The sequence below is a fragment of the Leiobunum rupestre genome, chromosome 1 (genome assembly GCF_980474605.1).
Source record: "Leiobunum rupestre chromosome 1, qqLeiRupe1.1.hap1, whole genome shotgun sequence".
Lineage (NCBI taxonomy): Eukaryota > Metazoa > Arthropoda > Arachnida > Opiliones > Sclerosomatidae > Leiobunum > Leiobunum rupestre.
This window is the reverse complement of record NC_143384.1, coordinates 77,873,820-77,945,069: the sequence shown is the minus strand read 5'-3', so window position 1 is coordinate 77,945,069 and position 71,250 is coordinate 77,873,820. Positions and strand designations below refer to the sequence as shown.

Here is a 71,250-nt window from a genome sequence, read left to right as displayed (position 1 = left end):
GGAGCGTAGCTCTGTATGGGTGATAGCGATTCTTACGAAGAATTTTCCACACACGATTTGCAGAACAACCCAAATCAGCAGCGGCGTTAGCGCAACTGTGACGAGGATATGCCACAAAGTACGCGAGTACATTGTTCTCGAAGTCTAAATCCGGTTGACCCAATCCGCGAAACCTAGGTTGCAAGTTACCAAATTGATTGAAATCGTGAATTGATCGTCTTACTGTATTTACAGATGGTGCTCCATTTGGATGTCTTTCTGCGAAGATTTCAGTCACTCTTCTAAGGTTTTGCGCTGCTTCTCCATAGTAAATGGCAACTATCTCGGTACGCTCAGCTACTGAATAACGAGGCATTGTTCGAAATATTATCAAACACTGATAATAATCTCCCAAAGTTTTCCTTTAAATACCCAATGCATGTTTAGGATTGACCTATAGCCTCGTGTTTTTTAAATCCGGTCGTTTTTTTAACCAAAGTTTCAACTGGATTAGGTAATTCGGTTTCATTTATCGTTTCAAACAATCGTAATTTGGCTTCACCAACTTGTAAATTTTTCAAGCTCGAATTTTCACTGATAAATAAATTGTTTTTCGTCGAGTGAACAATTTTTAAGGGTTTTCGATGACGGCCTACAACTTTATAATAGAAATTTTTTATCTCGCACCTAGTGGTCGAAAAATAATTTTTCAAAATTGGTGAAAAACATTGCCGAAACCGCTCAAATTTCTCAAACTGATGTCCCCCGGTATAGAGAATTGACCTTCCAAATTTGAAATCGGTACTATAAATAGTTTTTGAAAAAAAACACTTTTCCGAGCAAAAAAAAAGACCCTGTATGTTAATATGATATTTTGCGCTATTAAACGTTTGCAATTTAAAAAAATGCCTATTTACTATTTAAAAATAATTTAATATGCATATTTAAAGTATAGTGCATGTTGTTTCCGTTTTCTAAACCCAAATTAAGCCGCACTCACACTATCCAACTTTAGGTCAGCTTTCGCGTTCATACTATACAACTCGTCAGCTTGGTGTTGGGTGCGTTTGGTCGGCTAGTTTAGTTCGAACGTTAGACGCATGAGGTCGTTTATATATCATTAACCAATCAGAGAAACGAAATTTAGGTAGAAGCTGTCTGCTTGTTTTTCTGATTTGGGAATGTTGGCTTGGCTCAATATTGTGGCTGGTTAAATTTATTGTTTTGAGTGATAGTTAATATGGAGTCTGATGAAAAAACAAAATTGCTTTATTAGGTATTGTTTTGATCGTAAAATAAACAAAGGGGGAAAAAGAACGAACAATTAGATTAATTCTGTTATAATTAAAAGGGAAAGAAATAGTTATAAAACCGAGGGTTAGGTCACTTCCTTGATTAACGACACATTCCTCGAAAGATTAAATCCGATTTAATCGTGATTGTTTTGATTAAATTCAATTTAATCACGATTATGTAGATTAAATTCAATTTAATCACGATTATGTTGATTAAATCACGTTTAATCATGATTAGAATGTTTAAATCTGATTTAATCCTGATTGAAACGATTAAATCGTGATTAGTATGATTAAATCGCGATTAGAAATTAGAACGAGAATCAGAATGATTATATTGGTGATTGCAATGATTATACTTGTTCGTAATTAGAACCAGCGGATAAGAATAATTTAATATGTGATTAGAATTATTATTTGGTATTTACCGCCGACGTTGAGGCCGACGTTTACCGCGATCTCGTATCTCGTTTTCTTTTTTCGTGATTTGCACTCAGATTAAATGATATTGTAAAATGTTTCCTTAAATCTTTGAAGAAATGTGATAGTAAAAAATCCAAAAGAAAAAAGATACAAAGCTGTGATAACTTGTTTAGGGGTTTTCCCCCGAGCTCTTTGTTTTTTCCCCTTCGATAAACATTTGTTGAGGTTAACGGTAATAGTTAGTGTAGGGAGCTGTTGGCCTGCGTGGCTACGGTGGCTTGTAGGGCCCGATGACTTAGGCCCTAGGTGGTGCCTTGGGTTTTAGCCTAGCTGATTATTATTATTAAAAGCTGTGATGTTTTCGGATGTTTGAAATAAAATGTGATAAGTTATTTTTACAATCATTTCAATCAAACACAATTGTGATAGAACTATCAATATTCATAATTAATATTAAATTATCGTACTTTAGTTTTTATTTTACTTATAAAATCTCGATTCGACCGATTATATTGATTAAATCGTGATTAAAATGATTAAATTTGATTAATATGATTAAAATGATTAAATCCTGATTAAAAAAATTAAATCCTGATTAAAAAGATTAAATCATTATTAGAATGATTAAATTTTGTTTAAATCGTGATTAGATTTTTTAATCTTTATTACCCTGATTTAATCACGATTACCCTGATTTAATCAATTTACTATGATTAAGACGCACCCAAAATGGAAGTGAACTGTCCCTCGTATGAAACTTACGGTTTCTTTTACTAGCAAACTTTCTCCACACGTCGTCCGCTCACTGCGATTTCACACGTGATCGCATTGAAGTCACTTTTTCTCGGTTTCTATTGGCTACTGCCACCTGACTAGCTAGTCTGCCTGATTTTAATCGCCTCTCTTCCCGATTCAAAGTCGGAAACTTCCCACACAAAAATCTTATCAGGTGAAACATTCACATTACCGGACTTGTCGGTCAGACAAAAATCGGGCAGCTAGTCAGCTGACTAAAGTTGGATAGTGTGAATGAGCCTTACTCAACTAGCTGAAAGCCCGGCCAATTTTTAGACACTGACACTCTCACTCTGATCCAACTTAAACTTTCAACTCCGACTTAGATAGTTATATTTTGAAGTAGTAAATTCCGCCTTTGGCATTGAGGAACTAAGGCGGTCGGTGCTTAACTAGACCTTGACTACGCAATAATTTTTACTTTTTGCCATCCATATGATTATTGTGTAACTTACGCTAAAAGGCATAAAATTCGAAAATACCAAAAAATCAAATTGTTTTTTTCTACTCACTGATCAAAATGATAAACAGCGAAAGCGGCAATATTTTGGGCTTCACACTCATTTCTTTCATCGCTGGAATTTGTATGGGGAACTGCCTGCTGGTGCCACCGAGAAGACTGCGCTTTAGAATAACACAAAAAGATGCCTTTTTAAATACGCTCAATAATAATAACCTTCATAAGCACGAAATTGCAATTAAAAAGCGTCGCTAAATCAAACTCAGGTTTCAGCACCTCGAGACATCTTGGAATACTGACAATAGATTCAGTCGATCCCAGCAGTTATTTTCTAGGAACATATTTTCACGTAAGTAGTCGCTCAACTGTGAAGTTCAAAAATTAATGTTGCGTTCGTTACTTTGCTATTTCAAATTAAATTTGCCCAAGGTATCTTTTAGAGCCTGAACGGATTGCGGATACTCCGTGAAAAATCCGATCCGTCCAATCCGTACGGTTACGGTAAAGTAATCCGTAGCAATGGACAAATTGGTCGGTTGTGGATTTTTACACCTTAAAATTTTACGGATTGGATTTTGCTTTGATTAATCTGATCCTAAACGGATTTAGATTTTCAAAACCCAATCCGTCCGTGATCCGTACACTTCGGATCCAATCCATCCGTGGCCCTTTCTCTTCGGATATAACCCGTAAGCGTTCAAACCGTAAGAAACTTAATCCGAACCGTCCGATCCCACAATTAATATAATACAGTTTGTGAAAAAAACGGATGAAGGTATCCGAATATTTGGACGGAGTGGTCGGTAACGGTTTTTAACCTTTTAACAATTCACGGATTAAATTTTGATTCGATGAATCCGATACTGAACAGATTCGGGTTTTCCAAATTCAATCCGTCCGTTTTCCGTTCACTTCGGATGCAACCGTAAGCGTTTTTATGCGTAGTAAATATGATTCGATCAGTCCAATCCGAAGATAAAAACGCTTAAATTTGTACGAAAATGGACTAATATATCCGAATAAAAGGATTTCTTGGTGAGTTACGGATTTTGACTTCTTATTCGCTATACGAATGGGATTTTTCTCTATGAATCTGATCATAAATGGATTTGATCGTAGTTTACGAGACTAGACACTCTGGTCATCGTAGTTTACGATATTATGTATCACGGACCTATATACAAGAGTAAAAATCATGGCTACCATATAGTTCATGAGATCAGGCCCGTACGCAGCCGCCAAAACTCGGGGGTGCTTAAATTCTTTTGGGGGGTGCTAATTTTTATCTCCCCACCTATGAAATTAGTAAATATACTAATCCGGTTGTAGCCCTAAAATATCCGTCAAAACATTTTTGATAAGCTGGTTCAATATTTCTACAATTGAAAAGTTTTTCGGGTGCAGTGAGACGCGCGAAAGCAATTTTCAAAAACTTTAGTAAAATGGTTTCAAATATTAACTGATACTAGCTCTCTAGTAAAAGTAATTTTCCTTTTTGATTAATATACCAATATTTTAGATAATATCTTTCGGTAATTGAGCAAACGATTTTTTTTGGTCAGTCGGATTGGGGATTCTCAAGTACTCATTTGGGGGCGCTGAGCATCCCCTGGCGCCCCCCCCCCCCCCCCCGTGTACGGGCCTGCATGAGATAGTCTTACGAAAGAAAACATCATGTTGCTCCGTCTAGTGTCAATACGCGCGACTAGGGTCCCCGATCCTATGAAAGTTCGAAATTGGACGGATTTTGGTTCCTCATATTCGTAACCTGAGGAAACATTTTGTGCAATTCAGCATAAAAATGATAAGGTTTGGATGTCTCGAGGGTGGGGAGGGTTCAATTCGAAAGTGTTCGAGGTCAAAATGACACTGCGCCGAGAGTCTGCAGTCGTATAAACGCCCCATTGTGCAGAACGGTATTCACGAGAGAAAACACCATAATTATCACATAATCGCGAGTTCTTACTCTATTTAGAAGTTACGGCAGCTGGCCCCTGTTGTTGGAATTGCTACTTGCAGGGAGACTACGCGAGGTGGTTATCACCGATTTTGTTGAAACTCGAGGTTTAGGTAGACCTTATGGTAGTATGAAATTTGGCAAAGGGGAATCAAAATTTGCAATGGGCTTTAGTTTTCCCATGGCAACCGAAAATTATTTAAAATCTACTTTAAAAAAGAATGGGATTTTTGTGGTTTCACAGGGTACTTACTTACTAAAAACATTTTCAAAACTTACCCAAAAAGATGAATTTGACCTATTTTGGGTAAAACTGATCAAGGATTTTGGGTAAAATTGATCAATTTAGAATAAATTTTAACAACATTTGGGTAACCGAGAAAATCCCATGCTTTTTTAAATGGAGAGGTCAAAACCTTTTCGATTGCCATAAGAAAACTAAAGCCCATTGCAATTTTTCCCTTTGGCAAATTTCAAACTACCATAAGGTCTACCTAACCCCCGACTTTCAACAAAATCGGTGATAACCACTTCGGGTAATCTCCTTGTAAGAATTACCCTTTCCCCATTCGCCCTGGGTCCCGCGGAGTTTTCCCCGCTTCCTGGATGTATAATTTGAAAGCCCTTATTTTAGGTGGTGACGTTTTGAGTATTTTATAAAATGCCAATTTCACAATAAATGTTTTTTAGTATATACTAACTTTTTGGTCTAAAGCCCCGTTCACACTACAAGTAAATGAGTTACTTGATTGTATCCAATTAATTGAACGCAAGAACAGAAATATTTAAACAGTAGTTACAATTTTTTCTGATCACACTCCATGCCAGGTTCCTATAAAGAGGGTCAAAAGGGGTAATTGTCGTCAAGCGCCATAAAAATAAAACGGGAGGGGGATACTTTCAATTTTAAGTAAAAAGTCTGAAATTGAAAATAAAGGTATTTTAACCTCTTTTAAATTACGGAAATGTTTTTGAAGCAAGGTATTATTGAACGCGAGACATTTTGGGCGGGCGGAGTGGTTATAGCTTTCATCTCGCAGCAAGGGGATCCGTGTTCGATCCCAACTTCTGACACTTAGTGAAAACTCGGAACAACACCTTCTGCGTTGAATTTGCAAGTTATCTCCTCTCTTCGGTTTCCCCTTCCGAAAAACTTGTTGAAGTTAACGGTAATAGTTAGTGTAGGGAGCTGTTGGCTCGCGTGGCTTGCAGGGCTTGCCACCGCCCTCCTACGCATTGTAACCCGGCCACCTGAATTAAAGGCTTTAAAAGTCACTAGATGACTTAGGCCTAAGGTGGTGCTTTGGGTATTAGCCTAGCTGATTCTAATTGTGTCGGCCGAAAGAGGCTGAGAGGGGAGCGCGAAATGTTTTTACTTTTTATCAAGTCGCATCGTCGTCATTTGTCTTTTTTTGGGTTATAGTGTCTCAATGATGTGATCAGGCAATTGTCTGCCCCCGCGGCAACATTCCCAGTAAACGACGTTGTAGTTATGTTGCCGGTGTGATTAATAATGAACCATCATGCCTCGAATAGGATAATTTTGTTAAAAGTCATCAATAATTTAGTCGATTACCGTTTGTCGTCATTTGTAAAAGTAAGTAAACTGTAAATTATAATTCACAAAGCTTTTATTTTACTGTCAGGAAGTAGAGCCTTTTTAAGATAGAATTTTCGATTGTTGTTATTGTTTTTTGGCTATTTGCTTAATTTGTGATGGTCATTGCGACGGGTAATAAGAATAAGAATAATCAGCTAGGCTATTACCCAATAACATGATAAACATTATACCACTTTTGGAAAATAATTAAGTACATCCTTTCTTCACTGTGATTTGTTGACACTTCAATCCGTTTTAGAAAATTCAATATGTGGAAAGATAAGTAAAATGCGAAACTCTCCTATTCGAAGCCAATGTCCACGGATGGATTACATTTTTTAAAGCCCAAATCCGTTCAGTGACCGTCTTGGTTTCATTCAACCAAATCCAAACCGTCAAATTGTAATCCGTAACTGACCAATCCATCCAATTATTCGGATATGTTCATCCGTAATCCTACGGATTATATTTTTTCACAGATTGGATTATTTTAAATTACGGATTGGATCCGAAGAGACCGAACCACGAACGGATTGGATCCGAAGAGACCGAACCACGAACGGATTGAATACGAAGTGTACATACCACGGATAGATTGGATCTGACGTGAATGGACCAACGACGGACCGGATTTGGAAAACCCGAATTCGTTCAGTATCGGTTTCATCCAATTAAAATCCAATCCGTATATTTGTAAGAAGTGAAAATCCATAACTGACCAATCCGTCCAATTATTCGGATACATTCATCCGTAATCCTATGGATAGGATTTTTTCCAGGTTGGATTATTTTGATAGTCGGTTAAGACAGATCGGATTAAATTACTTACGGATGCAACCATACGAATTGTATCCGACGTAAAGAGTTCACGGACGGATTGAATCCTAACTAAGTGATCACAGACGGATTGGACTTTTAAAAACAACGATCCGTTCAGGCTCTAGTTACTTTCCTTGGAACTTGCGGGTGTCGGGGTTGTAAGAAATTCCTACCTTCTCGTCATACTGTGTGTCAGAATTTATAGCTCGGTGTACCTAGTAACAGAGACCATACCACCGGAGGCCTATCACGATAGTGCTCTACGCCAGCGTCCACCTAGCCCGGGCAGGTGACAAACCCAGCATGGGTAGTAGAACCCTACTACTGATGGTCGCACCATTGACGCAAGCCACTCAACCCAGCAGAAGGAGCAGCAATGGGTGGACCAAGCCCCATACTAAGGAAAACGCCAAAATTCTTATTCACATTAAGTTCGAACGTAAAACATGTTACCTTAAATTGAGGTTTTAGAGTAGTACCGTTAACTACAATTGTAAGCCAACTTCTTGAAAGCGTGTAAAGAAACTTCGTACGCAATAACGCTACGTATATGACTATACTTCGAGAGATTTCTCAACAAATCCTTTCTTCAGTGACGTGAGCCGTTAGCGACCACGTTAACTATACCTTCGGAAATATGACCGCTTATTTTTATATTAGCTTCAACGGATGAGTGAAATTTAAAATCAGTTTTAAATCAACCAGTAATACTTTTTCAAAATTAATAAAAAGGTGGTTTCTCCATTTCAAATTGAATTATTTGTGTGGATTTTACTGGCAACCGGATTGGCCAAAATGAGAGGCGAGGTATTGTAAGATTTAGGCAGAAGAGTATTTAAGTTCCTTCCTTTAATCGTAAAATTATAAACACCGCTCTTACGTCGAATATTTATTTTAAAACATTTTATATTTACATATGTTACATCCAGATTAGGATCGTCTAGAGCCATCTTAATAAATTAAAACAATCAACAAGTCTAAAAATATCTAGAAACTACGACATTGCTTCCGAAGCCTTGGGGTTCCTGTTCGGACATGGAATAACCTTTAAGGTGTAACCGCTGCTTGTGAATCCGCTACTCCGACACTTCCGGGAATGGTCATTTGCCTTCCATGGTGATTATTAGTTGGTACTCTCAACTGGACTTCCGACGCATTTGCAGCCTCAGAACCTGTCGTAACAGCAGGTGGCTGAAGGTCACTCTCGGAACCACCAGTGCCAATAACAACCGGGGTGTCGGGACGAGCTCTATTGGTCCAGGCGAGATTCAATTCCGATAACTCCGTATCACCGAACACGAAAGGAATAAAATTGTAAAGCGACGGAAGGAAATTTTCCCTCTGATCATTTTTCAAGGTGTTCTTTTTCAAGTTGCCAATTTCTTCAGAAATAGGAAGAAAAGGTAAACTGCCTTTGACAGTAAAATTTTTAAGGGATGATTTTCTTACCAGTACCCGTAAAAGATAACTTGTCCTCGGATAAAGACGTGGATTGGAGCAGGAGAGTCATAAGGTCGTTTACCTTTTTGGCTTCGATTGTATACAGAGAGTTAGTGTCGATTAGTCCTTGGTTTTTGTCTCTGCATTTTCCACCAAGTTCTTTTCTGCCACAATTATCGTCCAAGAAAATGCCAGAGAGACTGTTCACAGTCCTGGTATTCCCTACTTCGAATATTTGACCATCTGATATTTCGTCCTCCAAAAGCTCATTTTCCATTGGCAGCCTGTCGGCAGATTCTACATCGATGGTATCTTTTTCTACGGTAACACGTGGGTCCTTCTTTGCTTCTTCGGGTAGGGCCTGAAGAAAAAAGAAAGTTAGTTACACCTTAACTAAATTACCAGTTTATTTATAAATATACTTGGTTAACCATGTCACTCTCCCCTCCAAAACGGATGTTGCTCAAGTAGTTCGTCACTGACGGCGGCCTGCGCCCAAGTTCTCCAGATGAAACGTCATTTGCAGGATGCAGCTGCTGATGATGTAATCTAAAATGGTGGTGAGGACACTGTCGTGCAGCCGAATTGGCGAATCGGTGGCCTTTAAACAAATAGGTTGGGGGATGGTAAGCAGGATACACCGGGAAAGGTTTCAATGGAGCGAACGTGGGAATTGTCCAATTATAGTTATGCGGCTGGAATGAGTTTACTGGAGACTGGAAATGGTTGAATGGCGCCCACGTTGGAATATTGAAAGCTGGATAAGCTGGCTTCAATGAAGACGTTATATGAGGTTGGTTCACCGGCGCCCAGGTATTCGTAACATTTCTGGTAATTACTTTTCGATCTGCTTGATTGAAGAGAAACGCAAATGGGGAACTGATCCACGGTTGAGTTGAAGGAAATTGGATTGGAGTGACCGCGGGTAGTGGTTTCAGGGATGGTAAAGTTGGTAACGTCGAAGGAGCCCATGTCGTAAAAGCCTGGTACTTTGTGGAATTCATTTGTTGCGGAGTAGATGCTGGATAGAATTTGGCCGTGGAATTAAACTACAATAGATATGGACTTTCAGTAAATATAATTGCTTACAATTTATTACCATCACCTTTATCCCAGATTTTCCGAGCGAGTTTGTGTGAAATGCTCTTGCGGGAAACAAATTTCTTTGAACTAAGTCATTTCGTTCGCCTTGAGTACCAACTTCGTACTTAAAAATTCTTTCGTTCTCCAATAGACCCATTTGCAGAGATTCATCCAGCTCTTCACATTTCCGTGAAAGTCATTAACAAATGTCAAATTTAAACGTACTTTTATGAAGTCTCACCTTTCAAGTAAATTGCAATTGGCTCCGAAGAATTATCAGCTGAGCACAAACATCCCATAAGAAGAACCGAGAGGATCGCGACTACCTTATCCATTTCTAATGCCATCAGTTAGCGATACAAACAACTTGGTTGACCGTTGTGTGGGAAAAGTAGTTGATATCTCCCCTTTTATACGTTGAAATTAACAAAAAAAAAACTTTAAAATATCCCTCACTGAAATTTTTTAAGTTAAAAAATCGGAAACGATTGCTGACGTAAGGGGATTATTATTAAAAATTAATAATTGCTGACGTTTTCACACTGATTTTTCGAAAAATATAAATAATTATTTTGTAATGAAAGGAAGAGAAAAAATGTGTTTGTTGAACCGTTAGACATGTTAAGCGTCCACTCGAAAACGTGAACGGGGAAACTTGTAGGATTTTTGTTTGTTCTGGTACAAGTTCTCCCGTTCAAGTGTGTTATCTTAAATCTTAAGAAGTATTAAAACCATAAAGAACTCTTTTTCTAGAAAATGTACAACGTCAAAAACACGTAACCTAAATCGTAGGAGCTCGGGATATTCGATTAATGTTTATTTGTAACTCGCAGTTCGTCTTCTCAATTTTGAATTGAATAGATAAACTTTAAACTAAAGAATATTTCATTGTTACGTTAATTTAACTCAAAATGTTTCTAGTTAGGTATACGAGTATCAAACTTTTATTAGAATTGCTACAACTACCAGTGGTTCAAACAGTGTTTGAAATCGTCGTCACGCACTACAGGCACTTGAAGAAAACCAATCCGCTATTGGATTATGCCAAGATCGTCACCAGGCCTTTCCAGCGCTTAAAAATTGTTTATATACCATTAACTCGACTGGTGACCTCCTTTTTCGTCTTCTTAAATAGAGGATGTTGTTTCAAAAGTAAATAGTTCCGTTAGTCAGGTATAACTTATGGGTTTCTGATTAGTTGTTTTAACAGGTAGTACTAATTCATATGCTCTATTTAAGTTTTAGGAATCGCTACTTCAGACTGACTTTGAACCACATTTTTTTTCCGATATCAATAAGAGGTTAGCTTTGAATCTTTTTCAATATAATTTTGCTAAATTTATTTAAAAAATTTTACAGTAACAAACTGTTCCAAAATGCTCAACCTTCGATTTTTAATTTTTAATTGGATATTGAACTGTTTGACGATGTTTCAAAGCCACCACAAAGTGAACCTGAAAAAAACAATTTTAAGTGATGATGATGCCACGGATTATGTGATGTTGGTTAGTTATAATTTATTGACTGACAGTGACCCGGAAATGAAAATAGGAATCTAAAGCAACTTAGTTGGGAAATGAAAAAATTAACCCAATCGAGACTTATTTCCAAATTTAATTGAAAAGGGATTTTTCTTCTGAAATGCATTTGAGACTCAACAATAAGGCCGCAATGGGTGCGGGAAAATGTGGTTATCCTTACATCTTCAGGGACTTAAAGTTTATAGGCAATTACGAAAAATGTTCCATCTAGCAGCTCCTCGAACACTGAACTCTTGGATCCAAAATGTGCCCTGCAAAACTGGGTTTCAAACAGAAACAATAGAATTATTGAAGTTTTAAGTCTAAACTTTGTCAGAAGAGGATTAATTAACGGTTGTTGTTGTGGGTAAATGTCGTTTAAGGATGGTCTGCAATACGATAGAAAAACTGACATACACTGTAGTTGATGGATTTGAAGACTACTATAAATCACGAACTTCCAGTTATTTCCAACCATGCGGCTGTTTTTATGATATCAGAACTTACGCAATATTGGAAGTAGATTTTATTTTATTACTTTGTAACAAACTCGATGAAAGTGATTTTTTTCAAAAACTATGTTTTCTATAAAGTGGAAATTTGTACTGTATATTATACGTGCCGGGGGACACATTCTACCGAAATTGCATCTAAATCGAAAAATATTTTCACGTTTTTTGAAAATTTAAATTTTAACCGCTAGGTGCTATAAGAAAATTGTCAATGAGAAAATTGTAGAAATAGCGTTGGCGCTGAAAAAAAAAGACGTCTTTTTCACTGAAAAAATACGACTTGAAAAAGTGACAAGTTGGGCAAGCTAAAATAACTTTTTTTGAATTCCATTGGAAGAGTAGTGTAACTTTATGAAAGTCAGAAATTTGTTAATCTGGTGTTTAATGCAGTAACCACCGCTGAAAAATCGAGGAGACAATGGCGAAGAAGATATTACACGGTTTAATTTCGTAGGATGAAAATGCGATTTTTTTAAATTAATTAATGCGTTAACGCTCACCGTCACATGGTGGTTTTGCCAACGCTTCGACAGTCCTAGCAACTGCGAACGCGTAGATTTCGAGAAACTGCGTACGCAATGATTAAGCTTTGCACGGAAAATGCGAACGCGTTCGCAACGGACAGACACACAGACGGACACACAGACATACTTTGTCCCCTCGGAGAGGTAAAAAACCATCCAAACCAAACCCAACCGCAAATTAATCCATTAACCCTCACCGTCACACGGTGGTTTTGCCAACCCTTCGAGAAACTGCGAACGCAGAGATTTCGAGAAACTGCGTACGCAATGATTAAGCTTTGCACGGAAAATGCGAACGCGTTCGCAACAGACAGACACACAGATACGGTGATTGTATAACCCCTCCTAGGGGACTTTGGAATTGCTTCCGCGCCTGAGATTTTTTCAAAGCATTTCGTCAAGTGTTTGACTCAGCCGCGGGTACCAGACCACCTCACGATGACTTTTTAATTTGGGGTAAAACGATAGAGGTGCATGACTAAAATTTGTACGAAGCACTAAACAGGCTATCAAAAGTAAAGGCAACGTTGAATCCGGCAAAATGCGAATTCCGAGTTAGATCTGTAAAATATATAGGATAAATTATCTCAAAGGACGGAATGAAACCCGATCCAAGCAAAGCTGAGGGCAAAGCGAAAATTCCAACTCCGCAGTCAAGAGCAGAAGTGCAGAGGGCCTTAGGAGTAGTAAACTACTTGGGGCAATATGTTCCTAATTTATCGGCTCACACAGTGCATTTACGCAGTTACCTAAAACTGAACCTTGATCCGCAGTGGTCAGAGGAACATGACAAGGAGTGGAAGTACAACCAAAACGTGTTAATGAGCGAGCCAGTTCTGCAGTTTTATGACCCGTCGAAGAACACTAAGGTCTCAACTGATTCATCTAATTACGGCCTGGGAGCAGTGCTGCTCCAAGATCATAACGGACTATGGAAGCCTATTGCGTATGCGTCACGAGCTCTAACTGATGCTGAGACTAGATATGCGCAAATTGAGAAAGAGAGCTTAGGACTTGTATTTGGATGTAATAAATTTCACAACTATATATACGGAAAATCAGTGGTCCTAGAAACCGATCACAAGCCTTTGTTAGCAATGGCCAAGAGACCTATAGCTGATGTCCCTCCAAGACTACAGAGATTGTTCCTAAAGTTAACAAAATACCAGTATAAGCTAGAGTTCAAACCATGTAAAGAATTAATCGAAGCCGATGCACTCTCTCGTGCAACTTTACCAAGTCGGAAAGAAGACTACGTGTGGCAAAATGACACAGAAATACACGTAAGCGAAGTAGTAAAAATCTTACCGGTATCTAGTGCAACGCTAGAACGATTACGTGACGAAACTGCTAGAGATCCAATTCTACTGTCCGTGGAAGATCAAATAGCAGATGGCTGGTCCACTGTAGATTCTAAATTACACGAGTACGCCTTAGGGAAATCTGAATTAACCGAAGTAGACGGATTAGTTCTTAAGGGTACAAGAATCATAGTTCCGAAGAGCTTACAAGCGGAGATGTTACGTCTTATTCACGATGGCCACTTAGGGATTGTAAAATGTCGCAGACAATCTCTCTATTGGCCAAATCTAAATTCCGATATTGAACAAAAATGTAAGAGTTGCGCAACCTGCAATAAGCTACAGTACATTCCGCAACACGAACCTCTGATGATGAGAGAAACTCCAAGTACGCCATGGGAAAGAGTCGGAACTGACCTGTTCCACCTTTCAGGCAAAGACTATATTGTGGTTTATGACTCGCACTCTTCATACATAGAAGTTGAAGCTATGGGATCTACAGCAACAAGTACAGTCATACGAAGTCTTAAGAGAATTTTTGCATGATACGGAATACCGGTCGAACTTTTGTCTGACAATATGCCGTTCGATTCAATGGAATTTCGGCAGTTTGCGAAAGATTACGATTTCAAATCGACGAAATCAAGCCCGAAATATCCGTGATCCAATGGGCTAGCGGAGAAAGGAGTGCAGATAGCTAAACGTTTGTTAAAGAAAGCCATCGATTCGGGAGCCGATTTCGAACTCGGATTGCTGAGTTACCGTAACACGTCGTTGGATCATGGCAAACAGTAGCGGCGCTAAAGTTTTTTCACAGGTGGGCTAATTATTTTGTGGCCCCTAAGAATTTTGTGACCCTTAGCGGGAACCTTGGATTGACCATATTTATAAATTATATTAATCTTATATTTAATTAAATATTTAAGTATTTTAATGTAAAATTTGATCGTGATCAGGAATTGAACTCGGGTTGCATTGTTACCATGCTGATAGTTCACCGCCGAGCCATTGACTTCCTTAGGGAAAATATTAAAGTAAAGTAACCATTATGATAAGGCGGGTTTTGTTACTAAACGGATGAATACAATATATGTGGATATTGTTTATTGAACTTTGTTTTTTAATTTTTGTGAATTTCGTCGGCAATTGAACCGGGAGCGCGGTTTTAAGACTTTGATTCGTTGCCGCTGTGTTATTGATTCCTTTTTCGTTGTGTAATAAATCTGTAATATATTATTCAATGACGTTGTTAAACTCTTTAATTGTCAGTAGGTTTAGTTTTTCGGATACTCTTTTTTTAATATAATATGTATCTGGGTTTTAGGCAAAGGAAGGGTCGTATATTATTTTTACTGATCGAGATAATGTTGTTTTTTGTCTATTCTTTGCTCTTATATTTTTATCTTTGGTTTTTTGAGATTATTTTGTTTCCACGAAAACGTCCAGTTTTGCCGGGAGTAGTGGCTCACTCCTGTAATCCCAGGCGTCCGGGAGGCAGAGTTTGTGGATGGTCGTGTGAGGACGACTACCAATTCCCCAACGGGTGGTCGGAATACTTCCGCCACGGGTGTCCCCACACCTGTCCCCACGTATCCCCCCGTTGGCGTGGCCGTTACACATATCTCGCCTGATTAATCAGATGGTGTTTCGCCGGGCTCGCGGTCTTCTCAGACTCAATCAGCCCTTTCTTCCTTGAATAAAAAAAAACGTCCAGTTTTGGAGGAGACTTTAAGGTGTGTAGGTCGTGTTGTTTAGTTTATCCGGTTTCATGATAATAACGTAGAAAATTCCTGTTTGTTAATGGTAAGGTGTCGCACTAACTTGTAAGTGTTCCGTCTACGGTCATTTATTGATATACGAGCTGTGGCTTTCTGTGCTTTGTGATGGTAAGTTTTTCGCTTCTTAATGTTAATACATTTTTTATTGGTGTGGATATTTGGACATCTACGATTCCTAATGCAGTCATTGATTTCCTGGGTGTGCGAGTCATTATATGATATTGGAAATTGGATGGTATTGGTCTTTTTCATGCGGTATGTGTCACAACGGCAACAGGAAGTCTACGACTCATCCACTACCAGATGTCGAATATATTGCTATTCTACGGTATCTTCATCAAGGGCGAGTGTTGAAATAAAATGAGCGTTAAAGATGCGGCAAGTATTTCGTAAGCGAGAAAAAAAAAATACCCTCTCTAGATATTTATTTGATTAAAAATGGCTTCGTATTATATTTAACTGATAAACTTGTACTGTAAATAGGGTTAAATTCAATTGTGCATTGGTTTAGTACGTCTAACTTGCTGTTGTAACTACTTAATTTATATTATTCTGAATAAATTAAACTCTGTTGTTTCGTCTCAATTATTTTAATTAAAATAAAAATTTTATACCGGGCGGGATTGAACAGGAATTACGTTTTTATTAAATAACCCTGAATTGCGGCGATATATCTTTAAGGGTCATCTCGAGAAATTAATACCACTAGGGACAATTCTTAAGAGGAGAGGTATATTTTGGCTTTCCAATTTGTTCTTTAATTAACTTGGTAAATTATATAAATGATATTGTATCATTAGAATCGTTACAGCTAAGCTAAGAAAACTTGTCTCGGTCATCGAGCCGAAAATACGTTCTAGCGCATGAGCGAGATATAGCATTTTCAGCCAATAGTGTGTTTCTTTCTTTCCCAGAATGCTTTGCGAACATCCCAAGAACCGTTGAAAATTTTCAGATCAATTTATTTAACGGTGTATTTGATACAATGCGATTCTAATATTATCCATTCTCTTTGAAATGTTTTATGTTTGTACAAAGGATTTTAACTCAGAAAAACACTTAGGACGCGCAAGGTCTAGCATATTACTTCAGAGCACATCACTTGTCGATAAATAAGTCCAGTTTATGAAGTTTATGGGAATATAATTACAGATCTTGCCCGTTATTTGATTTCACTACTTTTATGGCCTAGAGTAATATAGGACGTGACGTTTTTGATTAAAGGACCTTGCAATTTTTAACCGAATGGTTTTTGGGTGGATTTTACGCCTTTTTGTTTATAACAATAGATGTGAAGTTATTATAATACCTTTAATCGTAACAAAGCGGAAATAATGTTAATAAACAAAATTGAAAAGTGAACTTTAACCTATTTGGAATATTGAGAACTGCCTAGCTCTTTCGCGAACATTGTGAACGTTTAGATATTGTTTACTTTAATTTCTTGAAAACGTGACGTCATTATGATCTTTAATTAATTTTTTAATGTTAATAAATAGGCTTGTACGATTGTTATTAAACTTTACATGTTTTGTACTGTGTTTATTACTCATTGGCATGGTTTACCGCCCTCTGTCCCACTAGGGATGCGACGGTTTCATTTTTTTTGGACTATCTCGGTTACGATCCGGTTCCGGTTCTTAAATTTTTGCTTTATCGGTTCCGGTTCTTAAAATTTTAATTAACGGTTCCGTTTTCGGTTCCGGTGCTCAAAATTTAGAACCAATCGGTTCCGGTGCTCAAAATTTAGAAGCAATCGGCTCCGGTTCCTATACAGTTCCAATGTGTTTAGTATTAATTAATGTTAAATACACAAGCAATTCTAATGAAGTTAAAGATAAATAAAATCCACCATTTATTTATTTATTTAGAATATAAAATTTGTTTATGATAAATTATATTTTAAAAATAGTAGCTTTCTCAGTGACGTAGCGAAACTGTTTTTGGGGTCCCTTATAATCATAAGGGCCGAGTCGCGATCATCGCCATCTAGAGTTAGGGCTAACATGTTTCACCTTCTACAATTAGATTTAACACGTACTTACATGTTAAATATACAGGGTCTTTTTTTTGCTCGGAAAAGTGTTTTTTTTCAAAAACTATTTATAGTACCGATTTCAAATTTGGAAGGTCAATTCTCTATACCGGGGGACATCAGTTTGAGAAATTTGAGCGTTTTCGGTAATGTTTTTCACCAATTTTGAAAAATTATTTTTCGACCACTAGGTGCGAGATAAAAAATTTCTATTATAAAGTTGTAGGCCGTCATCGAAAACCCTTAAAAATTGTTCACTCGACGAAAAACAATTTATTTATCAGTGAAAATTCGAGCTTGAAAAATTTACAAGTTGGTGAAGCCAAATTACGATTGTTTGAAACGATAATTGAAACCGAATTACCTAATCCAGTTGAAACTTTGGTTAAAAAAACGACCGGATTTAAAAAACACTAGGCTATAGGTCAATCCTAAACATGCATTGGGTATTTAAAGGAAAACTTTGGGAGATTATTATCAGTGTTTGATAATATTTCGAACAATGCCTCGTTATTCAGTAGCTGAGCGTACCGAGATAGTTGCCATTTACTATGGAGAAGCAGCGCAAAACCTTAGAAGAGTGACTGAAATCTTCGCAGAAAGACATCCAAATGGAGCACCATCTGTAAATACAGTAAGACGAGCAATTCACGATTTCAATCAATTTGGTAACTTGCAACCTAGGTTTCGCGGATTGGGTCAACCGGATTTAGACTTCGAGAACAATGTACTCGCGTACTTTGTGGCATATCCTCGTCACAGTTGCGCTAACGCCGCTGCTGATTTGGGTTGTTCTGCAAATCGTGTGTGGAAAATTCTTCGTAAGAATCGCTATCACCCATACAGAGCTACGCTCCACCAAGGACTAATTGACGGAGACCATCAAAGACGTTATGAATTTAGCAACTGGTTACTAAATGCTGTCCAAGAAGATAGACAATTTTTGCGCCATGTTTTGTTCTCCGACGAAGCGTCATTTTCTAGAGATGGGCCCTTTAATCATCAAAACAGCCATCTTTGGTCTGACATCAACCCACATTGGGGTTTTGAATATCATCACCAGGTTCAATTTGAACGGGTCAATGTTTGGGTTGGACTTGTTGGAAACCGTTTGATTGGTCCCTTTTTCCTGCCGACGAACCTCAACGGCCAAAGGTATTTACATTTTCTACAGAACGAACTGAGTGACGCAATCGACGACCTTCCATTGGCTGAAAGACGTCAGTTGTGGTTTCAGCAAGATGGCGCCCCTCCGCATTTTTCCCGGCAAGTAACCGAGCACCTCAACAACGAGTTTCCTGAAAGGTGGATAGGGAGAAATGGTCCAGTGCATTGGCCAGCAAGGTTACCTGACCTAACACCGCGGGATTATTTTATCTGGGGATTCGTTAAAGCAAAGGTATACGCCACGCCCATTGAAACTAGGGAGGAACTCATTAGACGAATAATCAGTGCTTTCCGAGACGTCACACCAGAAATGGTAGAGAAAGCGTTTGAGAACTTAATTGTCCGCGCACAAACCTGTGTTGCAGCCAATGGTGATATTATTGAAAATGTTTTGTAAAAATTTATGTGAATAAAATATCTGCATTTAAAAACCAAACGTGTACATTTTTTCAAGTGTGAAAACTCTACTACGTTTGTATTAGACTTGTTCCCTTTTCAATTATCGTTTCAAACAATCGTAATTTGGCTTCACCAACTTGTAAATTTTTCAAGCTCGAATTTTCACTGATAAATAAGTTGTTTTTCGTCGAGTGAACAATTTTTAAGGGTTTTCGATGACGGCCTACAACTTTATAATAGAAATTTTTTATCTCGCACCTAGTGGTCGAAAAATAATTTTTCAAAATTGGTGAAAAACATTACCGAAAACGCTCAAAATTTCTCAAACTGATGTCCCCCGGTATAGAGAATTGACCTTCCAAATTTGAAATCTGTACTATAAATAGTTTTTGAAAAAAAACACTTTTCCGAGCAAAAAAAAGACCCTGTATAAAATGGTTAAAAATGGCTTTAAGCCCTAAGTGAAACGATTAAGATAAATCACGGCAATCAGCGTCTGGAGCATTAAAAACAAAGGTTCTGGTAGAACTCGGAAGTCTGGAGTTCAGACTCCTAAGTCCGACCAGAATCGCGATCTAGCTGACTTAATGTAAAATAATTAAAAAAAACTATTGCTTCTGTTCTCTCGTAGGGAACTCACGTAAGCGCGTTATTTGTTTATTCAATAAAGTAGGGTAAAAATGAAATCTTCTGTTTGAAAATTCTCACGGTTTCATCGTTTCAAGATGGAGGGGGGGGGGATGATGTACTTTCAAGTTTTGTGGAGACATTGCCTTCCCTTCCGCTCCTCATTTCAGGGGCGTAGGAACGTTTTAGAAGTTGGAGCTTAGCCCCCGATGTGAAGTGAGTAATAGGTCGCGAATGTCATTAAGTCATTAACCGTAACAACAGTTATCATACGAAGTGTATTTTAGTCTTTAGAGTCGTTTATGAATTGAAGATATACAAATCCACAATAATAAAATGAGAATGGTTTTGAATTTTTAAAGGAGTGTAGCTTCACCCCAGGGGCTGATCACTCCGCGTAATCGGTGTACAGAGCCGTACCTTTGACTGTACTAATAGGATTACGCGTAATCTTTGAAGTCCCTGCCTTTGGCAGTGCTAATCTAAGCGTAATCCGGTGTACAGACTTTCTAAGAGTGGTTAACCCCTCGGCTTCACCGAATGCATGTGTTACTGTTTGAATACTATGTAAATTGGCGGGAAAAGACACAGTTGAGCTTCTATAAGCTTTATAAGCTTTAAAATTGAAAATTTGAGCTTTTAAAGATTTCAACTGACAAAAAAATTGAAGGGGCAATAACATAAGTTGCCCCTCCCAGCAAAATTCTAGGGAGGGGCATTGCCCACCTGGTTCCTACGCCCCTGCCTCATTTCATTGAAAAATATAAAGACGGGATTTCTATGACTCGTTTTGATTTCAGTTGAGTATATCGTTCTAAATGGAGTCCATATTATTTCGTTCAATAAGCATTGTCATTTGTGAAATGTAAGCAAATGCATAAGTTGAAATTTCCGATTTTCTAGACAAAATCTACCCAGGCCAGCGATTATATTATGCAAACGAATTAGCCTTACCTTCAAAACTTTAGATTCAGAAACACAACTTAGTTATTAGTTTACAAGGTTTAACGATCTGCTGAAAACACGGGTCTCGATACTTTTCAAACTTCAGTGTGTTACTTTCATTATGTACGTTGTTTGGATATTTATGCGACGGTTATTGTGGTTGTATTTATAAATTTTTGGGCGCGCCTGTTGAAACATAAAGAAATATTTGAAGCAAGTAAAACATTAACTTGCCGCGCTAAATAATTGCTCAGGAGGCAAACTAGTAGCAGTAGACGACAAATATTTTTTGTGGTCTTTGCTACATTTGTGAAAATGTGTTGAGTTTTCCGACTGAAGAAAATAAAACTAAAACTATCGCGGATTTCCGGATTTTGCCAGTTTTTAAAGCAAACATTTGGAGGACGAGCCCATTTTCATTTGAGAATACGTAGAGTTATCACATAGAGTTGTCTGAGATAGTATAAAGATGAGCTTATATGAAGAACTAATAGTAAATTAGGAAGTTTAATTACTAAATTTCAACATGCGCTAAATGTTGGTAAATAAAGTAATGAAAAACTCGGTTCTGGTTCCGGTTCCGGTTCCGGTGTCGGTTATCATTTTTTTTACAAATATCGGTTCCGGATATGGTTATCAAATTTTTATATTATCGGTTCCGGTTTCGTTTCCGGTTACTAGAAGTTAATCGGTTCTTCTCGGTGCCGGTTCCGGTTCCGGTTATCCGTTGCATCCCTTCTGCCCACCCTGACGCTGGCGAGACACTTTGAACTCACTGCCCCTCTTTCACTTAGAAACAACCTATAAATCAGTAGCATTCGAATGTTTAATCTATTAATGTAATTATATTGCCATAAACGTCATAAACTGGACTTATTTATCGACAAGCCCTATGGCGGACAACCACCACCCTTACACTCGCCAGACTATTGTTGTCGAACTCAGCGCCCCTTTTTTCCTACAACCCACCTGTAAATATGTTGCATACATAGTTTTCAAGAATATCCGACATAGCGGGCATTTTAACCTTTAAGACTATTTTTTCGAACACAGCGCCACGTTTTCACCTAGAATCAACCCTCAAACCTTTTGCATTAACTTTTTTAAATCGCTGGCCGCTCCGATTTAGTCTTATGTGTTTATTACTCCATGGTTTCGTTACCGACTCGCTAAAATGTACATTTGTCGCGGTAGCTCAAGAACTATACCAGATATGAACATCTCCTTTGGAAGGACACAATGGGACCTTAATTTGAAACTGTATACCAAATTGCATTTAAATCGGTTCAGTAGTTTTTGCTGTAGAGCGGTCTGCGAGGAGAAGATGGAAGAAGAAGAAGAAGTAGAAAAATTAAGCCTTACTTTGCCCCATTACTACGAAACGTCGCCTCAACCCTGTTCGATGGAATTCGTATATGTTTGTTGCGTTGCTGTAACCTTTCAAACGATACATCACTTGTTTTGATACGACCTATAGTTTTTGAGATACGAGGGGGTAAAATCGGCTTCATTTTGACTCGAGATAATATAGCAAGTGCTCGGGTAGGTGCTCTACTCTATACCCGGACCTTGCATAGGGACTACCGTCCCTTTTGATTACTTAAATTCCTCGAACTCATTATCTAGTCATTTTAATTTATTGGGCTCCCAACGCCATCTCGTTACAAAAACTTACTAAGAATTTTGGAATTACTGTATTTGTTCTCTCCGCTGTGCCCCGGCACCTTTCCCGTCTCGTATTCCCTCTCTCCCTTCTCTGAGAATGGACCGTCTCCGTTTCCCCCTTTTACCCGGTTGCCGCTCCCCAAGTAGCCGGTACCGCGAAACGGGAATTTGCTAAGAGCGTCGCTAAAAATATTGAAATTCTTTAAACTAATGATTATTCACTTAATAAAAACCCAATTAAATCGAAACATATATATGACACAGGTTTCCGACGTCAGGAATCCAGTGGTGGTTTTAGATTTCGCCTAGGACAAGTGGTTTTTGAGATATAAAAATAACAAGTAATGCATGTTAGAAAAGAATCTCAGTCGAAATTTCGGGGCTTACGGTTTCAGCATAGACCAAAGCCAGGCGATCCGGAACAGATTGCGTTGTAGAACGGGGGGCTTGTAGAAGGCAGGAGTCGAGGGTAAGAATAAGCAGTAAACCTATAGGTTTTCTTTAATGTTGCAACCAGAATATGAATTTATTCTTAGGCAAAATGATTACAAATATAATAAATATATATCGTAAATGACTTAATAAAAATAAAAGTAATAACCTCTATATATATATATATATATATATATATAGTTTTAGAGGTTATTACTTTTATTTTTATTTGACACACAAACGAAAGCTTAAGTCATTTACGATTTCAGTATATGACTTTTTGATAGTATAAGAAATTAATCCATTTAAAACATTTTTTTATTAGACAATATATCTTACGGAAAATAGATATTGAGATATTAAGAAATTAAGAATTTTCTACTCAAAAATAAGAATCGGAATATAGAAACGTTACAATGAACTCTCAAAACTTTTTTCTTTTCCAAATTATGGTAGGACTCCCAAGTTTCTTAACTACTTTAATTTATAAGAAAATGCAGGGTTAATTTTCATTGGATTTGGAAGAGGTTTGAATACAAATTTTTCAGTATGGAAATTATCGAAGGTGCGGGAAATGTACCGCTTTGTCTTCTGTAATTTGTGACCACTGCGCTAGGAAATGTTTTGGGAAACTCGAACGTGATGAATGGCAGCTCTTTGAAATTGATAATTCTAGAAGTGATGCGGTCATTTCTTATTGGTTGGGTATCAAACCAAGGCTTATAGTTAAATCTGTTGAAAGCCAACGGCAAAAGAGAACTAATATTTAGTTTTCTCATTATTTGGATCTCACGCCCAGGCGTTGGACCAATTTTTCTAAAAGGCAACGAAATCGGAGCCGAAAATAAGACTGGGAAATATCTATTTCCATAACGTTCAAAGCGGCGATTTGAAACAATTCGTGGTTTATTTTCCAATGTTGGTATTTGATGTTGTTTCAGCCGTGGAGCGTGACCAATGTGACCTGGGACTACGTCTTCGTCACTCAATTCAAAACTTATCTTAACTGCGTGTACGTCGGGTGAATTATATTTTTCCACTTTAGGACTTACTATTTTTGGAGACTCTTTTCTCTTACTCAATCTTAGGACGAAAGGCGAAAAATGATGTATTAACAAGCACTTGGCGAAAAAGGGTTTTTCATTTCTACTTTCGGATTCAGGCTTTACAGTAGATAAAACAACCACGATTGTTGTTTTTTGAGGCAAAGTAGGCGAATTTTCTTTAGGAGTATTTGTGGATACGTTTCCTTCGCTGGTTACGTTTTTTACAATCCAAGGTGTGGTCATCTTATCTTCTTGCAAACTAGTAAATATTTCGTCATTTTTTAAAGTTTCGGTAACGTTTTCTTCGGTCAAAGTTCTGGTAACGTTTTCTTCGGTCGAAGCTGAGGTCACGTTTTCTTCGGGCGAAGCTGAGGTCACGTTTTCTTCGGGCAAAGCTAAGGTCACGTTTTCTTCGGTCGAAGCTGAGGTCACGTTTTCTTCGGGCAAAGCTGAGGTCACGTTTTCTTCGGGCAAAGCTGAGGTCACGTTTTCTTCGGGCGAAGCTGAGGTCACTTTTTCTTCGGTCAAAGCTGTGGTCACATTATCCTCTGGCCAAGTTCTAATTATTTTTTCATCAGGTAAAGTTGTGACCATGTTATCTTTCGTCAAAGTTGTGGTCACGTTTTCTACTATCAAAGTTGTGTCCACGTTATCCTCTGTAAAAATAGCAACTATTTCAGCGTCAAGGGCAGTTTTTTTCACATTTTCATCAGTCAAAGTTGTGTTCACGTATTCATCAGTCGTAGTTGTGTTAACGTTTTCATCGGACAAAGCTGTGGTCACATTATCCTCTGGCAAAATAGTAACTATTCTGGCTTTAGGTAAAGAAGTGACTGTTGTTTCTTTAGGCAAAGTAGTTTTCTTAAATAGGTTCTGTTCATTTGTCAAATAATCTGGATTAACATCACTTCTTCCCGCGCTGCCACTAACTCTCCTATGAGATGTTTCATTTATGGGTAACTGCAACGATTATAAATTTATAAAATGTAAATACGCAATACGATTTTTTTACTAAATTAAAATATAATTTCAAGGTTTTATCGTACAATATCAGACTTAAAGGGGAACAGTCAAGCTTTAACCAGTTAGGTAGCCCTATATCCCGTTAAAAACTAAAATTTATGGCGAAAACCGCATAAAAAAATATTAAGCGGCTAATTTTTAATAAAATAAAGAAATTGTGGGAAATCGAAAAACGCGCGTCCGCTGCGATACCTGGTGAGAAACCGGTGATACACTCCATGCTTGAATAAAATTTAAAAAAATATATAAAAGCGTGCGCTGCTGGAGACGCAAAAAGGTTTTTGCACGCGCGGCGCGTTCCAGTTATACGAGACCTAAGCCTAAATTTCGCGATTTCAAAAGTTAGGCTAGTTCAAAAATCGCTCACTGTGGTTGTACTGGCGCTGGCGACACACCTTAAGATGGCGGCGAAAATTCAAACCTAAATACTTTGCGTTATTTTGCGTTTCAACTTTTTTGGCCAAAAACTATTTTTTCAACACAAAATAAGGTACGTGTAAGTATATTGAACGTCTTGTTGATCTTTTGAAATGCAAATAAGGCGATATTTGGAAAAGCTTGGCCGTTCCCCTTTAATTGCACGAGACCGATATAAAACCCAGACAACAAATTAGTCTTATTGAGTAAGATTGCTAATGACAAAATACCCTGCGTCTCATATCATATACTTTGTTGGGCTTCAACCAACTCTTCTTGTGTATTGAACACTTTAGCATGTGTGAGGTGAGTTTGTTCTATTCAAGTACATACTTGGCACTACGTTCTTGCAATGACGTAATCCCATCTTCAAAGGTACTATGGTGAACAAGATAGAGTAACCTTTGCAGCAAAAGTCAACGCCAAGAGCTGTGCTCGAGCTCACCTCACTGAATTCATATATGAGCTCACTTGGATTCACCAATTATTGGCCGGGTCTCGGGCTCGAGCTCGCAATCTAAATTTCCCCGCCGATGTGACGTCTTGAGCTCAGTAGATTTAAAATCTACAAACCGTCTCGGGCTCGGACTCATTGTAGTTATAAATATACGGGCAGTCTCGGGCTCGCGCTTACTATATTTACAAATTGACAGGTGGTCTCGGGCTCGGGCTCGCAACAATTACAAATCGACATGTGATCTCGGGCTCAGGCTCACAATAGTTACTTACAAATAAAATGGTGGCCTTGAGCTCGATCTCACTATGTTTTAAAATTACTAAAGGCACAATTTATTTATCAAATAGCGCAATTAGTGTTTTCGCGCTCCATTCCGGCATCACTTTCACACCTGGAAGACAGTCGGAGGCGGTCCGGCAGAACTGAGCCCGGGAATCCAGACGGCGCTGGGCCACGCTACCTTCTAACGCTTTTTTTGCCAAAATAAATTTCAAACGTGGGCTTAGGGCTAAACAATATCGCGAATTTGAAGGAGATCGAGCTCATCATCAGATACGAAAACAGTATACAAATCGGTCCCGGGTTCGGGCTCAATCATAATTTGAGCTCGGGCTCTCCTCAGATATGAAAACTACCAAAATCAGTCTCGAGATCGGGCTCAAGTATTATGTCGAGCTCAAGGTTGAGCTCTTAGTACGTTAATTTTTAATACGGTCTCGGGCTCGAGCTCCAAGTAATGGAATGATGAAATAGGTTCAAGCTCGAGCTCGAAGTAATTTGTATTTTAACAGGGGCTCAAACTCGGGCTCAGTAGTTACGATATCCGTTCCACAAGACCTCAGCTCGGGCTCGGTTTTAACGAGAAAACTTATCGGTCTCGTCGCAGGCTCACAATATTTATTTAAAAAACCTGAGTTCGGTCTCAAATTGAGCTCGGGATCACACTGTGAGTATCCTTTCAAACTACGTGAGAAAGTGGTGGTAAGACCTCGTACCACTGCTAAGTTATTACTATAAGCGCCCCTACTCTTACTATTACTATTAACCTCCGCAAGTTTTCATGGTAAGGAGAGACCAAAGTACTCGTGGCCACACCTCTTTAAAGAGAAGGAAGATAGCTTGCAAACGACAGTACCACAATCTAGGATCGAACCCGACTCCTCTTGCTGCTAGGCGAAAGTGTTAACCACCAAATTGTTTAATTGGGGAGAATGACTATGTTGAGACGAAACGCGGGCATCATGGTCAAATTATTCCCTCGACACGAGTGGGGAATAACTTCATCAGCGTAATTGACTCGGAAGATAAAATAACTTTTCGAGCGTGAGGGGATTAAGAACTATTTAATTTGGTCTTTAAAATGGGGAAACAAAATCACGTGACTACCATATCACAGTCAACTTCGATTCGGTAAAGAAAAATAATTCCTTCCAGATACTGCAGACAGCTAATTAACTTCCATTTTTCTATTACATGATTTTTTAAATAATAATAATAATTAAATAATTTAGATGGATCGATCAAAATTTAAACCGCCATTAGCAAAATAAATCGAATAATAGTTCGTATTTCTTAGGATAGATGGCACTGCAGTTCTCCACAAAGTCACGGGTCTACCATATTTTCAGCCCCCCCGGACTTTATAGTTTCGCCCATTGTCTCAATATAGTCATTTTCCCAAGTATAAATAAATACATTCTGGGTTTGGGATCCCTAAACGTCTTAAAAACCTTGAAGGGCAACGCAAGTGGCCATGCAGGGGGCGCTTGGTTTTCCAAGGAGGATTTATACCGCGCGGAAACCTTATTCTCCTTGGTGTAGCCACGTGATGCTATTTCGCTCTCATTCGCGAATTTTTTGATTTTCTTAGCTCACCACCAATAAACCCAGGATTTTAGGCTTAGCTTAATTTATTTATTATGGAGAAAAGAACTGACGTCGTGAGTTAGTTTCCGATAGTTTGACGTTGATATTTTCGATTAAAAAATGTTTTGGAATAAAATTATTTGCCAGTTTATTATTTTCAATTATGGAGGTTGAAACATTAGGCCTTGGACGCGGAAAATCTCTGCCGCTAGCCTCACACTTAAGTCCTACATCCCGTCTTCCTTAGCAATTTCCCAATTATTATACCCCAACAGAATATTTATCTTTGCTTTATTACATTTCTTTTGTATAAAGGATCCAATTTGTCGGTAAGCTCGGAAATTTCACTTTCCTCGGCCATTTCCGCGACTAAGGAATGCATGGATTATGCATAAAAACCGCGAGAGGCGCATTTATACAAAATAAATTCGGCAAATATATGGTTCTTCTTTTTTTACAGAGGGAAAGGCTATGGCAGATAGCGCATGTGCAGTCGTTCTTTTTATCTATAAGATAATTTACCCCATGCATGGCCACTTGCGTTGCCCTTTATTCGAAGTACTGTTGGGACTAACAAGAGTTCCGCTCTGCCTTTCTGGATTGAATTCGTTGCTTTCCGCCTTCTCACTGTTCACAAACTCTTCAACCGTCGCATTTTTCACTTTAATGCTATCTACTTCGACTATGTTGTCGTTGGGATTTATGTTTGTCAAATTCTCAGATTTCCGTCTCTCAGTGTCAAGATGGGTGTTGTTAAGCGAAGCGGAATCGAACATCACATCGTCAAGGCTGCCACCATAACTCGTTTTATTTCCATTACTATCCTGAAATAAAATTAAATATTCACTATATTAAAGTCATTTAGTATCTCGTTTTTGTATACGAGATTTCAAATACCATTCGCGACCGAAACGAGTCTAGGAGGTGTAACGGCGCTAGCTTCTCCGAGGTTGCGCCTATGATCTAGCGTTAAAAAGTCATAGTAATGTTTTTTTTAACAAACTTATAAAAATATAAGCAAACGATGTAAAAATTATATAAAAATGCAAGTATCAATATTTATAAAGTCATACCTACCAATAACGATGAGGAAAAACCAATAGCGCCTGCTTCAATGGCGAACCAAAGGGGGCGTAGCGATAGTTTTCGGTCGCGAAAAGTTATTTTGAAATTCTGAGGTTCATTTCAAGGATTTTGGTATTTTAAAATACGGTTTTGTATTTTATTTCGAGATTTTTGGGCAGATTTTACATTGGATTTCAGAAATTCAAAAATTTCGAAAATTTGTTTAAAAGTAGAAAGTTTACAGGAATTTGTCGAGTTCTCGACCACTTGGAAATTTATGTTAATTTAAAGAGATACGTTAATAATGATTAAAGGTGATTTCATATACAAAAAAGTTTTAAGTCAAAATTATTAGTGAAAAAATAAATAATCCATGTCTTCATTCTCATTAAGGTTATGGTTCAAACAACAGCTAGTGTGACGGACTCATAACTGACGTCACGATTAGCAAAAAGTATTTGAATGAAAATCAGTTATATTTATTGTATAATAATAATAATAATAATCAGCTAGGATAATACCCAAGACACCACCCTAGGCCCGAGTCATCAAGCGACTTTTAATGCATTCAATTCAGGTGGCCGGGTTACAATGGGTAGGAAGGTGATGGCAAGCTCTTCTTGCCAACAGTTCCCTACACCTAGGAGCAACAAACACAGCACCCCACACAAGGAGAACGCAGCTAGCCTTTAAACACGCTAACGCCGTGTTCTGTAAAAATTTCATTGGACGAGCCTTTACGCTGCACGTTTTACGGAAAGGGGAAAGACAATTTTCCCCTTCCAACGGCATGCAGCAGGCGCTAAAGCGTCTAGCCAATGAAAGTTGTACACAAGAAATTAAATGACTTTTGACGGGTTGCGTTCTCCTTGAGTGGGGTGCTGTGTTTGTTGCTCCTAGCCTACACTATCTGTTACCGTTAACCTCTAAAAGCTTTTATGGTATGGATGCTTACAAGTAGCAGATAATGATGGGTAAAATCACAGATAAGAAAATATAAAGAGTGTCAAAACAAGTTGGTAGTAGGAGGAGACAATTTGTTACTAACAAGACGTACGACGGTCAGAATACACACAATCCGTTTAATGTGTTAAGTTTGTTTGAGCTATTCACAGCAACCTACAACGCCGGTATCACAACCAATATATATCCACGGTCACACATAATTGTATTTACACTAATTTGTTACTTCTAGTCATACTTTGAAAGCATCGAAGATTCCTTACTTCTGATCACACTTATTTGTTACGTTGAGTGTCACACTTATTACTTCTGGTCATATGCTGAAGACTAGGTCGATCAGTGTTTTACTTAATTGTTACTTCTGGTCGTACGTTGAAAGCGCGACGCGCTCTGAACGGCCTTGAAAAACGCTAGAGAAAAACGGGTGCGTAGACCTCTATAAACACGCGGATTTACAATGTTGGAAATTGCGGGGTCCGTATACGCAGCTGCCCAAAAAACCTTACTTAGAATTAAAATTAAGGAACGTATTTGCAACTCTAGGTTATATGTAAACCACAGCTATTCAAAAATATAACTTTCATGAAAATCGGACTTAAATTAAAGAACTGTATGTAGATTTTTAGGCGAAAATATAAAACCACGAAAATTGAGGTCCCGTAAATTACCCTGAAAACTATACTTTAATTTAATATTTACTGATAAAACCGAAGTTGTAGGTCCGCTGAATACTAACCTATCCCATAATATTTTTTTAATGTCATCGGACTTAATTTTGAATAAAATATCTACCACATAAAGCGAAACCTCCGAAAATAGTAAATTTGGCAAATGCCCAACTTCTAGGGCTCCGATTTGAAAACTTTACGAAAGGCTATCAATGGCTTTGTATCTACATTCGAACGAGATATCATTGACTTTTCGGCTACACTGTACGTGAGATTAATACACACAAATCCTTAGGATTGTGTGTAAAAACGGGAAAATTATTATGTAGTAACCATAATTTATTTATTTATAGTGTGGGAGAATGACTACATTGAGACGAACCGGGGACTTCATGGTATATTTTCCCCCTCCAGCACGAGAGGGGGTAGGAAATTTTAACTTATTCCAAGTACAAACATTAGTGTATAATATTGTAACACAAGTGTGACACTTCCAATCCTTCACATGCAAAAGTTTTACTGAGAGCTATTCACAAGACAGACTGCATTACGGGTTTCATCACCGTTTTGCGTCCTCTGGCTCCCCCGTCACACGTAGCCTTTGACAGCGCCACGCTAGAGGGAGATTTACTTCTTGTTATGACGTCACTTCGTTACTAGCGGGGCAGCGTTAGGGGTAGGCGAGACCGGCTAAAGACAACTTTTTTTACTTAGGGGCCCCCAAAAAGACTTGAGTCGATTTATTCATTAAACTTGGCAAAATTTAATTTTGAAATCAATATAATTGAGTAAAAACCGGGGGCCCATAATTAAGGAATATGGGCCCACAGTTGACGAACAGGGGCCCACAATTGAAGAACAGTAGCCCCACAGATGAGGAACAGGTGGCCCAAGATTCCGAAAAATCTCCTTGCACCGCCCCTGGTTAGTAGCTCTCATTAAAATATTCCCCTAAGTGACAAACTTATGGAACAATATTATAGACTTATGGTATAAATAAATACGATCTTGGAATACAACGCTTGGAACATTTATACGCACCGGAAGTGGATGCGATGAATTTCCGTCAAAATAGATCTGATATTTTTCGGAATCATTAAATCCAGCGACTTCATCAAATACTGAAACGACAATTATACTTAAAATCCATGTTGCATGAGAAATAGGGAACCAAAACTACTTTTTCATTTGCACGTGTGACTCAAAGTAGCAACGGATCCGATTTTCATTGATGGTCAAAATTCCGTACTAAATTCATATATTAATTTCTCAAGAGAAGACAAACGGTATGACCTGTGTATCTAAATAGTAACATAACCCCAACTAACCCTAACACTAACCTAATCCTAACGAACCTTACAGTGCCGGTGACAGGGGGTTTTGCGAAGGTAGGCCAAGTATGTGCGTACCCCTTATATTATTTTTGGGGCCCATAAGAAGGCTTTTGCCCTGAGCCCATTTATTTGAATAATTCAATTAATCTGTTCAGTGTACATAGAGTGACGTATAGAAGCTAATGGATTTTCGTCTGCAAAGTAGACGCTCTGTGATATGTAAAAATTTCCAAAAATATATCACTAAGATTTTGGGCCCTAGCGCAGGCACTGGAATCAAAATAATACTAAAATAAGTGTAAGGTGAACGTGTACTGGGGTAGACGCGGCGGGCCCTTGAAGATCTGCACGGCCGATGTTTTTCTACGCACGCTAGTAGGTTAGCCATCGCTATGAAACATGTACGGGAGTAAAATGTGTGTACAATAAAGCTACGTCTACACGTATTCTAGCGCCGGCTTAATCTATCTATTGACTAGCTTTTAATGAAAGTGCGAAAAAGTAAAAAACTCTTAACAGTGTCGTATTAACCCATGGCAGGCCCTCTGGGTTTCGAGCTTCTTAGGACCCCTTGACATCTCCCTCTTAGTGAGCCACTAGGCTTCATCCTAATCAGCCTTATGGATGATGCGGCACTTACTCTTAAGATAATTCTAAACGATATAAGGACAGGACTGTCGGCTACGACGATAGAGGATATTCTAGTTAGCTTACCGTTCATTGCATTTGCTATTAGTTTACAAAATGTCGACCGCAAAAAATTAGTCAATTTTTCAATGAAACTTTAATCGGTAGGAGCGCAACCTACGAATACAATATAGCATTAAGGGGAGTATGAAGTGCTTTCAAAATTGAAGTTAGTTATTGTGCCCGGCAGTAATTTAATTCCTAATCCCTATTTCACAATCCACAAATTATGCAATTCTTTATAAGCTTATCTTCCAACAGATATTTCCTCCTAAAAAACCATCAACATCGCACGTAGCGGATATAACGTAAAATTCATCGATCCATTATTGAACGTCCTACTTTATACTCCCTTTAACAGAATGTGCAAATCTATCATCAAACTACTCGCGCTCATTTAGGACCACTACTACCACGAGGCAGTTGAATTAATTTTTAAAGTAACAAGCGTATATCAAGCTGAGTTTTTTTAACTACTTTTCTATGCAGTCGCTACTGCTCCAGCTGCACGATAGCTGAGAAACATGTGTCCCCAATCCCCACTGGACGAATTTGAATATAAGTTTCGGTATTATCCGCCAACGAAGAATGGTGCTGCCGAACCGTCGAATTTTCTTTGTATTCCTGCTTTCTCTCTCGGTTCTAGCTCATCGGACAGGTTCGGCAGGGGGCACCTGTTTCTTCCCCTAACTAGCCTGGTGGAACCATTTAAAATTATATATTTAAATAATTGAAAAGGTAAAGGGACTTAAATATTGGAGTATTGCTGGCTTATCTCGCCACTGCACGGTTTATCTCTTTGCATTACTTCGTTCGAAAGCTCTAATTGAATCGTTTACAAAACAAAGTCGATGTAAAACATAATTAACGTAATGACATTATGAACTGTTTAAATTCCAATTTTAAGACACTGAGCTCTCACTCTGATCCAATTTAAACTTGCAACTCCAACTTGGACCCGCAACTGAACTGAGTAGTATATTATTTGATAGTTATACTTTGAAGTAGTAAATTTCGCCTTTGGCATATTGAGGAACTAAGGCGCTCGGTGCTTAACTAGACCTTGACTACGCAATAATTTGTACTATTTGCCATACTTATGATTATTGTATAACTTACGCTAAAAGGCATAAAATTCGAAAATACCAAAAAATCAAATTGTTTTTTTCTACTCACTGATCAAAATGATAAACAGCGAAAGCTGCAATATTTTGGGCTTCACACTCATTTCTTTCATCGCTGGAATTTGTATGGGGAATTGCCTGCTGGTGACACCGAGAAGACTGCGCTTTTGAATAACACAAAAAGATGCCTCTATAAACACGCTCAATAATAACAAGAAAGCGTTGAGACAAATAACCTTCATAAGCACGAAATTGCAATTAAAAAACGTCGCTAAATCAAACTCTCAGGTTTCAGCACCTCGAAACATCTTGGAATACGAACAATAGATTCAGTTGACCCCAGCAGTTATTTTCTAGGAACGTATTTTCACGTAAGTAGTCGCTCAACTGTGAAGTTCAAAAATTAATGTTGCGTTCGTTACTTTGCTATTTCAAATTAAATTTGCCCAAGGTATCTTTCCTTGGAACTTGCGGGTGTCGAGGTTGGCATGGAATTCCTACCTTCTCGTCATACTATGGAAAACGACAAAATTCTTATTCTCATTAAGTTCGAATGTAAACCATGTTACTTTAAATTGAGGTCTTAGAGATGTACCATAAGTAACAATTGTAAGCCAACTTCTGAGTAACGTGTAAGGAAACCTCGTACGCAATAGCGCTACGTATGTAACTACACTTCGGCAGATTTCTTAACAAGTCCTTTCTTCAGTGACGTGAGCCATTAGCGACCACGTTAACTATACCTTCGGAAATATGACGGCTTATTTTTATATAAGCTTCAAAGGACGAGTGTTGAAGTAATTTCTCAACGGCAAACAGCAAAGCTCCCGAAAGGATGACGACGAGGATAAAATTATGAGAACTGGTTTATTTACATATATATACAGAGTTACAAGATAACGTTAAAGTTAGAACTGTACTACCGAAATGAGCGAAGCTAATGAGACAAGTTACAATAATAAAGCAGTTATTATATCGGGTTATTTAGTAAAAAAGGCGTTTCCCGATAATCTATATGGGGAAATGCATTGTGGGTCGAGGGTCCTCATCGCATTATCTCCAACAACGAGTGAAATTTAAAATCGGTTTTTAAATAAAACATTAATACTTTTTTGAAATTAATAAAAAGGTGGTTTCTCCATTTCAAATTGAATTATTTGTGTGGATTTTACTGGCAACCGGATTGGCCAAAATGAGAGGCGAGGTATTGTAAGATTTAGGCAGAAGAGTATTTAAGTTCCTTCCTTTAAACGTTAAATTATAAACACCGCTCTTACGTCGATTCATTTATTTTAAAACATTTTATATTTACATATGTTACATCCAGATTAGGATCGTCTAGAGCCATCTTAATAAATTAAAACAATCAACAAGTCTAAAAATATCTAGAAACTACGACATTGCTTCCGAAGCCTTGGGGTTCCTGTTCGGACATGGAATAACCTTTAAGGTGTAACCGCTGCTTGTGAATCCGCTACTCCGACACTTCCGGGAATGGTCATTTGCCTTCCATGGTGATTATTAGTTGGTACTCTTAACTGGACTTCCGACGCATTTGCAGCTTCAGAACGTGTCGTAACAGCAGGTGGCGGAAGGTCACTCTCTGAACCACCAGTGCCAATGACAGCCGGGGTGTCGGGATGAGCTCTATTGGTCCAGGCGAGATTCAATCCCGATAACCCCGTATCACCGAACACGAAAGGAATAAAATTGTAAAGCGACGGAAGGAAATTTTCCCTCTGATCATTTTTTAAGGTGTTCTTTTTCGTTTTCAAGTTGCCAATTTCTTCAGTAAAAGGAAGAAAAGGTAAACTGCCTTTGACAGTAAAATGTTTAAGGAATGATTTTCTTACCAGTACCGGTAGAAGACAACTTGACTTCTGATAAAGACGCGGATTGGAGCAGGAGAGTCATAAGGTCGTTTACCTTTTTGGCTTTGGTAGTATACAAAGAGTTGTCGATCTGTAATCGGTTTTTGTCTCCACATTTTTCACCAAGTTCGTTTTTACCACAATTACGATCCAAGAGAACACCAGAGAGACTGTTCACAGTCTTGGTATTCCCTACTTCGAATATTTGAGTATCTGATATTTCGTCCTCCAAAAGCTCATTTTCCATTGACAGCGTGTCATCCACTAACAGCACATTTTCCATTGGCAGCGTTTCGGTAGATTCTAAATCGATGGTATCTTTTTCTACGGTAACACGTGGCTCCTTAGCTTCTTCAGGTAGGGCCTGAAATAAAAAAGAAAACGTTAGTCACACATTACCTTAAAAATTTAATTACAGACATACATGGTTAACCATGGTACTCTCTCCTCCAAAACGGATGTTGTTCAAGTAGTTCGTCAATGACGACGGCCTGCGCCCAAGTTCTCCAAATGAAACGTCATTTGCAGGATGCTGATGATGTAAACTACAATGGTGGTGAGGACACGGTCGTGCAGCCGAATTGGCGAATCGGTGGCTTTTAAACAAATAGGTTGGGGGATGGTAAGCAGGATACACCGGGAAAGGATTCAATGGAGCGAACGTGGGAATTGTCCAAGTATAGTTATGCGGCTGGAACGAGTTTACTGGAGCCTGGAAATGGTCGAATGGCGCCCACGTTGGAATATTGAAAGCTGGATAAGCTGGCTTCAATGAAGACGTTATATGAGGTTGGTTCACCGGCGCCCAGGTATTCGTAACATTTCTGGTAATTACTTTTCGATCTGCTTGATTGAAGAGAAACGCAAATGGGGAACTGATCCACGGTTGAGTTGGAGGAAATTGGATTGGAGTGACCGCGGGTAGTGGTTTCAGGGATGGTAAAGTTGGTAACGTCGAAGGAGCCCATGTCGTAAAAGCCTGGTACTTTGTGGAATTCATTTGTTGCGGAGTAGATGCTGGATAGAATTTGGCCGTGGAATTAAACTACAATAGATATGGACTTTCAGTAAATATAATTGCTTACACTTCATTACCGTCACCTTTATCCCAGATTGTCCGAGCGAGTTTGTGTCAAATGCTCTTGCGGGAAACACATTTCTTTGAACTAAGTCATTTCGTTCGCCTTGAGTACCAACTTCGTACTTAAAAATTCTTTCGTTCTCCAATAGATCCATTTGCAGAGATTCATCCAGCTCTTCACATTTCCGTCAAGCCATTAACAAATGTTAAATTTAAACGTACTATTATGAAGTCTCACCTTTCAAGTAAATTGCAATTGGCTCCGAAGAATTAACAGCCGAGCACAAACATCCCATAAGAAGAACCGAGAGGATCGCGACTGCCTTACTCATTTCCAATTCCATTGGTTAGTGTTTCAAACAACTTGGTTGACCGTTGTGTGGAGAAATAGCCGATCTCTCCCGTTTTATATGTTGAAATTAACAAAAAAAACTTTAAAATATCACTCATTGGATTTTTTAAAAGTAAAAAATTGGTAACGTGTGCTGACGTTTTCACTCTGATTTATAAGAAAAATATAAATAATTATTGTGCAATGAAAGGAAGAGTAACAATACGTTTAAAATAATACTTCTAAGGCAAAAAACTTTTCTTGAATCGTCAGATATGTTAGGCCATCCCTCGAAAACGTGAACGGGGGAACTTGTAGGATTGTTGTTTGTTCTGGTACAAGTTCTCCCGTTCACGTTTTTGAGGGGTGTTTAACCTGTCTGTTATCTTAAATCTTTAAAAAGTATTAAAACCCTAAAGAACTCTTTTTCTGGAAAATGTACAAAAGCGAACAACACGTAATCTAAATCGTAGGAGCTCGGGATTTTCGATATATGTTTATTTGTAACTCGCAGTTCGTCTTCTCAATTTTGAATTGAATAGATAAACTTTAAACTAAAGAATATTTCATTGTTACGTTAATTTAACTCAAAATGTTTCTAGTTAGGTATACGAGTATCAAACTTTTAATAGAATTGCTACAACTACCAGTGGTTCAAACAGTGTTGGAAATCGTCGTCACGCACTACAGGCACTTGAAGAAAACCAATCCGCTATCGGATTATGCCTTGTCACTAGCTGAGTCGTCCGTAGTGTCCACGTCCAAGATCGTCACCAAGCCTTTCCAGCGCTTAACTATTGTTTATGTACAATTATCTAAACTGGGTGGAGTTCTTTTTCGTTTACTTATAAAAATAGAGGATGTGGTTTCAACAGTAACTAGTTCTACAAGCCAGGTATAACTAATGGGTCAGACGAATGAAATGGAGAAAAAAACTTTATTGACGGAACAATTTTTAAAATTATAAAATTTTTAAAATGACTAGCGACAATATATTCAGGCATCATCAGACCAGGAGGTCTATTCTACTCAACTCGTTAGGCTTTTGAACGACAAAAAAGGCGTTTAAAAAAATTTGTCGCTAAAAGATGAAAATCGAATTCTACTCCGTCGTTAATTTTTTTCTCGTAAGGTAACTACCAGAATTTATCGTTCAGTGAACGACATGGTCTGATGGTGTAGTTAAGATCTCACCGACCAATATTCTCATTAAAATGGCGGAAGCAGTAATCGAATTGCAAATATTAAGATTAGCTTAAATAGCTGATAGGTTAGGTCGTCGAGATATAAGAAGACAAAGAGTGATAAGAGATGAATCACAAACTTTCGAAATAAATGAAACTTTTTTGTGAACCACTTCCATCACTGTTTAGCGTGTTGGCTAATGTTTCCCACATTAAGCCTTTTTTGTTTGTGAACGTTTGCGATTGTTTTGATGATAAAAACTCCGGATTACTGCTCATATAATTCACCATTATTTCTCTTTGTATATCCGATATTTTCCCCGACCGTTTCCCATTGTTAGTTGCCATTTTAATTTTAATTATGAAATTAACCCTAAAACACGACAATATGAAGCCAACAATAACCATGTGTGGCGCAGAGTGTGCTGTTTGGTTTTTTTTTTCAACTGACCGGCAGCAGCTGATTGCAAAACCCTTTGCAACGGACGTCGTGATTGGCTAAATTCATAGGAGGAATTTTTGGTTTCAAATCTCCGTCGTTCATACCATTGAACGACTGATCTATTAACTACATCGCCGAATAAGAGGAGTAGAATACCCATTTCCAAAATTCAGAACGATTGTAGTTAGTGAGTGGTCGCTCAGTCCGTCGACAAAAAATTTATCGCTCGCTGAGCGATTTCTGTAGAATAAGCCTCCTGATGACGCGCATGAATAAACGCAAACTAGTTGTCACTAGAAATTTTAAAAATTATGGCATCAATAGAGTCATTAAATTTCATTCTTCTGATTTATTAAGTATAGCCTATAAATTTTAGCATAATAACTAATGGGTATGCGATTATACAATGAGTTGTTTTAACAGATTGTACGGGGCACTACAGAAGCTGTATCCAACACACTAGGAAGTTTTAGGAATCGCTACTTCAGCGCACTTACGACGTCAAATATTTACGCCGTTGGAGCTTTGTAAGATGGAAAAATTGGACTTCTACGTCTAGTTTGGTCTTTAAAGGGAGTATAGAGTGTTTTGGAAATTGGGGTTTGGTTATTGTGTGGACAGTAATTTAATTTGAAATTCCCATTTCACGCTCGAAAAGTTATCTCATGTAAACTCCATGTCTGCACTCCCGTACAGTACGATAGGAAATTTGTCGAAATGTAAACAGTGTAGTCAAGAATTTATTTATTTCTACTTGGGGAGTATGACTACGTTGATTCGATCCGCAGGCATCCCGGAACGAGAAAGAGGAAGGAATAACGAAAACGTCACCGACGTGCGCTTCAATAACGTCGTAAGACGTCAGTTTTAGGCAACCAATGAGATACTTGACTGAGTTGATTTTGTAGGGGAAAAAGGTTAGTGTTAGCAAGGAGCAACAAACACAACACCCCACACTAGGAGAACGAAACCCGTCAAAAGTCGTGGATTTTATTGTGTACGTTTTTCATTGACTAGATGCTTTAGCGCCTGCTGCCGTCGGAAGGGGAAAATTCGGAAATTATCCCCCCCTCCCCGCCCGTAAAAGGTTCAGCGTAAAGGCTCGTGACGCTTGTCCAATGAAATTCGTACCCAACCCTTCGTTAGCGTGTTTAAAGGCTAGCTGCGTTCTCCTTGTGTTTGTTGCTCCTAGCTGTTAGAGCCTGAGGGGGATTTGAAGCAATGCTAAAAATCGTCTCAGCATTGTCATACTGCCAAAGTATGAATAAATGTTTTCTTGGTGTAGTTGTTTAGCGGAATCTTTGAACGAATCATATTCCAGTAAACTAGAACGCCCGTGGGATAGGTGTAAGTGTCCAAATTTGGCATTTAACCCTACACAATTTAACGCTAAAACAAAGAGTTCCTAGTCGCCAAAACGTGAATCTTGTTGATCCACTATCGAGCATCCTTCTTTATACTCCCTTTAAGCCTGAAATATTTAGTGTTAAAGGGATTATAGCCCTAATTGGGAAGCTTCCGTCATTGCTCACCCGTGGCGAGAGAGAAAATCGAACTGCCTATGCAGCTGCGAGATATGTAGAAGTAACTAAATCAACGCTCGCAGCAGGATTTCCTTTTTTCTAGACTGTTGCGCCACGAGTGAGCAATGGCGCCAGCTTCACCCTCGCTGCTACTCCCTTTAAAAGTTAATTTCCTAGCCGTCTTAATTAAGTTCCTTTTATTCGTAGATCATTATCTTCCACGGAGATGTTAGTGGAACGGTTCTTACCTCCACCTGACCAATACCGAGCGAAGGACTTTCAAGACGTTGCCATGTTGGATAGAATATCACTATTGCTCGTTTATGTTCAAGATAAAAGCTACCACGAAGCTATCTATAACGCGAAGGAAGTTCAGCGGTTTATCGTTTATGTCCTGTGGAACTTCACTTCATTTGTTTCTAGGAAATTGTCTTTCGCCCTATCCACAGTCAGAAACTTGCTATTTAGTGGTGTTTTTCGTCCAGGGTTGTTATTTGCGTTCTTTAAATCTCGTAATTTAAAATAGGCATACCCTTATTTTAACAATAGCAGATGCTGTTCAATGTAGAGTATCTAGCAGATTTCGAGACATTAATTGTCATTTCTACTTAAATATTTTTAGAGATAATTAGCTATTATTAAATTAAAATATAATTACTGATATTTAAAGGTTTTATTTGTAGTTAAGTTAGTACAGTTATCAACATTACAATTTATCTTAAATTAGGATGCCCTTTATTTTAGTCGTTACAAATCGCATACCAAAAGTCTCTAAAAGAGTGTACGCTAAATGTGCTATGATTATAAGCTAAATTAACTTTAGTCATATTTTATAATGCATCATCAATGTCAACAAATTTCCTTAATTGAAAAACATCGTAACTTTAAAAATCCAGTTTTGTGAAAATCGAAATTAAAGATTTGAATCTTTAAGAAAATATAAGAAAGATAATTTTTATTATATTTTTACGATAAAAAATACTGTCCACTGACAAAACATAAGTGCTCAATTGGCGATATTTAGCCACCCGGTTTAAAACGTGGAGATAAAAATAATAGACATTTAAACAAGATTATCTTATATTATAGAAAAAAATTAAACCAAAATAATTTGGAAAATTTTAATAACTAGCTACTACGTTTTTAAATTCATACAAAGTGTAATATTATCGACAAAATTCCTTCGATCCATTTGGAATGAGCATCGATTACTAGCAAAAGTATTTCCTTTGCAAAATTAACACAAACTATTATCACACCTTCTAAAATATTTATTTAAAAAAAAATGGTAAACAATTTGAAACTCTGTGGTCAATCTCAATGTTTGTTAGCGTATTTACGCTTATGTTGATTTGAGGGCAGTTTAAAAATATATCCCTGGTAGCTAGACGTGGAAACTAGTTGTGATAAGAACCCTATTTTCAAGCCTCGTGTTTTGTGAACTAGACTTGAAAGCTCACCAACAAAGCGAAAATGTTGACCGAACTTGGCTCATGTTAATATACCCTATATGTTTAACAGCGATTAAGAACACGGAGTGTAGGCAAATATTTATGTATTTCTAATTACATACACATAGGACGCGAGTTTCTTAGTATCCGTCCGTCATTCACCTTCCAGTGTAAATGGTTTTAATTTTCATTGGTTTATTGGCTCTGATGTAGGGAGTGGATCCGTCAATGTTTCCGGTAGTGACGTAGATCTTGGGCTGATTGTTCTTCATGACGCTGTGTCGGGAGTACAATCTTTCTAGAATTAACAAGACGACTCCACCGACGATGCCCAAAACGTAACTCATGAAGACGCTCAAGCAATCGTCGTACGTCAAAGACTGGTTTCCGGCGCTTTCGGTGGATTGACTGACTGCCATCGCCTGGGTAGAACAAGGGTCCCTTTTCTTCAGGTGTTGGCCATACCATTTCTTCAAGAGACCGGAACGTTTCAGAGTTTCAATGCTAGAGAAGAAGACAAAATAAAATGCAATTGTAGCACGATCCTCCAGGACAAAACTCGCTGTTTTTCTTTGGGCTGCTCCGAAATCGCTCTCTACAATAGCTCGGATCAAGCATTTCAATTCATCTATTATTCCACTTTAAATTTTAAATGGAGCATAGATTTATTGCTATAGACCCATGAATATGAACGTACTACGCTTTACTACGATGTGGTTATCATAGAAGCAGAACTAATAGCCAATGCTGCATTATCCTGGCTCTCTTCAAAACAGAGTTGCAGCTTAACAGGAGTGACTGTGTGGATCTTCACGTACGCGTGATTTATTTTACGCTAAGGCAATATTGACAATGGCGTGGGGCGGAGCGTAAATTCCTGCCCCTGTGACAGGCTGATTCAGTGAAACAGTTCGAAACTATTTATCTGAAGCTTAATATTATTGTTAAACGATGCACGAACGTTTAAAATGCCCAAATACAAAGTTTCGTAGTTAATTAGAAATAATGAAAAAAATAAATGTGTGTTTAAATTTTCCGATGTTGATTACGTCACCGACGCGGCGTTATCTAATTGGCCGCTACTGGCTAGTTTCCCAATATATGTCTTTTGGTAATATACAAAACACAGGTTCTACCAGTGGCCATGTCATCTCTAGGGGCCCCAAAACGTACACAGTGAAGCAATATATAAAATAAATAATTTAGAGGACCTTATAACCAAATTTGGCCTAGGACCTCGTCGGCTCGAGGGATCTCAAATAATAAATAGAACAAAATAAAACTTAGAGGGCCTTATAAAAAAATTGCGCCTATAGGGCTTCGAATGAGCTTAATCCGGGACTGGCTGCTACTATTTGTGGTCTCCTTAGTGAAAACTCTCCTATAGAACCACGGAATTCTAATACGGCAAGCGCACAAGGATTATTTTCTTACAGAGCTCCCGTAGACTAGACAAGGCTTAGAAAAAATGGAAAGTGATAAGCTGATAGCGAGAATGAAGTATATTATTTTGGTTTATCTGGGAGCGAAACGGATAATTATCCATAAATATTCCAATTCTAATGGTGATTGTAATGGCAGTTTTACTTGGTACTGCTCTCGGAATTCTCGGAAAATCATTCTGGTCCCATTGAGTTGTTGAGAGCCAATCCTGGAGATAATCGCGTTTGTTATTGGAATGCTGCCCAGTGAGAGAGTATCTAAATTTTTTGCTGCAAGGTCAGTGACGAAGCAATGGAATAGGTAGAAGCTTTTATTGAAAACCACTTTACTGAGAGTTATTCACAAGACAGACTGTATTACGGGCTTCGTCACCGTTTTGCGTCCGCTTGCTAACGCGTCACACATAGCCTTTGACAGCGCCTCGCTAGGAGGATATTTTCTTCTGATTATGATATCACTTCGTTACTAGCTCTCAGTAAAATATTCCAAAAAAGGGACAACAGTCACAAACTTATGGAACAATATTATAGACTTATGGTCATACATATACCCTCCAAATTTAAAAACTCTACCTACTATAGATTTTGAGGAAAATGCGATAACGGTTTTAGGACATATATTTAAAGGTTTCAAACTAAAATAATTTTTATCAGTAAAATAAAATATATTTTTATGAAACAAATTGTGCCATTTTAACCCATCAGAAAATATGCCGTTGTTGACTATAAAATTTTTATTATAATTTAATTTTATAATTAAGTGTGCTGGTTTGGACGACCTCCAACGAACACAAGCTACACCCACGAGCAAGCTACGAATTAGTAAATATACTCACTAACTGTTGAAGGGATTAGCGAATTTGAAACCTTTTTCGTAGGCGAAGGCGTAATGCTTCTTGTGAAAAGAGTACTCGGCGACGATGACGTCACATCGTTTCTTGTCCACGAAATACTTTGAGACTAAATTTTTAAGGCTCATACTTTCGTGTAGATAAATGCAGTCTTGAAAATAAAAAATCATTTTTAGGAACTGGTAGGATTTCGAGTATGCATTGGCGTAGGATCCGCAAGACAGGGATCAATGACCCTTCCAAATATTTGACTAGTAGGGTAATTACCGTAACGGCCAACTCCAATTGGTTGAAGTTATGAAAGGCTTAACGAAGCAAATATTACTCAATACAATCTAATCGTTTTCAAGAGGGTGGTTTAACTTGTTTATTTTCAAAAGTGACATAATTATCAAGTTTGTCAAATATTTATATTACCAAGAACGCATAGAACTAACTGAGAACGATGAAAATATCAAAAAGTGGCATTATGAAGTTATACTCCTTAAATTCAGGGATTTGATTGGCGTTCTCTAGTGCCTAAATTTTCAAATAGTCGTGAAAAATGAAGTGTTTAAATTAAAATTTATTATCATTATTTATTAATTACAAATAATGATACTTGTTCAGTACATGCAAATTAAAAAAAAATATCTTTCAGCTTTTGAAACTTCAATCAGATTTTGCAGTTAGCGTTACAAAGTTTTAGGGCGTTTCCATTCTGAAAGGTATAACATCATGACAGCAGGGGACCGGGGCTCAATATTATCATACGTACAGTAGTTCTACGCGTTCTTGCTATTACTAATTCTTGGCCGTTTGCTGTTCAAAAAATGGTTTCCAAAGCCACACCCTAGAGTTTGTGTTGCTTTGCCAGCTTCCACCTTCTCAAACATTCCTACACCATTGCGTTTATGTGCAAATGCTTAATATTTACCATCGTGTAAAACGCGTTGGAGCGCTTCGTCTTCGGAAGCGATAGTTTCCCCCCGCTTTTCATCCATTGTTTCCCTCAGCAAGTTGAAGTCCGGATCATACACACTCTAGCCAACAAAACGCCGAAAGAACATTTGTCATTCGATCACCCAAAAGAAAGTTATGATAAAACCACAGTATCGTTTCAATTTCGGAAATAGGGGTTGAAAAATGGCAAATTATAATTCGTTGAATCTGCTATCACGAGGTACAAAATTCAAATGATGCTAAGACCCTTTAAAATTTTTTCGGAAAGCTGGTCAAGTTTGGTTAGATGGTTAATCTAGATGTCATGGATATTTAAGTACACACAATACGCCAATATATTAATTAGAGAGTTTCAGCAAACCCATTTCTAGGCGTTTACGCGAACGTCTGCAACGTTCAGACGATTCGTAGACGTTCGCGTAAACGCCTAGAAATGGGTTTGCTGAAACTCTCTACCATTTTAAATATTAATTTGAAATTTAAACAAATTTCCAATCATATTGTACATTAAAGAGGAATTTTATCGAAAAATAATTTTTTGTGTTACCGGGTTTTGGAAATAAGGTAGAGAAACGCAAACACGTTTATTGAAATTAATTTTTAGACAAAATAAAATTTTCGAGTTACCTGGTTTTAGAAATAAGGTAGCGAAACGCGAACGATTTACATGGAGCCTGTATCAATTGGCACGGAATTAAAATATAACCGAAAACGTAGTTCAGAAATGATCAGTACTAACTAAAAATATAATATTCAACCAAATCGCTCTTAATTTAAAAAAGTATGTAGATTTTATGGCTAAAATCACCAAAAATTACTAAAATGGGCAAATGCCCCACTTCCGCGGCCCCGATCTCACAAATGTTAACAATGTCGGTGAGGGCATGATGTTCCCAATCGATTGACGTATCATGTGTCATGGTACCTCTAACGTACCGCGATAAATCGTGCGAACACCGGAAGCGTTGGCGGACACAGTACTAATAAACACAAATCCCCTAGGATTGTGTAAAAAGAGCTAAGGAGGGAAGTGAACTTCTAATCGAGACATGGCTTAATGACAGTAGGAGCCTAAAAATTAAATCGGTGATAAATTTTGCTAAAATTGCCGTACATAAAATTTCTTATAGTTCCTGATATATTGGAAACGATGCTTGGACCCCTAAAGTTGGACATGTGTCAGATTTATAGCCCGGTGTACCTGAAATATTACATCAACACCACCGGAAGTCTTCATCATTATGCCCTACGCCAGCGTCCACAACCCGGATAGGTGACAAAACAGCCAAGGCAGCAAGAGAACCCTACTGCTGACTGTCACACCTTCGACGCAAGCCGCTCAACTCAGCAGAACAACCCTTCACTTTACCTACATAAGTAAAGTGCCAAAGCCCTTAACAAAAGGCTCCTAAAGGGGAACGATGGGCACACTGGAGATCCCGATGGGCTCCACAAGGCCGGGAAACAGGGTCACTGTGCCTCTTCGTTAGCCTGAGCCGAAGCCCAGTTTCCAGCATATCCCTGACCGAAGTCGGAGGTGGAGATAGGACTATTTGATCACAGCTAACATCTCCCAGTGCGCCAACGCCCTTATGGGTTACAAGAGCCTGACCACGACTAGCCGGTAAAGCCACCAGTTATTGCACACTGCGACCCATTAGGACGAAAATTTGTAGTGTTGAGCACATACATTTTAGTGTATGCCATGTTGGCTATTGAAGCTCACGCTCTTGAGATGGAACAATTAGTATATTTTTTGTTAAGTTCGAAACTACGTGTTTGTCAACTTTCATCTTGATAATCAAATGTTCTGTCAATTTTCATCTTTATGGTCATGGGGTCAGTACTTATACCTGTATACCTAGAATATCAATCACCCGATATCACCGGTAGTCTCAGCTTAATGCCCTGAGCAAAAGTCCACAGCCTGGCACCGTGGATAAAGCCACGAGCTATTGCACCATTAAGGGCCCATCTTGAAGGTCAAATGATGGGGGTCAAACACTAAAGTTTCTTGGCTATATACTCTTTTTTTGGGAATTTTGCTGGGCGCGTTCATGTTGAGTTTACCCCCTTAACCCCCATTCTCCATATCCTGGGACCAAAGAAACGAGCCTAGACCCCCCACTGGTGGTTCCAGGTAATGGCCGACTAGCGGGTGGCCAAAAAGAGGGGTGGAAAAGGCCGCGAAAAAGAGTGTATAAGGAAGGTACCTGAACTTCTTCGACGAGAGCGCTGTTGTTTCTCACCAGCCATTTGACATCGCTTTCTTCGAGCATTTCGGACAGCGTTTCTTCGGAACCAAAAACGGGCAACGTCAGAAATGCAGTGAGATTCGCCGTGTAAAATGCGGTGATTAGCATCGTGAATATCCACCACGTGGCGAAAAATATCCGCGTGGAATCCAGGGTTGGTTTCACTGTAATGCCTATTACAAAGTAAAATTTGAACGTATAAATGTCAATAACACTGTGCCATTAAGCTAATACATAAGGCTGACCCCTAGGGACCCACCAAGAGCAGGGGCCCATGCATCACAAGGGAAGGCGAGTTGAGGGCCCTATCATAAAGGTTCATAGGAAATAAGTCAGTTAAAGGGAGTATGAACTTAACTAAAAAATGGTCTGCTAACACTAACTACGACTTGATGTAACGAAACTAGCGCCAATCATCCCTAGCTTCTGTTGCGCCACCTATCGCTAGTTGCAAGAAACGCAAACACCTCACCTCTAGATCGCATTTTTCCTAATCTCCCCCTTTCGCTTCGTGCTTTAATACTTAAGCAGTCCACTATCCATCTCTGGCGATCGTGGGCTCTCACCAGAATTGGGTGTCACTAATATTTTATTGATGTTTGCAGGAGTTAATTAGGCATAAAGCAACTCTCGGCTCTATGATAATGCCCTTGTTATTAGAGATGACAATATACATATCCGATTCTTCGAAAAATTGACTGGAGAGCCTGGTGCCGTCTATTAATGACACAGGAAGCTAAATATCAAAATAACGAAACCATAACGTCGTCAGAGAACCATTGTAGAGTATTATAATTAAACCACTTATACTCTACTTAATGGACTTTAACCTAAATTATATATCCCATTTAAAATATATTGTTAAAAATTACTATAATTTAAGCTTTCGTCAAATTTAAAAACGAGCCAATCAACGCCAGAGATACATTTATGGGTCAAAAAGTAGCTTAAGTATCTGGATTGTATTTGGACGCTAGCGACATCTGTTGAAAAACAGAGCTATTTCACGTTGAGCCGACACTTGCTTTAAATTATTTGTTGAATGCATACTTATCTAATTTGTACAAATAATATATCATTTCCCAGAGAACAGACTCCTCTATCTCTTCACATGAACGAAAAGTCGGTTTTTACCGACTCTTGTTCCTTAAGGTGCCTCCAGCAGGATCACAGCACGCCTGTCCATTATTACCCATAATTTTTACACTTTATTACCTCTCGCGGTGGTATACAAAATAGGACAATAATTCGTAGTGGAAGTTACGATTCCTGTCGGTACCTTTCGCAACCAATATTGTAATTACCTTGTTTAAGTAGTCCAGCTAAAACGAACCAAGCGCAATCGATCAAACTGAAATCTTTGTACGTGAGCTTGTTGTAAGCTTCCGTGCCCTTAAATATCACGCGTTGAGCTCTGGCGACCAGGTACAGGAAAGGGCCCATAATACAGAAAGCGACGACTATCATGGCCCAGACCTGAAGTTAAAAAAAAAACAAGTTTACGTTATTTTAGGTCTCGTGCAGCTACACAGATTGTAGACTTAGATACACAGGTGGATAGCTATACCCAGAAGAGGTTTTACATTTTGAGCGGCTCTAGACAAACTGTTGGACATCTATAGCCAATAAAGGTTTTCAATTTTGCGCGGCTCTAGTCAAAATGGTTGACAGCTATACCCAATAGAGGTTTTACAGGTTGCACGGTTCTAGTCAAACTGGTGGACAGCTATCCCCAATAGAGGTTTTACAGTTTGCGCGGCTCTAGTCAAACTGGTGGACAGCTATACCCAATAGAGGTTTTACAGTTTGCACGCTAGAAAAACCCTATATTCCTCTGGCGACTGGATCGCGCGCATTTAGACTTATTGTAGTGTTAAACTTATAGTTATTAATCACACATAATTAATTAATCTACTACTTTATTAACACATAAAAGATACTAGACAAGAGTTACAAAGGTCTGCCTCACAGGAGGACTGAATTAAAAGGGCCTATCTAGTTTCCTTAACCGGGGTAGAACGAGTTCTTCCCCTTTTACAGGCGATAGGCTAAGGACGCCATATATAGTTCTAGTATTGCATGCATATACAACACTTGTAAAAGTAAGAGACCATGACGTAAGACCCACATTAATAAACAAGAACGCCACGGTACGTTATAAAAAGAACTATTGAAAAGTACTTGAGATATCTCGTATTAACCCGAATAGCCCCAGACCCAGACGGTTTGGCTATCAAGAAACTTTGTAACTTATTTAAATATAACTTAAGCATTTTGACGGTTCTATCTTGTTCCTTAATTAACCATATCTAAATTTCACTGTAAACCTGTTTTATGTTGTTGTGCATAAAAGGCGTCACATATTACTTACACCACCGGTAAATGGTTCGAACAGAGCTCCCGCCTTGTCCATTTTGTGCGGTCTCTTAATGAGAATTCCAATCTCGTCTTCGTACAACAGTTGACTGAAGTCCACGACGCTTTTCCTTTCGTGAGTTTCCGTGAAACTCCCCACTCCGATAGAAGCTTCCTAGAATTAAAAGGAACAGTTTAAGTGTGGATTTTTCATGGCAAACCGCCTCGCTGCCATGCTTTCTAGCGATTGGTTATGGGTCATTAGCAATAGCAGAAGTAAATGAACCGAAGTTATCAGACCGCTATATTTCCCATGCTGGAGGTATTTTCCTTATGGGAGCATCCATTTAAAGCCTCATATCAAATTTCGCACGCTACGTGGTTGCCGATCGTAAGTTTTACTATCGCCACCTACCGCCTCACGAAAAAAAACATCGGCTGCCATGTGAACAACCCGGAAAAGACGTCACTGAGTCAGGTGACCTGACTCAAGTTAATAAAATTTTATGATGACTCCCTTTCAGCAGAACTTTTAGCGACCAAAGATGTTAGAACCCAGTATTATTATTATCTATTAAAGAAATCCGAAGTTAAAAATAAATGGTTATGTGCAATTTAATGAAAAGTGCGAAAGAAGAACCTCTGAAAAAGACCAAAGGACAAGCTAAGCGTTTGATCAACAAAAGTGTTGGTGTAGCTACACAATGTTGCTTGGTCAAACCTTTTGGTAAAGACATTTCTACCCAAACTATCACGAAGTTTAGACCGAAGATACTTGACGAAATTACACAAATTATACTGGCAATTTTTCCAGAACTCTGTTACGAGGTTAGTTTCTACTTCTTTTTAAAACTTATTTCTTGTAACCAGATTAACAGTTAGTTGATTTTTTTTGGATAAAGAAGATTATAGTGGGGCACCTTTGATAAGAATTTCAAGGAAAAAGACCAGTGGACTTTTCAGTGAACACCGGGGTTATTGTGAAGAGCCAATTGGTCAGGGAAATGGAAATTGCAACCTCAGTGTTTTCTTCAAACCTCCAAAAAAAATTAGTATTTAAAAAAAATGGTATTTTGGATATAACCTCGTTGACAACAGCATTAAATGTTGTGTCCGGTCGGTTAGGTCATATTTTTTGCCCAGGCGTTAATCCGGTCACTCTCGTTGATGACAATTTAACCAAACCCCACAATTTACTATCGATTGAGTACCCATTTCCTCGTTTTCAGTCAGTAAAATGTGAAGTGTACTTTCAATTAGAGAAAGAACAAACAAGTTTAGCTGAGAGTTCAACTATTAAAAAAGTGCAGTGTCAGCATTGCATTTATTTAGACCAACTTATGGCCAAAGCTAAGAAGCGTAAATTATTAGAGTCCCCCAATAGGAAATACAAAAGACAGCGCCTTACTAGTAATTATCCAATAGAAAATCTAACACCTAAGAGTAGGGAGATAAGACTAGAGTTTGCCGAATTAAGCAAGTGCGATCAGTTTTAAAGCAGAAAGTCTTAAAATTAGAAAAGCAGTTGCATTTAAGAGAAATAAGCCTGTAGGTGGGGTGGCGGAGTGGTTAGCACTTTCGCCTCGCAGCAAGAGGAGCCGGGTTCGATCCCAACTTGTGGCACTGGGTGAAAACTCGGAACAACTCCTTCTGCGTTGAGTTTGCAAGTTCTCTCCCCACTGGTTTAAGGGGTTTTCCCCCGAGTTCTTCGGTTTCCCCTTCCATAAAAACTTGTCGAGGTTAACGGTAATAGTTAGTGTAGGGAGCTGTTGGCTCGATCTCGTGGCATGCAGGGCTTGCCACCACCCTCCTACGCATTGTAACCCTGCCACCTGATTAAGGGCTTCAAAAGTCGCATGATGACTTAGGCCTAAGGTGGTGCCTTGGGTATTAGCCTAGCTGATTAATCATTCGGCTGAACTAACAAAAATTGTTGAAGTAATAAGCAGCGATTATAGCGAAGAATTGGAGAAAAGTATCAATTCAACTTCTGGCGCTACCAAAGAGATGTTGAAAGCTGCGTGGGACCGAGACTCAAAAGATAAACATAGTGATAAAAAGGAATTTTTTAGTGAACAAGAAAAACTTATGAGAAATTCCCGTGTGAGGAAATGGAACGCTGTTATATTAAGAATGTGTTCAAGAAGCCAAGCGGCTTACGAAACCCTGAGAGGATTTAAAATTTTAAATCTTCCCAGTGTATCAACGCTACGACAGAAAACAAGGAAACTAAACCACTCACCAGGAATTAACGAAGACAATTTGGCCGAACAAAAAAATAAATATCAGAAGTTTTAGGCTGAAAAGGAAAGAAAAGGAGATGTGATTCCAACGGGAATAGGAGTTACTGTATTCGATGAGGTAAGGTTATCGATAAAGTGATCTGGAATAGTAACAGTTACGAATTTATAGGATTGGCAATGAATTAAGAGGAATATCCAGAGTTGACTGATATTTATAAAGACAAAACCACGAAAACTCCAGCACCAACACAATATGTATTGCAATGTATTTGGAGAGATTTGACGTCAGGGTTCGATATGATTGGCCCCCATTTCACTTCACCGTATTGGGTATTAGCCTAACTGATTATTATTATTATTAATATCCATTTCAATAGAAGTCTCTAGCAACCACACTGTACCAAAGTAACCAAACGTTGGAAGCTTTTGAAATGTTCAATTTTAAATCCTTGAGTCTCGTCTGTGATGGAGTAAGTGAAAATTTGTCGTTGATAAAGCTAACGATGGGTAAAAGTGGAGCTTTTGGATACAAGATTGAAAATAATAAATACGATTTTTCAATACAGCCAAGTTTTGAAAACCCATTTTCAGAAACACCGAAGTTATTGCACTGGGTAATTTGATTGGCCAGCTCTATGCCTTTAAGGATAATGGACCCAAAGCGTTCCAACGAAACGGGGTACCATTTGGTTGGAAACAAGTGGAGGAAGTTTATGCAAGGGACCAAGAAAGAGCCAAGAATAATCAATTAAGAACAAGGTTTTTACTAGAAAGTTACATCATCAGAGACTCTTTGTCACGGCTTAATGTAGCACCTTCAAAAAAGAACTCTATGGATTTGCTCACAGCGTAGAAGGCACCATTGAAAAACGTAAAAGCGCTTTGGAGGCTTACAAATATTTACAGGCCTACAACAAGATATTTGAAAATGGGTTTCTAAGAGCTAAACCAGTTAAAACTACCACCTCAGATGTCCTCAAGTCTATTGAAGAAGGGTACCAATTTTTTGAACACTGGTTAAGAGAACTATTGAAAGCTAATCCCGATTTAAACCTCATTAATTCACGACAGGAATATTTTTTGATAAGGCTAACCTGCTTACTGCTTCCTTCCAAAAACGTTTTCTGAATATAACTTCGACTCGGTTCCTCTCCTGCCCCGGAGGGCCCCAACTATGGACCCCATCCAATTCTCAGTACCTGGTATTCGGAAACTGCTCAAGACGGTCAAGACCTTTAAGGCCCCTGGCCCCGACGGCATCCACTCTGCCCTCCTTCGGAAGTTTGCAGATGCTCTTGCTGCTCCCTTGACTGTCCTCTTCCAATTATCATACGACGCCGGCGCCATCCCCTCTGACTGGAGTCACCCCGGTTCCAAAGGGAGGTGATACCTCTAACCCGTCTGAGTACCGCCCGATCGCACTCCTCTCTCAAGTCCTCAAGCTAGATGAGCATGTCAATGCTTCCCAGATCACCACGCACCTCTCTACTAATGATGTGCTTATGCCGTACCAGCACGGCTTCCCCAGCGAGTTCAGCACTGAAACTCAACTCCTCTGCTGTATTGAGGACTGGTCTGCAGGGCTGGAGTTAGAGGGCCGTGGGGACATAATGTTCCTTCCGAAAGGCCTTCGACAAATGTTCTCACTAACTTCAAGTGGAACACGCTTGCCTCTCGTCGCCGTTTTAAACGCCTGGTCATAGTTAACTCGGTCATTCACCGCCAAGGGGGCGCCCTAGCGCCTCTTTCCGCTGTTGCATCTAACAAGGAGACGACCCGAGGTGTTACACACCGATTTTTTTCAAACTCCGGGGATTGGTAGACCTTCATGGAACTTGAAAAATCCTAAAGGGAATTTATTCAAGGGGCAACGGTTCTGCCATGGCAACGAAAAATGTTTTTGACAACATAAAAAGGAAATTTTCCCATTGAAAATAACATTGGATTTAGACCGATTCCAAGGGTCCCCCCTGTGCAATAAATTAAAAAAAAATTGAAAAAAATTTAAAATACCAAAATTATAAAAAAATTGTTAAAAATTGACGAAGAAAATCAAAATTGATCACATTTTGATCAATTTGAACCAAATGGGTGAAAATTAACTGATATGGCTTAAATAGGAAAAAATTCCATTTTATGTAGTCAAAAGCATTTTTCGTTGCCATGGCAAAACCGTTACCCATTGAATAAATTCCCTTTAGGATTTTTGAAGTTGCAAGAAGGTCTACCAATCACCCGAGTTTGAACAAAATCGGTGTGTACCACCTCGGGTCGTCTCCTTGTAAGTGGTTACGAAATCCCCGCGGTCAACGCGCAGCGTCTGTGGTTCTCCCAGGTCTCCGCATTGCGTGCCGCAGACACTCGTTCCTACCCTCATCCATCCGGGACGGGAACTCTCTGCCCGATCATCTCAAGGGCATTTCCAAGCAAACTCAGTTCCGAAAGGAGCTTGCAAACTTTCTTGAACTCTACGAATAAGTGTCCAAAAATTTATCTTAACAAATTTCTCGTTATTTCTTCACTATTTTCGATGTGTGTATATAATTCTATCTATTGTTTGTACATATTCTCGATGTCTTAACGTGATGGGTCTCAGACCTTTTGTTAAGCGAATAAAGAACTAGGCAAACTTGGGACTTACTGAGAGTAATGACCTTTGGAATGAAAGGATTGGCAGCAGATCTTTTTAAATATTGCCCAGGCTTTTTTTTATCTTTAATCAGAATCAATGGGAGCGCTGTGGAAAGTTTTTTTGCACAGATAAAATATGCCACTGGAAGCAAACTATCTGGCACAAACTTTATAAGTGGGAAAAAAGCTGTTAATGGTACGAGCTAACGTTCACGGTAATTATCGAGGAAACAAGGATTATCGTGATGAAATGATTTGTTTCCGAGAATCTGACTTGTAAATAATTATAATAATAATAAGTTACTAATTAAAAAAACAAGGCTTTTTTTATTTACTTTGAAACTAATCGTAACAAAAATCAGAATCCCATTTTTTTCTTGTTTCTGCGTGGAAGAGACCTTTCATAAATATCACAGTTGTCATTTTGACTAAATAAATATCTCTTTTTTAAATGAAAATTGTTTTTTTGTTTAAATTTGACTGCACTTTAGAGATTCTAAGTTACTACTATCACACTTACTTGATTTTGAGGAACTGCTTTTAATTCTACTAGTACCTACTTCATTTTTATGACTACTATATTATTTCTGAGAATCTATAAAAATTTTAGTAAGGCTTTCATTTTGGTCTTGACTTCGGTTTATTCTTTTTAATTCTTTTAGTAGCTACTTTGAGAGAATCAGGAACTTCATTTTTATGACAAGAGTGCATTTCTGGAGATTCGTGAAGAAATTCAGTTGTATTTTCATTATCACAATAACTAATACTCACTTTCGTGGATTTGGGATGACTAGATTTATAAGCGCGTATTTTTAGCTTTGCTTTTTTTGGATTATTATCATCGGACGTATTATTCAATTTAGTAAAATCTACTTTTTTCTTCACCGTACCTTAAACAAAATATTCTACGCCGGATAAACTTCTATTTCATCCTCCTGTTAGTAGTATTTTGCTGTGTGCGTGCGCATGTCGCGGAAATTGATTTAGATTGTCTCACATGTCTTGTTCCTATGTAATTTCATACAATTTAAAATTTTACATACAGTCGTTTCATGAAGGCAAAAAATAAATTAATTTAAACAAAACTAAATCATTTTAATTTTAGCTTTTCCTTTGTTCAGCAACGTTAGAACAGGAACCTACATTAAATTGAAAGTACCATTTGTCGATTCTTACATAAAGAATCAATATAAATGAACAAACACACATGTATTATTTTGTAACAAATTACGTTGAAATAAGTAACGAAATTAATACTTTATTTTTGAAAACAAAAAATACTCGTGTAACAACAAGTAAAATTAAGTAAATAATATTTAAAAAATTTCCTCATTTTCCTTGCATATCCGCATGTAAATCAAATGAATCTTCCAAATCGATGTCGAACTCTTCACCAGCATTAGCGCATGATGGTTGCAAAAATTCTACTTATCACTTTCTTTCAACAAAAGAATAACAGCCAAAGGTAGTGGTTTGTTTTTAATTTTTATCTTTCTTTCAACAAGCGAAAAATCTGAGATTACCCGTCCGGGTCAGTCGAATCTAGAGATCGGTTCAAGATGTCAAGTAGGTTATCTCTTCTGCTAGTTTTTCTAGCATGAAACTCTCTATACTGGCGATACATCGCTCAGCAATCCCAATGGCAGAGTAGAAGACTTTATTATGTCTTTTCCATGAACCAGAAGCTTATGCACGCTTACAAGCATGTAGTACCAGCCGTAACTTTCAAGGTATGTGTGAAGTAAACCTCTACAATACTCTCCAAATTTTTCTTCGTCTACTTGTAATTCGCATGATATTGCGACGAGAATTACGTGCAGCTGCTCTATTAGCCAGTGCTCCAATCCTAAAATGTCGGCAAATATTCGACGGTTCCTTTCGTTGAACGATCTTCGTGCTGTGTTGCCATCATTGGAAGACCCACTTCCCCCCGGTTTCGGAAAGTCAACCCTAAGTGCCATTTCGGACAACAGTTTATCTTGAATTTATCTTTTACGCTTCTGAAAGATTCGCTTTTCTCGTCCCCGTCTACACGCCAACATCTTAAACCGTCGCAGTTTCGATAGCCAAGGTGAAGGCAGAATTCTAGACATCGTATCCACGCATGAAGTGTACTTATTCCGTATTTGAGGTTTTCAGGTTTTCAGGTTTAGGGGTGAACGTGTAGTTAGAAATGTTGTTGAATTGAGATGTGGTAGCTCCACAAATGGGACACGATTGTTGATATTTCGTTCCGGTGACGATGCTCAATACCATTCCATCAATGATAGTAAAGGCTAAATCATATTCGACGGATAACTTTTTATCTGTTTTTAAACCAAATTCTAGAGGTGAAAGAGCCTTTATTTCTTCATCGACTCGACGCTTTTCTTCTTTAGAAAATAAGTCGTAAAGGTCGACAATATCGAACAGATTTGGGCGTTTGGTTATTCCATAAGACATGACCATTTTCAGACTTAAACTGAAGTGGAATAACGGTGGTGGCGAACAATCCCTGGTCGTCGTTATTTGCTTTCTCATACGAAAACGACTGTTTGTACTGAGACTGCCCTGTACTCCCATCAAATCCCCAAAAAAGTGTAAGAGTTAATTTCAGCTCTTCCATATGTAACATATCGAAATACTGACTTAGAACTTCAGCTTGTAGGTGTACAATGCGCGTAATCGTATGCTTTAAAAGGAATTGCAATGGAATCACCGCTGATGTGTCGGAAATTTTAACGGGTTCCACGGGTCTCGACTCTTTTCTTATTTTGAGCACTTCACGGTACGCTGGGTATAAATCGATACCATGGGATTTTGCACCTTATCTCAAGCGGTTATAAGTCTTAACCGTTAAACCCTCATCAATTATCATAGCGAAAGCTTCTTGTGGGGAATATTTCCGAAACATATTAGGTGGTTTAATTTGACTAATAATTTTCTGTGGCCGTGTAGGACTTTTTAGTACCTCTTTGAATAGAGTGGAAATGTCTTTTTCTCCATCTCGCTTAGCGGACAACTGTACAGCCTTCAAAACCTTTGTCAAAGGTTGATCAGACAAGGTATTTGATAATACCAGAAGTTTATAATAAACCCGGGTTTATTATAAACTTCTGATAATACTGAAATGTCCCTTTTTTGTGTGCGAGGATGCATCAGTGAAAAATCCTTAGTTAGCCTTCCAGTGGAACTAGTGCTGGGTTTGGTAAAAATATCTTCGCTAACCGAGCTTTTTCTAGTGTAATATTGGTGAACGTCTTACTTAACCAATCGGCATTCTTTGTCAGGAAATGGTTTTTGATGCGATGGATGCTTATGTACTTGTTTAAAAACTTTGTTTTTAAATTTTTAATTTTCTTAACTTGTAACTTTAATCTTGCTTCATCTAGTGTTAAATGTTCTGGATCCTTGATTAGTTCTAAACAAAGGTGTAATTCTTCTTCGAAATCATTTCCCTTCTGGAAAATCTCGACTAGATCTCTATTCTTAACCACTTGTGATTCGCAAGTAGAAACACAAACCTCATTAGTTATTAATTCTGACATTCCAGCGTTCAATTTAATTTTAAAAATAATTTTTCAGAGCTTAGGATGTGTTTAAAAACAAATTTATATTGGACAAACAGTTAAAGAAAGTGGAGAAACAAAACTAGCAACCACGCACAACACTTACTTGGTTTACAATATATACACTGTTTATAGGCACGATTTGCTATAAGTATAGTTTCTACTAACTGTGAAACGCAAAGACTCGATTGTGTCAATAAGTTAAAAATAACGGACAGAAATAAACTAAACAAATTCCATTGTAGTTACATTTTGATGTCATTAGTTTTGTTTGTTTAATTTTTGCCTTCATGAAACTACTGTATCTCAAATATTAAATTGTTGGAAATTATATGCGCACGCGCACAGCGAAATTCTACTAACAGGAGGATGAAATAGAAGTTTATCCGGCGTAGAATATTTTGTAGTGGAAAGAAGGAAAACAAGATGAACAGAGACATGGCGAAATTGCGTTTTCAAAAAATATTTTTCGAAGTTATAAAAATTTATATATCTTGAAAACTTCGCACTCGGACTTTTTGCAAGTTATAATGCGGAACTTATTCAACAAAATTATGATGATTTTTTCTGCAACTACTTGCAACATTTTGGAAAAAGGCCGTTTGAATATGCCATATTTTGATCAAATTTTAACCTTTGAGCGCATCTTACAGAACTTCTGTTCAACCGATTTTCACCGAATTTTTAATTTACGTTTAGCAGAAGCCTATACACGAATTGACTAAAGAAATTCCACAAAATTTCAAAAGGGGAACGTTTGGCCCCCTGGTGGCAGTTACCAGAATATAAGTTATATTTTCGGACTGAGCTAAAAACAGTGATCAATAATATATACACATTTATTATATTTTGTTGAAATTCAATTTTGGCACAAAAACGTCGGTTTTGAAACACTGTGCATTTTTGTCATATTCTCCCTAGCTATTAACCACGTTAGTGTCGTAAAATCTCGCCCCAGAAATTAAAAATTCTTAAATATTAAAATATTAAAATTTAAATATGTCCCCGACTCCAAAGGGAGCCGACCCAGATTTTTGTGAGTATTAAATATAATGAAAAGTGTATATTCTATTGTCAATAAAATTTGTTCCATTTATGAATTAAACCACTGTTATAGTCACTGTCGCGGTTCATGAAACCCATCTCCTTTCCCCCTTCTTATTGCCTAGCAATTCCGCTTCCTCGGAATGGCGAACGTAATATGTTATCTTTATAATTTCGTGGAGACAACCAGCACCCAATTTAAAAAGTGCAGAATCGGTTTCTTCATTAAAGCTGAATTCCGCAATTTTTTCACTGTCGTTTTCTTCCGTTCTCTTTTCTTCCGAGTTTTTCGGGATGTTTATTTTGTATTTTACAAAATGTCAAAGTTGATGATGTAATAATGTTAAGAAGCATCAATTCATCGTGACTTTCTTTTCCAGTAATGAAAGTTAAAAAGTTTTACGTACATGTATATTCTTTGCTTAGTTAAAGTATTGCACAGTAAGTTTGACCATCGCTTTGTTTGTATACACTTTGGCTTTACTTTTAGGCTTTGTACCTGCGGCTTGATGTTGACCTAACTCTTGATCTTCATCACATTCATCATTTAAAAGTTCCTTGGAAGTCATATTCTACCATTTTTACGCCTACCTCTGTTTTTAGGACTTGGTAGTTTACACTCTTTGCTCAGAGATTTAAAAAGTACAAGAAGGCTTTCAACATACTTTTAACCGTTAATTGAATTTAAAAGATGGGTAAAGTTTTTAATCTTGCTATCACAAAAGGTCGAGTACTATTTGATAGGTACTCCAAAAGTTTTGACTTTAAATTTACATCCATTATCACAGTAGCATAGCAGGCCTAGGTAGAGAAGGTCGCTAAAATTGAAGCAGACGACCAGAGAGAACTGAGACGACGAATTCCGGAACACACGGACAAATGGGACAATATTATGATACTAACCTGGGGGGCTATTCTGTAAACATTCGAACGGGATTTAGATCTCGATACCCTGTGCCATGTCGAGATCGACTTCGACAATTTGCATTGATTGATGCTTATTCAAAATCTTTACAGATTACCATTCGTCGAGATCTCGAATTTAGAAATCTATTTTTCGATCGAAAACTGGATTTCAAATGCTTACACAATAGACCCCCTGGACTTGTAATTTTCGTCCTTGGTCCCAGAGTCCAATGCGCGAAAATAACACGATGGTTAAGGGGCTATCAATGGCGGCTTAATTTTACTCTCCCCACTAAATGCAAAATGAAGTTTAAAATTTTTACCCTCTTTAATAACTGTGGTTCATTTACTTCTGGCAATAGTGGGTCGTTTTTACTCAAATTGTCAGAGTCTGTCCCAGAGTGACGCATTCACCGATAGGCTCAGTGGCGTAGCTGAGAACTCAGAGGCCCCGCCAAAATCTCAATGGGGGCCCCCTTTTCAATTTTTTTATGGTGAGCAGGGCCCCTGAAGCTAGCCCCCCCCCCCCCACGCCGTGGGCCCTGCGGACCATCAGCTACGCCACTGAATAGGCTAAGTAGGATTAAGCTTAAGGGCCAGGAACTAGAAAAATGATAGCTAGAGCAAGATCAGAGGACCCGAGAAGAAGCTATAACCCGTTCTCAACGATTGGCTTTTAGCACAGTGTTGTAGCCGGAAGCCATTCCGAGTTCATATCATTTATGCCTCTATTTCTTTAATTCATATGTTAAAGAGTTGGTTGCACGAAAAATCGATAGTAATAAAAACGAATGAATGCGGGCTTGTTTTGAAGCCCAGGACGTTCTCTTTCCAAAAATGGCATTGTCGAAACAAATTTCCAAGCCTAAGTGTAATAACTTTCAGTCCGAAACTGACCTTTTTCGCTCCCCAAAATCCTGAAATTTTGGGCGAATTGCTCTCGTCCGTAGCACGAGCAATTTGGGGCAAATCAAAGCTGTAGTTTTATTCCTAAAATAGAAGGAACTGAAGTGGACGGATTCTGTTTACTTGTAGAAGTTTTCAAACCAGAGGTTTTTAATCATAATATTAGGCTTATTATCGAAAAAAAATTTACGCGCGCGACCCGACGTTTAACAAAAAAATTACGAGGAGCCTTCGGTTTCATATCGTTTTGCTACTACGTAGGCTTGTGTATGCCTATTTCAATTACTACTGCGTAGGACTTTTTCCTGGGTGTTAAATCAGCCTGCTTTTAATCCCAGATGTAAAGAAATGTATTACAGACAATTAGCCAATGATACGCTTCGCATTTTCTGACGTCATGGGTGTCGAGGAAGTCTGATAATTCGCCGAAAAACTCGATTTCCACCATTTCGACTTCTTTTTATAATAATTCAAAGACCACTTAACCGATTTTGATGAAATTTTCTGTACTTGCTGTAAAATGTTTGCTCTTTCTAATGAATCATTAATTAGCCATAGATAAAATTTCGTGCAACCAACACTTTAAGTGTAAAGTAATGTTGTCCAATAACTATAATTAATCGTTATCTTATTTCATTACGCAAAACATACAGCAAAGTCAGGAGTCCTTATAAGAGCCTAGGGACCAAGGTGGTACCAATTTACCATGGACGAATTACGGAAGGACACTTCTCGGGCTGCCTTCTACCACGCTATCCCCAAAGTTTGACTTCTGTATCGAGGCAGATTTATCTTTACTGGGGGGAAGACACGTGTTCGGGGGTAAAAACGGACTTTTCAGGGGCCAGAGAAGTGATCACTCGAAACACTGTTGCCCTCTATTGGCGAATTTTGGAACTATTATAAATAAAATACTGTCTGCTCTCGAGATAAATATTCAAACATTTTATTTTACGTTTTTAATAAAGGTATTAAGTGTTTTTTAATTACTTACCGCTTGTTAAATCGCCAAAAGACCTTTAAAAAATCGCACGCTGGCTTGATTTAAATGCACGTGGAGATTCGGTGACGTTTTATTTGCCCCTGAAGTCGAAGCCAGCGCGCCCTTATGAGATAATTAACTCCATCTCTAGTTGCTACGGAACGTAAGCGGGAAATGAAAAGCGGCCCGGGAAGTGTACTTCAGTAATTCGTCCATGGTGGTACGTAACCCTACTTAAATAAAGGCTTCGTTTCAATTTTGGCCACAAGTATCGCCGACTACCAACCGATTTTTAAATTGGGCTTGTAAAAGATTTCCACTCGTTCAAAATTATCTCTGTACAATAGTTGAAAGATTCAGCATAAAAAACATTTAAATCCAAATGTCGTCTCCTATTTCCTCACACATTTATCCCCCAAGTTTCAGGGAAGGTGACTGAACAAACGAAGCTATTTTCATACAATGAGGGAAATAAAAGAGTCCTCATAGATTGCCTTGTCTGAGCTTAACATCTTTAATTACAAGAAATCTGGAAGCGTTCTTTAAACTTGCCCTCTATCCGCGACCGAAACGAGCCAGGTTCGCACTTACCCCTAAATCGCTTCGTTTCAGATAACTAATTTTCAAAACCAGCGTGAGAAATCGCTTCGTGTTGGTTCGGGATTCATTGACAGTGATGTTCCGGGCGGTACATTTGTACTTTTTTAATACATTTCTGATTTTGAAGTACAAAAATACATTTCGAAATTTCGAATAGGTATTTAGTACATTTTGCAAATTTATGATACAAAAGTAAAATTTTTTATAAATATTTAGTACATTTTGTAAATTTGTGGTATAAAATTTTTATTTTTGATAAGTATTTAGTACATTATGAAAATATATGAAACTAAAATATATTTTGATATTTTGGGGATATATTTAGCACATTTCAATCACAAAAATTTCCCCCTTGTCAATCCCCCCTCCCCCACCACAACCTGTATATATAACGAAAAACTATAGTCGTTTTGAAATTCCCTGCGCTTTTTAGTAATAATTCTTTAAAATTTATCGTGCTTTTTAGTAATAAAACTCATAGATGACGCGCAGCTTACATACGAAAAGTACATTATATCCTCCAAAAGTACATTTTGACTACATGAAAAGTACATTCCTAAATCGCACCGGAACATCGGGAAGCAACTCGTCCAAGTCGGTTCGCTTAGAATCGCTTTCAAAACGACCAGGCGGGGAAGTAAAATTGCTCGTATTTTCAAAAATAATGGGAATAAAATTCTAAAAAATGTCAAATAGTATTACTATATGTATAGTAAACATGATTAACTAATTGTTTTGGGATACATTATAGTATTTTCAAAATTCTGGTCATAATTTCAAATGGCCTTAAGCCTTGGCTATAAGCGAACCGGGGTGAAGCGATTTCGCACGTGTGAACCCAGAATTATCGCCGGCGGTCAAAACTGGCATTCAAACCGACCTAAACTGGGTTTTAAGCTCCAGTGTGACCGTGGCTTTAGTGGCTAGCTTCTTCGACGTAGGGCCTATGATTTAGCGTCTGCTACAGACCAATTAAAAAGTCATAAGAACGTTTTTTCTTAAATAAACTTATCAAAATATAAGCAAACGATGCAAAAATTATTTTAAAATGCACGTATCATTAGTTATAAAATCAAATTTACGAATAGCGATTAAGAAAAAATAAAAGCATCTGCTTTAGCTGCTACCTATCTAGGTTTCAATGGCGAACCAAAGGGGGCGTAGCGATAGTTTTATGTCGCGAATAATATTTATCAGAGACTTTAAAACTGCCGAATCGTTTGAATTTTCAGAGTCGGGCATTCCGAGAAGGTATATCTGAGTCAAGTAATGGAAGGGAAGGAGCTATCTGAAATTCTAGCCGAATTTTTCAAACGATTTTGTGGACCTTAAGTTCTTATCCACCTACTCGGGTTATGGTACCTCAGACTTTGTAACGTGATAAACCTAGGGTTGTGTTGTAAGACAGTTACGCTTCACCGTGATGATGCCAGCTTGGATAAAAAAGTTTCACCAGGATATATCATTCTACAGTAACGCATGCATTTCGCGACGAGAATGAGAATGTGACGATATGTTTGAAATTCGATTCCGTTGGTTACGGGTTCTGCTCTGGCGATCAGGATTTTGAAAATAATGGCAATAAGGCTTCACGACTTGTATCTTTCGTAGGCGTATGTCTCGTATCATTGAGTTATTAATTATTATTAGATTATTATTATAAAATTAATTACCTGTATGTAACAGAAACCAATCCAAGCTTGAAGTTTTAAATTGCGCTTGTATCAAAACACGTTTTTAGGCCTAGTATGAAAAGCCCAAGGTTTCCTGTTTGTTACAGGAGTTTCAAGAATTTCCTGCTACGCGATGCGGGGGTCGTAAAGCCATTTTACCTGATATATCCAGGTAAAACTATTATTTATCAAAGATGCCAGCGGGAGAATGTGCACTGAAGCTGCATGATGACGTCAGAGCCACAGATTTGCTGCTTTGTTTGATGTCGTTAGGCCGCTACCTTCAATTCAGTGATTTCAGTCTCACGTGACACGACATCATCCATGCTTTTTCGCATAGAGAAAAAACCAGCAACAAAATGGCGGCCATAGCCAAAGCTACGAAGTGAAATTACTCTATAGACCGTTCTATAAAATCAGCTACGAGTGCTTTCAGTGGCGTTGCCAGAAATCTTTCAATGGAGGGGTTCAAACTTTGTTAAATTCCTGAGAGGGGTCGAGTAGGGGGTTAAATTTTAGTACGGGAAGGGGGTTGGACACGGATACCCTTCCCTTGTCTACGATACTGAGTGGTGTGGAAGTATGGTCAGATTTTCGACGGAGGTAAAATTATTTGAAACCAAAGAATAGAGAAAGTTGCTACTCCCACTATTGTGTTTGTGGGTTATCGGTATTTGAAAGGGACTACTTTACTTATTACATTAAACTTATGGTTTATTTACATATGAAGAGGTATACTAATAGTTACATGTTTGATTGATTGCCCGAGGAGAAGTCGTACCGATAGAAAGTTTATTCTAGTATTTATACATAGATAAAAGTCGGGAAAATACTCTTATCTTACAAAGGTCAATATCGGCATTTGGTCATCGGGCCTTTGATTGCGTATTTAGTTCGAATAGTCTGCGAAATGTTTTGTCGTTTTTGCTCGGATTTTATAAAATGCGCTATTCTAAAACTGGTAGGGTGACGAGTTAAACATGTTTTACAGCGAGACTCCTTACGTTTTCTCAATGGTCGTAATCGTTAGCTCTTACTTTTCTCAGAATCAATCCTATCATACCGCTCCAAGTTTCAATGCCATTTTCTGATGTTATGTTGCTACCAAATGAGTTGTCTGGGGCTTCGATAATTAGATAACTGAAATAAAATCAATGTGATAAAACAAGGAACAATTTACAACGCTACTCTGACCGGCGCAATAGATCCATTACGAAAATTTTATTTCCCTTGTATTATGAAGATTCACTTCCCCTTCGTGATAACGTCGTCTTACCCGCTACTCTCCTGAGCTTAAGGGAATACGAAGAAATAGACAACGTTATGAAGTGAGGGAAGTGACTTTTAAATAAGGGGAGGTGAACATTCAAAAACCAATAGAGCTTCTTTTAATTGACAATGTTGTCCCCCCCCCCCCCCGACAAAAATGATCGCTCAGTCTTCGTACGGTCCAGTTCTAAAACCGTCGGCGCGACTCAGATGTATGAACGTCAACACTCTGGCAAACATTTTTCCCGAGAACAAAATAGCGCGGTTTCTATCGGTTAATTGATTCTTTAAAAGTTTAAATAATGGTAATTAACCATTGTGTTAAGTAAAAATAACCCGTAGGTTTTTTAATGAATAAAACATCAACAAGTATTATTTCTGAGAGCCAAGACATGCATTTTACTGTTTATGTAATACTTGTTGAAAATAAATAATGGAAATATGAAAAACACGACGTTCTGTTTACAAGTGAAAAGTTACCATTTTTTCAACTTGCATTATCCAGGCCGATCGATACAGGGTGTTTCAAAAGAGTATGCAAAAATTTTAAGGAGTTGTAGGTGGTAAGTAGGGGATGCGCCAGTTCAGGTAACTTTCCTGGTAGAGACGTTGAGCAATCAAAGCAATGCCATAAGCTAGTCCATACACGAAATGAATATCCGCCAATTCTTCCGGAGTGAACTCCATTGCTGCAATTTGAAAGTGATAAGAAATCGCAGTCCATCACGACTTTCAATACTGTTTAAGATAACTTTTTTACGCTGGTCACCTCGATTTGTTTACAAAGTCCTTTTTTATCCAAACCTCAATGTTCGAATTTCCCTGCAGCTTGGTTTTATGCTTGTTACAGCCTACTTCCAGGGGCTATAGTAGGCCACCCTTTGAAGCTCTCTGCCGCCCTTTTAACTCATCGTAGGAAAATGGGGGGGGAAATGCATACTTCTCAACTCACCCCCTATATCTCCTTAATATTTTTGCATAACCTTTTGATGATGGCAGTGTAAGACGCAACGCCGAAACTGGTTGAGTCGATTTTTAATTTTTGTCTTTAAAATTAAAGTTTTTATAGTGCACTTAAATACGTTGTTTTTATTCAATTTTAACTATATCATTAGAAGGAAGTGAAAAATTAACTAACCTGAAATTGAAGAATTCCTGCAAAGCATTTAAAATCTCAAATGAAAACCCAGTTCCAATTTTCTCTCCATGTTCATTTGTCGTGATGTTTTGAAAGGGAATCCGCTGTTAAATTGTTAAATTCATGTTACGGTTATTTAAAAGAAAAAATATGCTTTAATAAACATCAGGTGAAAACTTTTCAACTGTCCTTGAAAAATCAAGCGTAAAAGTCCCCACGAAAAAGTTAATTTATTTTTCAGCGACCACTGTGGCGACAAATATGAATGAGATATGAAAAACTCTCTCAGATGCAATACCCGTTTGGGCCCTTGATTTTTCAGTCAATGCTGAGGCCACAATTACGATAACGTTTGAGTTACGATATTTTAAAGTTAACGTAACGCAATATTACACTTCTATTGCAAATTTAGAACCATCAGAAAACGACCTAACGTAATTCCCGAAATAATGAAAAAATGTTTGCGTTTAAAGCAAGTGTCGGATCGACGTCAAGTAGGTCTTTTTTCAACAGATGTCGCTATCGTCGTAATCAAAACAAGTTAGTTAAGCTACATTTTTACGCAAAAGGCGGGTACTTGGTACCCCTCGCGTTGATTGGATCGTTTGTAAATTGGTCAATGACATAAGTTACAGTAATTTTAAACAATATTTTTTACATGGGATATATATAGTTTAGGTTAAAGCCCACTAAATAAAATATAAGTTGTTTAAATATAATACTCTACAAAGGCTCTCTGACGGTGTTATCATTTGGCTATTTGTAATTGAACTTCCTTTGCCATTAACAGATGGCACAACGCTCTCCACTAAAAGTCGCTTTTTTTCGAAGAATCTGATAGTAATAATAATAATTTCCCTGCATTGTATTCCTAGTAAAATAACTTGCATAATCATGTAATTATATTGCATATGCCATGGGCCAAATAATGATAAATCCAGGACATGACTCTGGTACCTTCACGCGTACTAAATCGGCCGTCCACTAAAAGACACAGGCGGCCATTTTAGTAGGGGGGAAAAGGAGGAAAAATAATAAAAAATTGGGGGCAAAATCAAGCAAGTTTCCGGTTTCCCGAACGCCATCTAGTGATGACTGAGTCGGAATTCGGAAATAAGTGGCGGTTGTAATTCGAAAATCCTGCCACATTTCGCCCCTCATTTTTTTATTAATTTTAACGATTCTAGGAAAGTATATGTTTAATATTATATAACTATATATATTATACTAATTATGAACTTAGTACGTATAAAAATAAGTACTTACTTTAATAACCACACTATATATGATAACTGTGAATAAATATTCCAGGATATTTACTACGACGACCACGTGTATTATTTTTGAAAACTGTCCCTAAAACATTTGCCCCCAAAATGACGTAGTTCCGCGATCGCGCGTTTTTCCCAATAGGGGGCAATAGTGATCGGGTGTTAGCGCTGTAGGACGGGTTTTTCGCATAGAGTCATGTCCTGGATTTATCATTATTTGGCCCATGCATATGCTCATCAGGAAGTTCGTGCTTGGCTATTCCCTAGGGAATATAAACAAAATAAATGGCAGGGTTGAGGCGGCTATTATGGCATGTGCCATCTTGTTTCAATTCCAGCAAAACACCGTTACCCAAGGCACGGCCCACTGCGCATGCGCTCACGTTCTCTCACCCCATAGCGACCCGCTCAAAGAATTTCAAATCAATGCATTGGCGCGAAACTAAAGTTTAGCGATTAGTGTCATCGTCGTCCGCCGGGAGCGCTTCGTCCCAACCCTAAAAACGCGTCTTTTTACAACCGATTTAACATCATACTCTATGGTGGGAAACTCAACAACTGATGAGTACGAGTTGCTAAAAAGTACCTAAATATTCTTAAAGCAATTTTTTTTAATTTTATAATTATAATTGAAAGTTACTTTTCCATTTTTAACTTAAAAATTAGGTTTCAGTTCAGTTTTTTTTTTTCAAATTGTTTAGGAAAAACGTTAACCCTAGATAGTTCTAGTTACAACTTTACCTTGTCTTGTAGCCATTTTTCCATACATTATAAACTTTATTGTCTTATAAAGAAAATAAAATGTTTATATAGGTAGAATTTATTAATTTTTATCATAAATATGTTCTAAGATTTACATTGTTTGAAACCCTTTTAATAATAAGTTCCAACATATATTTATATGGTTTTGAATTTAATTTTTCAATAAGTCAATGGTTTCACTAGATTATACAAACTATTGGAGCGTAGTGATACAGTTTACAGGTAATTAGAAATTAAATAATTTTTATTCGACAATTTAGTTACCCTTACTTAACTAGATTAAAATGCTTTTGCGTTGCGTTCCTTATCGCAAATCTAAAAAAGTGATGACACTCTGCGAGAAAGATGGCTGAAAATCTTATCTCGCGATAATTACAAAATAAATGACACATCAGCATCAAGTGTAGTATGCAAGTTACACTTAAGTAAAGGTACAGAATTCATCTTTAAATGACAATTGAAATTTTCAAAGAACCTGTAAACAATTTGGATATAAATACACTGGAGTCTCTAGGCCCTTGGGGGTGGGATATAGTGACCTGAAATTAAAAATTAGTCCACCCTAAAATTCTCATAGTAGCCCCTCAAAAATGTAAATAATGTTTAGTAATTCTTGCCTCTTAAAAATCAAGTAACCAAATTCACACCAATAATATTAGATTTATTGATTAAACGAATCAAATTTCGAATTGGGACTCAGACAGAGGTGGTTTAAAATACCCAAAGCAGAAGTTTGTCATGATTATCTCAATTGTTTTGACCTTCATAGATGAAGCGAATCCATATTTACGAGAAACTCATGGAATTTGTAACAAAATTTAATATTACCTCTTGCCGAAACTTCCTGAATTACCTCTTTTACAGTGTTATTGCAATGACACTCATCCTTCAACTTCTGCAAAATTTATCTGTGACAAAATAATTCCACCTTTAGTTGATAATATTTCCCGGTTATTTTCTGCTTGTTACGAGAATCTTAAAGAACTTACTTTTAAGCCGCAATCGAGAAAGTTTCTCAAAATGTGAAACGTTCAATTCAACTTTTACAGCAGTGATTCCTGGAGAAATATGTAAATAATAACTTGGTTTAAAATTCTCTATATTTTGGTTTGTAAATATTTAAATAATAACTTACTTTCAATTTCTCAGTTGTTAAAATATTTACTATTGGCTTAGCTACAAGCGTAAATTGCGATTATCCAAGCAGTCTCTTTTCATCGACAACAGTTACTGTAACCGCTGACTCAGTACCGAGAATTTTTTCTAGGAACATAGGATTTTAAAATATTATTTTCGGTGGGAAAAACAAAAGTAAAAATTTTAAAAAAGTGATTATAACGTATAAAAAGAGTTGATTTACCTTTCATTTCCTTGAAAATGCCGATTAATTCTCAATCTTTTTCATAATGAATAAAAAACCAACATATCTCCGTAGGATTCAATGTTAAAGAGGGGTCAGATTATAGCGCTACAGCCTACGTAGCGGCCACAAATGGAATTCCCTATTTTGGGCTGATTGAGCGGGCCGCTATGGGGTGAGAGAACGCGAGCGCATGCACAGTGGGCCGTGCCCAAGGGGGGTGCATTCGGCGTATCTAAAAGTATAGATTTAGTTAAATATTTATTAATATATTTATGAAATATAAATTATAATCAATTTAGAAATAATAATCTATTTCAATTATTATTTTGATCGATTATTATTTGATCGATGAAAAGTCACTTTAATACTTGTAACAATTTTGCACGCCTTGCTTCGCGCCAAATGTTACAGGGATTTTGTGCATGCTGGGAATCTTGTTTCTTCTCTCTCTGGAATTTGTGACGTCAAAAGCGCGAGGCACACCACTTCTTCCCACCCCAAAGGTTTTCCCCCTAAAACCGGCGCGTCCGCGTGAGCCAACCTTATTTTCCGAGCGAAGCGGTGTCTGCTATGGTTAAGGCTTATTTAAAACTTCGTAACCAATTGTTTTGTTTTCTCAAATTTAGATAAATATATTTGTAAAGTAGGATTTTATCAATAGTTTTGTATTTTAAATTCTATGTTTTAAAGGTCAGCAAAGAACAATAATTGCAAAAATGAATTCAAACGGATCAATTGATGAAACAAGGTTTGTCTTTCATTACATAAAGCAAAATAAAGCCGAAACCTTGAACCACACCAAGCTCAAACCGTTTGATAAGAAGGACAACTTCATAATATTTCCCTATAGAAAACTCACAGAAAAATAGGCCACCTGTGTAAAAATAATCACGTTAAACCGATTTTCAAACCCATTAACAAGATTGGAAATTATTTGCCAACTAGAAAAGACACAGTAGATAAGGCTGACCAGAGTGGAATCTATTTACTATCATGCAGTTGCTCAATGGGCTACGTAGGCCAAACGAAACGTTGCCTATCAGTCAGATTAAAGAAACACAATGCGGATCTTAGACTAAAAAGGCCCAAAGCCATTGTTGAACATGTTCGGAGGGTTTCACACACTATAGACACCAATAATGCAAAACTAATCTCCAAAGAAAACAACCCAATAAAATTGAACATTAGAGAGTCTATAGAAATTGTGAAATTAAAAATTGCTAATCGACTTATTAACAACATTGATGTCCCCGCCCAGGAGATTGCTATGCACTATGTACAGTTACTTAACCAGGGGAATATTGCTTTGGTATAAAATGTATTGTTGTTATTCTTGTGCCTACACTCGAACCGTGTTTACTCTGTTTCTCTCAATAACTCTCGGCCAAAAATTGTATCTAGATTATTTTTGCCTGACGACGTCGCCAGTTTTAGCGCCGAAACGGCCGTAGCATAGCTTTTTAATAAAGTTTTAAAGTTTATTGTACAACAGTGGTTCTCTGTTCTATATTTAGGATCATTAATATTATAATTTTCTCGCAAATGTATTAAAAAACTTCGTTTGATACACATGCGGAAATGTCATTGTCACTCGTCCCAAGTCTAGCCAGTACTTTAAATATGCGTTATTGAACTTATTGCTAACGAAAAATTTAGCGCTCGCTACGCTCGCGATTTCATCTGGTTGTGTAATAACTCGTCCTCCCCCTTAGACTTTCTATATATACGTGCTTGTATTGAACTAGTAAAAAAAGGTAACCATACGTATAATGGTGATCAT

At 38.0% G+C, this 71,250-nt stretch overlaps 6 protein-coding genes across 8 annotated transcripts in view; 1 reads left to right on the top strand and 5 right to left on the bottom strand.

The window, feature by feature from the left end:
* The window catches only part of LOC149966715 (uncharacterized), a 10,264-nt gene extending 7,127 nt beyond the window's left edge, over positions 1-3,137 (bottom strand). Inside the window, exon 1 of the mRNA XM_090153917.1 lies at positions 3,005-3,137. Within this exon, the coding sequence (XP_090010043.1) occupies positions 3,005-3,065 (61 nt within the window). The 5' untranslated portion in view covers positions 3,066-3,137. The remainder of the gene's footprint in view (positions 1-3,004) is intronic.
* Positions 3,138-8,375: 5,238 nt separating this feature from the next.
* Positions 8,376-10,232, bottom strand: LOC149966714 (uncharacterized). Its single transcript, XM_090167588.1, has 6 exons — positions 10,093-10,232; positions 9,874-10,028; positions 9,608-9,817; positions 9,191-9,538; positions 8,778-9,129; positions 8,376-8,710 (listed from the first exon to the last, which is right to left on the bottom strand). Exons 1-6 carry the CDS (start codon positions 10,196-10,198, stop codon positions 8,376-8,378), a joined length of 1,506 nt encoding a protein of 501 aa, XP_090023714.1. The 5' UTR covers positions 10,199-10,232.
* A 12,824-nt stretch (positions 10,233-23,056) lies between these two features.
* Positions 23,057-33,585, bottom strand: LOC149966713 (uncharacterized). 3 transcript variants are annotated; one of them, XM_090153888.1, is made up of 4 exons: positions 33,459-33,585; positions 31,303-31,382; positions 28,141-28,389; positions 23,057-24,762 (listed from the first exon to the last, which is right to left on the bottom strand). In XM_090153888.1, the coding sequence occupies exons 1-4, from the start codon at positions 33,517-33,519 to the stop codon at positions 23,266-23,268; spliced, it is 1,887 nt and encodes a 628-aa protein (XP_090010014.1). In that variant the 5' UTR covers positions 33,520-33,585; the 3' UTR covers positions 23,057-23,265. The 3 variants fall into 3 exon arrangements, with proteins under 3 accessions (XP_090010014.1, XP_090010023.1, XP_090010031.1); XM_090153897.1 differs by lacking the exon at positions 33,459-33,585 and adding an exon at positions 32,310-32,331; XM_090153905.1 differs by lacking the exon at positions 31,303-31,382.
* A 1,026-nt stretch (positions 33,586-34,611) lies between these two features.
* Positions 34,612-36,704, bottom strand: LOC149966712 (uncharacterized). The gene is made up of 6 exons (XM_090167587.1): positions 36,597-36,704; positions 36,379-36,533; positions 36,113-36,322; positions 35,702-36,043; positions 35,260-35,641; positions 34,612-35,192 (listed from the first exon to the last, which is right to left on the bottom strand). The coding sequence occupies exons 1-6, from the start codon at positions 36,700-36,702 to the stop codon at positions 34,852-34,854; spliced, it is 1,536 nt and encodes a 511-aa protein (XP_090023713.1). The 5' UTR covers positions 36,703-36,704; the 3' UTR covers positions 34,612-34,851.
* Positions 36,705-37,072: 368 nt separating this feature from the next.
* LOC149966711 (uncharacterized) lies at positions 37,073-40,364 on the top strand. Its single transcript, XM_090167586.1, has 3 exons — positions 37,073-37,584; positions 38,739-38,842; positions 40,046-40,364. Exons 1-3 carry the CDS (start codon positions 37,282-37,284, stop codon positions 40,362-40,364), a joined length of 726 nt encoding a protein of 241 aa, XP_090023712.1. The 5' UTR covers positions 37,073-37,281.
* Positions 40,365-41,160: 796 nt separating this feature from the next.
* LOC149966710 (ionotropic receptor coreceptor Ir76b-like) lies at positions 41,161-47,319 on the bottom strand. Its single transcript, XM_090172280.1, has 5 exons — positions 47,252-47,319; positions 46,738-46,952; positions 44,499-44,604; positions 43,568-43,733; positions 41,161-41,793 (listed from the first exon to the last, which is right to left on the bottom strand). The coding sequence occupies exons 1-5, from the start codon at positions 47,262-47,264 to the stop codon at positions 41,448-41,450; spliced, it is 846 nt and encodes a 281-aa protein (XP_090028406.1). The 5' UTR covers positions 47,265-47,319; the 3' UTR covers positions 41,161-41,447.
* Positions 47,320-71,250: the final 23,931 nt, after the last annotated feature.

Bases quoted from the DNA above. Each gene is read 5' to 3' on its own strand.
- LOC149966714 (XM_090167588.1), bottom strand. From the start codon at position 10,198: ATGGCATTAGAAATGGATAAGGTAGTCGCGATCCTCTCGGTTCTTCTT. The intron at 9,818-9,873 runs GTGATGGTAATA...TATCTATTGTAG, and splicing joins TCGGAAAATCTGGGATAAAG to TTTAATTCCACGGCCAAATT. The intron at 8,711-8,777 runs GTAAGAAAATCA...CTATTTCTGAAG, and splicing joins GTTATCTTTTACGGGTACTG to AAATTGGCAACTTGAAAAAG.
- LOC149966713 (XM_090153888.1), bottom strand. From the start codon at position 33,519: ATGAAAGAAATGAGTGTGAAGCCCAAAATATTGCAGCTTTCGCTGTTT. The intron at 31,383-33,458 runs GTGAGTAGAAAA...TTGTCGTTTCAG, and splicing joins GCTGTTTATCATTTTGATCA to TATTTGATGAAGTCGCTGGA. The intron at 24,763-28,140 runs GTTAGTCCCAAC...TAATCGTTGCAG, and splicing joins AAAGGCAGAGCGGAACTCTT to TTACCCATAAATGAAACATC.
- LOC149966712 (XM_090167587.1), bottom strand. From the start codon at position 36,702: ATGGAATTGGAAATGAGTAAGGCAGTCGCGATCCTCTCGGTTCTTCTT. The intron at 36,534-36,596 runs GTGAGACTTCAT...GGAAATGTGAAG, and splicing joins AATTGCAATTTACTTGAAAG to AGCTGGATGAATCTCTGCAA. The intron at 35,193-35,259 runs GTAAGAAAATCA...CTTTTACTGAAG, and splicing joins GTTGTCTTCTACCGGTACTG to AAATTGGCAACTTGAAAACG.
- LOC149966711 (XM_090167586.1), top strand. From the start codon at position 37,282: ATGTTTCTAGTTAGGTATACGAGTATCAAACTTTTAATAGAATTGCTA. The intron at 37,585-38,738 runs GTATAACTAATG...TTGTTTTAACAG, and splicing joins TAACTAGTTCTACAAGCCAG to ATTGTACGGGGCACTACAGA. The intron at 38,843-40,045 runs GTAAGATGGAAA...TTTTATTCGTAG, and splicing joins ATTTACGCCGTTGGAGCTTT to ATCATTATCTTCCACGGAGA.
- LOC149966710 (XM_090172280.1), bottom strand. The intron at 44,605-46,737 runs GTACCTTCCTTA...TTTGTTGGCTAG, and splicing joins CTCTCGTCGAAGAAGTTCAG to AGTGTGTATGATCCGGACTT. The intron at 43,734-44,498 runs GTAAATATTAAG...TTTATTTTCAAG, and splicing joins CCAACGCGTTTTACACGATG to ACTGCATTTATCTACACGAA.